Here is a 72,089-nt window from a genome sequence, read left to right as displayed (position 1 = left end):
CATATAAGGAATGTGGGCGTGGTTAGCATAAAACCACTGTTGCTAAGGACAACAAAAAGTTTACTTTTACCGATTCGTCCGAAACTGACGTCAATCTGTTCGTCCTTCCGAGGGGACCAAAACATAAAATGGTTGCTATAGAGATAAAATCAACAGAAAAGCCGCCATTTTGGAAAAAGTGGGTTTTTTATCAACTTATGACATATAGCTCTCACCAATGGAGGAATGTGTTTTTCTGAGTCAGTTGATGATGCTGATCGCTATGCTAGCACTTTTAGCTATGTTAGCATAGCTAACATAGTGAGCATAATTAGCATTTTAGGTAATGTGTTTTTCTGAGTCAATTGATGATGCTGATCGCAATGCTAGCACTTTTAGCCACATTAGCATAGTTAGCATAGTTAGCATAATTAGCATTTTGAGCAATTTTGACTACCCTTTATCAACGTGGGCGGTGAGGACGGTGGTGCGTAGAGTTGGGCGTGGAAGGCGGGTTGCGTCTGCGGGCCATACAACGCCGCTTGCGGCTTTAATTATTATTATTCTTCTTGTCCTATAACGGCGTCTTTGAGCTTAATTTTGACCCCCGCCACATACCCGAAAACTCACCAAAATTGGCACACACCTGGGATAAATTGAAAATGAATTTTTGGCAAAGAGAACGCCACCCCCCCGAAGTCGATGACATCACGGCGAGCGATCCCGTAAAAAAAATGAATGGGCCGAAAATCGCTTATGGGGCCAAAAAAAAATATTTTGAAATACAGTTACGAAACCAAAACACGCGTGTTGGAGATATCCCAAAGAAGTTATGAAATCATTATGGGATGGCCACACGACCTACGGCTTGGCGGCCATTTTGTGGCGAACTCAGAGAAATGGCGATTTTCGTGTTTTTTGACAATATGGGAAAACTACACTTTTGTTCAAGCGATTTTCACGAAATTTCATACACATGCCACAAACACGATTCTACAACTACCAAAGAAGTTTTGTTGACCTTTGACCTTGGGAAGGGGCGGCCATCTTGAATTTTCATAAAAAAGCACCTTTATTGACGGATACAAACGAAAACTCGTCCTAGGGATTTTTATCGATCTTTTTGAAACTTCTCGGGCATCAATGGCAAGCTACTGTGGACAAAATGTTGGAATTAGAAGTTGTAGAATTTGAAACGCGTGCGCGTGGCGAATTCGCAACCGTCGCCATTTTAGCTAGCTCGCACATATTTTATCGGAATAGCCTGAAACTGAAATATGCGATACCCTGGCCCACACTGAACAAAACGATGTCACATACGACAAAATCGATAAAGGAATGTGGCCGTGGTAAACAAAAAACCGTCGCAAAAAAAAGTGCTGACTCGGCAAAAAAAAATTTTTTCGGATTTTATTTTTAAGAATCGGCTAACAAAACCCAGATAACTTTGTCGGGTATATCCAAAGAAAGTTTTGAAATCATTACGTGATGGCCACACGACCTACGGTTTGGCGGCCATTTTGTGCCAAAATCTGCCAATTTGAGTTTTTCGCGTTTTTACACGATATGGAAAAATGAACTTTTTTTCGAGCGATTTTCACGAAATTTGACTCGCATGTCCCTAGCGTAAGTCTACAATCACCTTTGGAGTTTCGTCGACCTTTGACCTCGGGAAAAGGCGGCCATCTTGAATTTTCTATAAAAAACACCTTAACCACCAGATTCAAACGTAAACTTGTCGTTGGAATTTTCTTCGATCGTCTCAAAACTTTTTGGGCATCAATGGCAAGCTACTGTGTAAAAAATGTTGGAATTAGAAGTTGTAGATTTTGAACGGCGTGCGCGTGGCAAGCTAGCAAAGTGGCGCACTGTTATAACTCCCATGCATTTCAATACAATACAGTGAAAATTGAATGCATGCATTCATGCCTGAAACAGAATACATTGAAAAACACTGGATATGGACATATAAGGAATGTGGGCGTGGTTAGCATAAAACCACTGTTGCTAAGGACGACAAAAAGTTTACTTTTACCGATTTGTCCGAAACTGACGTCAATCTGTTCGTCCTCCCGAGGGGACCAAAACATAAAATGGTTGCTATGGAGATAAAATCAACAGAAAAGCCGCCATTTTGGAAAAAGTGGGCTTTTTAGCAACTTATGACATATAACTCTCACCAATGGAGGAATGTGTTTTTCTGAGTCAGTTGATGATGCTGATCGCTATGCTAGCAATTTTAGCCACATTAGCATAGCTAGCATAGTTAGCATAATTAGCATTTTAGGAAATGTGTTTTTTTGAGTCAGTTGATGATGCTGATCGCTATGCTAGCACTTTTAGCTATGTTAGCATAGCTAGCATAGTTAGCATAATTAGCATTTTAGGTAATGTGTTTTTCTGAGTCAGTTGAAGATGCTGATTGCTATGCTAGCACTTTTAGCCACATTTGCATAGTTAGCATAGTTAGCATAATTAGCATTTTAGGTAATGTGTTTTTCTGAGTCAGTTGATGATGCTGATCGCTATGCTAGCACTTTTAGCCACATTAGCATAGCTAGCATAGTTAGCATAATTAGCATTTTAGGTAATGTGTTTTTCTGAGAGAGTTGATGATGCTAATCGCAATGCTAGCTCATTTAGGCACATTAGCATAGCTAGCAAGGTTAGCATAATTAGCATTTTAGGAAATGTGTTTTTCTGAGAGAGTTGATTATGCTGATCGCTATGCTAGGACTTTTAGTCACATTGGCATAGTTAGCATAGTTAGCATTATGAGCAAATCCAGCCTTGATTAGCTTTTAATTTGTGGGCGGTGAGGGCGGAGAGGGCCGCGGTAGTGCGTAGAGTTGGGCGTGGAAGGCGGGTTGCGTCTGCGGGCCATACAACGCCGCTTGCGGCTTTAATTATTATTCTTGTTTCTAACGGATCCGTTGAGCTCAAATTTGACCCCCGCCACATACCCGAAAACTCACCAAAATTGGCACACACCTGGGATAAATTGAAAATGAATTTTCGGCAAAGAGAACGTCACCCCCCCGAAGTCGATGACATCACAGCGAGCGTTCCCGTAAAAAAAATGAATGGGCCGAAAATCGCTTATGGGGCCAAAAAAATTTTTTTTGAAATACAGTTACGAAACCCAAACACTTGTGTTGGAGATATCCCAAAGAAGTTCTGAAATTATTATGGGATGGCCACACGACTTACGGCTTGGCGGCCATTTTGTGGCAAACTCAGAGAAATGGCGATTTTCGTGTTTTTTCACAATATGGGAAAACGACACTTTTGTTCAAGCGATTTTCACGAAATTGCACACACATGCCACAAACACGATTCTACAACTACCAAAGAAGTTTTGTTGACCTTTGACCTTGGCAAGGGGCGGCCATCTTGGATTTTCAAAAAAAAGCACCTTTAGTAATGGATACCATCGAAAACTCGTCCTAGGGATTTTTATCGATCTTTTTGAAACTTCTCGGGCATCAATGGCTAGCTACTGTGGACAAAATGTTGGAATTAGAAGTTGTAGATTTTGAACGGCGTGCGCGTGGCGAATTCGCAACCGTCGCTATTTTAGCTAGCTCGCACATATTTTATCGGAATAGCCTGAAACTGAAATATGCGATACCCTGGCCCACACTGAACAAAACAATGTCACATACGACAAAATCGGTAAAGGAATGTGGCCGTGGTAAACAAAAAACGGTCGCAAAAAAAAGTGCTGACTCGGCAAAAAAATTTTTTTTTTGGATTTTATTTTTAAGAATCGGCTAACGAAACCCAGATAACTTTGTCGGGTATATCCACAGAAAGTTTTGAAATCATTACGTGATGGCGACACGACCTACGGTTTGGCGGCCATTTTGTGCCAAAATCTGCCATTTTGAGTTTTTCGCGTTTTTACACAATATGGAAAAATGAACTTTTTTTCGAGCGATTTTTACGAAATTTGACGCGCATGTCCCTAGCGTAAGTCTACAATCACCTCTGGAGTTTCATCAACCTTTGACCTCGGGAAAAGGCGGCCATCTTGAATTTTCTATAAAAAACACCTTTACCACCAGATTCAAACGTAAACTTGTCGTTGGAATTTTCATCGATCATCTCGAAACTTTTTGGGCATCAATGACAAGCTACTGTGGAAAAAATGTTGGAATTAGAAGTTGTAGATTTTGAACGGTGTGCGCGTGGCAAGCTAGCAAAGTGGCGCACTGTTATAACTACCATGCATTTCAATACAATACAGTGAAAATTGAATGCATGCAATAATGCCTGAAACAGAATACATTGAAAAACACTGGATATGGACATATAAGGAATGTGGGCGTGGTTAGCATAAAACCACTGTTGCTAAGGACAACAAAAAGTTTACTTTTACCGATTCGTCCGAAACTGACGTCAATCTGTTCGTCCTTCCGAGGGGACCAAAACATAAAATGGTTGCTATAGAGATAAAATCAACAGAAAAGCCGCCATTTTGGAAAAAGTGGGTTTTTTATCAACTTATGACATATAGCTCTCACCAATGGAGGAATGTGTTTTTCTGAGTCAGTTGATGATGCTGATCGCTATGCTAGCACTTTTAGCTATGTTAGCATAGCTAACATAGTGAGCATAATTAGCATTTTAGGTAATGTGTTTTTCTGAGTCAATTGATGATGCTGATCGCAATGCTAGCACTTTTAGCCACATTAGCATAGTTAGCATAGTTAGCATAATTAGCATTTTGAGCAATTTTGACTACCCTTTATCAACGTGGGCGGTGAGGACGGTGGTGCGTAGAGTTGGGCGTGGAAGGCAGGTTGCGTCTGCGGGCCATACAACGCCGCTTGCGGCTTTAATTATTATTCTTGTTTCTAACGGATCCGTTGAGCTCAAATTTGACCCCCGCCACATACCCGAAAACTCACCAAAATTGGCACACACCTGGGATAAATTGAAAATGAATTTTCGGCAAAGAGAACGTCACCCCCCCGAAGTCGATGACATCACAGCGAGCGTTCCCGTAAAAAAAATGAATGGGCCGAAAATCGCTTATGGGGCCAAAAAAATTTTTTTTGAAATACAGTTACGAAACCCAAACACTTGTGTTGGAGATATCCCAAAGAAGTTCTGAAATTATTATGGGATGGCCACACGACTTACGGCTTGGCGGCCATTTTGTGGCAAACTCAGAGAAATGGCGATTTTCGTGTTTTTTCACAATATGGGAAAACGACACTTTTGTTCAAGCGATTTTCACGAAATTGCACACACATGCCACAAACACGATTCTACAACTACCAAAGAAGTTTTGTTGACCTTTGACCTTGGCAAGGGGCGGCCATCTTGGATTTTCAAAAAAAAGCACCTTTAGTAATGGATACCATCGAAAACTCGTCCTAGGGATTTTTATCGATCTTTTTGAAACTTCTCGGGCATCAATGGCAAGCTACTGTGGACAAAATGTTGGAATTAGAAGTTGTAGATTTTGAACGGCGTGCGCGTGGCGAATTCGCAACCGTCGCTATTTTAGCTAGCTCGCACATATTTTATCGGAATAGCCTGAAACTGAAATATGCGATACCCTGGCCCACACTGAACAAAACAATGTCACATACGACAAAATCGGTAAAGGAATGTGGCCGTGGTAAACAAAAAACGGTCGCAAAAAAAAGTGCTGACTCGGCAAAAAAATTTTTTTTTTGGATTTTATTTTTAAGAATCGGCTAACGAAACCCAGATAACTTTGTCGGGTATATCCACAGAAAGTTTTGAAATCATTACGTGATGGCGACACGACCTACGGTTTGGCGGCCATTTTGTGCCAAAATCTGCCATTTTGAGTTTTTCGCGTTTTTACACAATATGGAAAAATGAACTTTTTTTCGAGCGATTTTTACGAAATTTGACGCGCATGTCCCTAGCGTAAGTCTACAATCACCTCTGGAGTTTCATCAACCTTTGACCTCGGGAAAAGGCGGCCATCTTGAATTTTCTATAAAAAACACCTTTACCACCAGATTCAAACGTAAACTTGTCGTTGGAATTTTCATCGATCATCTCGAAACTTTTTGGGCATCAATGGCAAGCTACTGTGGAAAAAATGTTGGAATTAGAAGTTGTAGATTTTGAACGGTGTGCGCGTGGCAAGCTAGCAAAGTGGCGCACTGTTATAACTACCATGCATTTCAATACAATACAGTGAAAATTGAATGCATGCAATAATGCCTGAAACAGAATACATTGAAAAACACTGGATATGGACATATAAGGAATGTGGGCGTGGTTAGCATAAAACCACTGTTGCTAAGGACAACAAAAAGTTTACTTTTACCGATTCGTCCGAAACTGACGTCAATCTGTTCGTCCTTCCGAGGGGACCAAAACATAAAATGGTTGCTATAGAGATAAAATCAACAGAAAAGCCGCCATTTTGGAAAAAGTGGGTTTTTTATCAACTTATGACATATAGCTCTCACCAATGGAGGAATGTGTTTTTCTGAGTCAGTTGATGATGCTGATCGCTATGCTAGCACTTTTAGCTATGTTAGCATAGCTAACATAGTGAGCATAATTAGCATTTTAGGTAATGTGTTTTTCTGAGTCAATTGATGATGCTGATCGCAATGCTAGCACTTTTAGCCACATTAGCATAGTTAGCATAGTTAGCATAATTAGCATTTTGAGCAATTTTGACTACCCTTTATCAACGTGGGCGGTGAGGACGGTGGTGCGTAGAGTTGGGCGTGGAAGGCGGGTTGCGTCTGCGGGCCATACAACGCCGCTTGCGGCTTTATTATGGCCCGCAGCAGTCATAGACTGCAAGGACCATATTGTAACTGGTACGAGGGTCGAACACTCAAAAAGTCCAAAACGTCAAAAAAATGCGTCAAAACGCCAAAAAATGGAGTCAAAAGTCGCCCAAAGCACACAACGACACGACAATTGTGTAACGGAACAAAAATACACACACACACGCACAACACCCCCGCACAAACGACAAAATTGTAGTCGCAAAAATGACGACAAAAAGCCAAAAAAGCCCCAAAAAGCCCTCAAAAGACGGGTTTAAAGCCAAACAGACATGCCCAGCCTATAGTAAAAGACAGGCCGCATTGAAATACATAGGCCACCTGACTGCAAAAACTTCTATATTGTTTCTGCTTCGTTTCATTATTATTATTCTTCCCGTTTCTAACGGATCCGTAGATCGCAAATTTGACCCCCGCCACATACCCGAAAACTCACCAAAATTGGCACACACCTAGGATAAATTGAAAATGAATTTTCGGCAAAGAGAACATCACCCCCCCCACGATGATGACATCACGGCGAGCGTTCCCGTAAAAAAAATGAATGGGCCTAAAATCGCTTATGGGGCCAAAAAAAAATATTTCGAAATACAGTTACAAAACCAAAACACGCGTGTTGGAGATATCCCAAAGAAGTTCTGAAATCATTATGGGATGGCCACACGACCTACGGCTTGGCGGCCATTTTGTGGTGAACTCAGAGAAATGGCGATTTTCGTGTTTTTTCACAATATGGGAAAACGACACTTTTCTTCAAGCGATTTTCACGAAATTGCATACACATGCCACAAACACGATTCTACAACTGCCAAAGAAGTTTCGTTGACCTTTGACCTTGGTAAGGGGCGGCCATCTTGGATTTTCAAAAAAAAGCACCTTTAGTAACAGATACAAACGAAAACTCGTCCTAGGGATTTTTATCGATCTTTTTGAAACTTCTCAGGCATCAATGGCAAGCTACTGTGGACAAAATGTTGGAATTAGAAGTTGTAGAATTTGAAACGCGTGCGCGTGGCGAATTCGCAACCGTCGCCATTTTAGCTAGGTCGCACATATTTTATCGGAATAGCCTGAAACTGAAATATGCGATACCCTGGCCCACACTGAACAAAACGATGTCACATACGACAAAATCGATAAAGGAATGTGGCCGTGGTAAACAAAAAACCGTCGCAAAAAAAAGTGCTGATTCGGCAAAAAAAATTTTTTCGGATTTTATTTTTAAGAATCGGCTAACGAAACCCAGATAACTTTGTCGGGTATATCCAAAGAAAGTTTTGAAATCATTACGTGATGGCGACACGACCTACGGTTTGGCTGCCATTTTGTGCCAAAATCTGCCATTTTGAGTTTTTCGCGTTTTTACACGATATGGAAAAATGAACTTTTTTTCGAGCGATTTTCACGAAATTTGACGCGCATGTCCCTAGCGTAAGTCTACAATCACCTCTGGAGTTTCGTCGACCTTTGACCTCGGGAAAAGGCGGCCATCTTGAATTTTCTATAAAAAACACCTTAACCACCAGATTCAAACGTAAACTTGTCGTTGGAATTTTCTTCGATCGTCTCAAAACTTTTTGGGCATCAATGGCAAGCTACTGTGTAAAAAATGTTGAAATTAGAAGTTGTAGATTTTGAACGGCGTGCGCGTGGCAAGCTAGCAAAGTGGCGCACTGTTATAACTCCCATGCATTTCAATACAATACAGTGAAAATTGAATGCATGCATTAATGCCTGAAACTGAATACATTGAAAAACACTGGATATGGACATATAAGGAATGTGGGCGTGGTTACCATGAAACCTCTGTTGCTAAAGACAACAAAAATTTTACTTTTACCGATTTGTCCGAAACTGACGTCAATCTGTTCGTCCTCTCGAGGGGACCAAAACACAAAATGGTTGCTATGGAGATAAAATCAACAGAAAAGCCGCCATTTTGGAAAAAGTGTTTTTTTTTATCAAATTATGACATAGCTCTCACCAATGGAGGAATGTGTTTTTCTGAGTCAGTTGATAATGCTGATCACTATGCTAGCACTTTTAGCCACATTAGCATAGCTAGCATAGTTAGCATAATTAGCATTTTAGGTAATGTGTTTTTCTGAGTCAGTTGATGATGCTGATCGCTATGCTAGCACTTTTAGCCACATTAGCATAGCTAGCATAGTTAGCATAATTAGCATTTTAGGTAATGTGTTTTTCTGAGTCAGTTGATGATGCTGATCGCTATGCTAGCACTTTTAGCCACATTAGCATAGTTAGCATAATTAGCATAATTAGCATTTTAGGTAATGTGTTTTTCTGAGTCAGTTGATGATGCTGATCGCTATGCTAGCACTATTAGCCACATTAGCATAGCTAGCATAGTTAGCATAAGTAGCATTTTAGGTAATGTGTTTTTCTGAGTCAGTTGATGATGCTGATCGCTATGCTAGCACTTTTAGCTATGTTAGCATAACTAGCATAGTTAGCATAATTAGCATTTTAGGTAATGTGTTTTTCTGAGTCAGTTGATGATGCTGATCGCTATGCTAGCACTTTTAGCCACATTAGCATAGCTAGCATAGTTAGCATAATTAGCATTTTAGGTAATGTGTTTTTCTGAGTCAGTTAATGATGCTGATCGCTATGCTAGCACTTTTAGCCACATTAGCATAGCTAGCATAGTTAGCATAATTAGCATTTTAGGTAATCTGTTTTTCTGAGTCAGCTGATGATGCTGATCGCTATGCTAGCACTTTTAGCCACATTAGCATAGCTAGCATAGTTAGCATAATTAGCATATGCAGTTTTGACTAGCCTTCATCAAAAGTGGGCAGTGAGGGCGGTGAGGGCGGTGAGGGCGGTGGTGCGTAGAGTTGGGCGTGGAAGGCGGGTTGCGTCTGCGGGCCATACAACGCCGCTTGCGGCTTTAATTATTATTATTATTCTTCTCGTTTCTAACGGCGTCTTTGAGCTCAAATTTGACCCCCGCCACATACCCGAAAACTCACCAAAATTGGCACACATCTGGGATAAATTGAAAATGAATTTTCGGCAAAGAAAACGTCAACCCCCCCACGACGATGACATCACGGCGAGCGTTCTCGTAAAAAAAATGAATGGGCCGAAAATCGCTTATGGGGCCAAAAAAAAATATTTTGGAATACAGTTAAGAACCCAAAACACGCGTGTTGGAGATATCCCAAAGAAGATTTGAAATCATTATGGGATGGCCACACGACCTACAGCTTGGCGGCCATTTTGTGGCGAACTCAGAGAAATGGCGATTTTCGTGTTTTTTGACAATATGGGAAAACGACACTTTTGTTTATGCGATTGTCACGAAATTGCACACACATGCCAAGACCCTGATTCTACAATAACCAAAGAAGTTTCGTTGACCTTTGACCTTGGGAAGGGGCGGCCATCTTGAATTTTCATAAAAAAGCACCTTTAGTAACGGATACAAACGAAAACTCGTCCTAGGGATTTTTATCGATCTTTTTGAAACTTCTCAGGCATCAATGGCAAGCTACTGTGGACAAAATGTTGGAATTAGAAGTTGTAGAATTTGAAACGCGTGCGCGTGGCGAATTCGCAACCGTCGCCATTTTAGCTAGCTCGCACATATTTTATCGGAATAGCCTGAAACTGAAATATGCGATACCCTGGCCCACGTTGAACAAAACGATGTCACATACGACAAAATCGATAAAGGAATGTGGCCGTGGTAAACAAAAAACCGTCACAAAAAAAAGTGCTGACTCGGCAAAAAAAAAAATTTTCGGATTTTATTTTTAAGAATCGGCTAACGAAACCCAGATAACTTTGTCGGGTATATCCAAAGAAAGTTTTGAAATCATTACGTGATGGCCACACGACCTACGGTTTGGCGGCCATTTTGTGCCAAAATCTGCCATTTTGAGTTTTTCGCGTTTTTACACGATATGGAAAAATGAACTTTTTTTCGAGCGATTTTCACGAAATTTGACTCGCATGTCCCTAGCGTAAGTCTACAATTACCTTTGGAGTGTCGTCGACCTTTGACCTCGGGAAAAGGCGGCCATCTTGAATTTTCTATAAAAAACACCTTTACCACCAGATTCAAACGTAAACTTGTCGTTGGAATTTTCTTCGATCGTCTCAAAACTTTTTGGGCATCAATGGCAAGCTACTGTGTAAAAAATGTTGGAATTAGAAGTTGTAGATTTTAAACGGCGTGCGCGTGGCAAGCTAGCAAAGTGGCGCACTGTTATAACTCCCATGCATTTCAATACAATACAGTGAAAATTGAATGCATGCATTAATGCCTGAAACTGAATACATTGAAAAACACTGGATATGGACATATAAGGAATGTGGGCGTGGTTAGCATAAAACCACTGTTGCTAAAGACGACAAAAAGTTTACTTTTACCGATTTGTCCGAAACTGACGTTAATCTGTTCGTCCTCCCGAGGGGACCAAAACATAAAATGGTTGCTATGGAGATAAAATCAACAGAAAAGCCGCCATTTTGGAAAAAGTGGGCTTTTTAGCAACTTATGACATATAACTCTCACCAATGGAGGAATGTGTTTTTCTGAGTCAGTTGATGATGCTGATCGCTATGCTAGCAATTTTAGCCACATTAGCATAGCTAGCATAGTTAGCATAATTAGCATTTTAGGAAATGTGTTTTTTTGAGTCAGTTGATGATGCTGATCGCTATGCTAGCACTTTTAGCTATGTTAGCATAGCTAGCATAGTTAGCATAATTAGCATTTTAGGTAATGTGTTTTTCTGAGTCAGTTGAAGATGCTGATTGCTATGCTAGCACGTTTAGCCACATTAGCATAGTTAGCATAATTAGCATTTTAGGTAATGTGTTTTTCTGAGTCAGTTGATGATGCTGATCGCTATGCTAGCACTTTTAGCCACATTAGCATAGCTAGCATAGTTAGCATAATTAGCATTTGAGGAAATGTGTTTTTTTGAGTCAGTTGATGATGCTAATCGCAATGCTAGCTCATTTAGGCACATTAGCATAGCTAGCATAGTTAGCATAATTAGCATTTTAGGAAATGTGTTTTTCTGAGAGAGTTGATTATGCTGATCGCTATGCTAGGACTTTTAGTCAAATTAACATAGTTAGCATAGTTAGCATTATGACCAAATCCAGCCTTGATTAGCTTTTAATTTGTGGGCGGTGAGGGCGGAGAGGGCCGCGGTAGTGCGTAGAGTTGGGCGTGGAAGGCGGGTTGCGTCTGCGGGCCATACAACGCCGCTTGCGGCTTTAATTATTATTATTATTCTTCTCGTTTCTAACGGCGTCTTTGAGCTCAAATTTGACCCCCGCCACATACCCGAAAACTCACCAAAATTGGCACACATCTGGGATAAATTGAAAATGAATTTTCGGCAAAGAAAACGTCAACCCCCCCACGACGATGACATCACGGCGAGCGTTCTCGTAAAAAAAATGAATGGGCCGAAAATCGCTTATGGGGCCAAAAAAAAATATTTCGGAATACAGTTACGAAACCAAAACACGCGTGTTGGAGATATCCCAAAGAAGTTATGAAATCATTATGGGATGCCCACACGACCTACGGCTTGGCGGCCATTTTGTGGCGAACTCAGAGAAATGGCGATTTTCGTGTTTTTTGACAATATGGGAAAACTACACTTTTGTTAAAGCGATTTTCACGAAATTTCATACACATGCCACAAACACGATTCTACAACTACCAAAGAAGTTTTGTTGACCTTTGACCTTGGGAAGGGGCGGCCATCTTGAATTTTCATAAAAAAGCACCTTTAGTAACGTATACAAACGAAAACTCGTCCTAGGGATTTTTATCGATCTTTTTGAAACTTCTCAGGCATCAATGGCAAGCTACTGTGGACAAAATGTTGGAATTAGAAGTTGTAGAATTTGAAACGCGTACGCGTGGCGAATTCGCAACCGTCGCCATTCTAGCTAGCTCGCACATATTTTATCGGAATAGCCTGAAACTGAAATATGCGATACCCTGGCCCACACTGAACAAAACGATGTCACATACGACAAAATCGATAAAGGAATGTGGCCGTGGTAAACAAAAAACCGTCGCAAAAAAAAGTGCTGACTCGGCAAAAAAAAATTTTTTCGGATTTTATTTTTAAGAATCGGCTAACGAAACCCAGATAACTTTGTCGGGTATATCCAAAGAAAGTCTTGAAATCATTACGTGATGGCCACACGACCTACGGTTTGGCGGCCATTTTGTGCCAAAATCTGCCATTTTGAGTTTTTCGCGTTTTTACACGATATGGAAAAATGAACTTTTTTTCGAGCGATTTTCACGAAATTTGACTCGCATGTCCCTAGCGTAAGTCTACAATCACCTTTGGAGTTTCGTCGACCTTTGACCTCGGGAAAAGGCGGCCATCTTGAATTTTCTATAAAAAACACCTTAACAACCAGATTCAAACGTAAACTTGTCGTTGGAATTTTCTTCGATCGTCTCAAAACTTTTTGGGCATCAATGGCAAGCTACTGTGTAAAAAATGTTGGAATTAGAAGTTGTAGATTTTGAACGGCGTGCGCGTGGCAAGCTAGCAAAGTGGCGCACTGTTATAACTCCCATGCATTTCAATACAATACAGTGAAAATTGAATGCATGCATTAATGCCTGAAACTGAATACATTGAAAAACACTGGATATGGACATATAAGGAATGTGGGCGTGGTTAGCATAAAACCACTGTTGCTAAGGACGACAAAAAGTTTACTTTTACCGATTTGTCCGAAACTGACGTCAATCTGTTCGTCCTCCCGAGGGGACCAAAACATAAAATGGTTGCTATGGAGATAAAATCAACAGAAAAGCCGCCATTTTGGAAAAAGTGGGCTTTTTAGTAACTTATGACATATAACTCTCACCAATGGAGGAATGTGTTTTTCTGAGTCAGTTGATGATGCTGATCGCTATGCTAGCAATTTTAGCCACACTAGCATAGCTAGCATAGTTAGCATAATTAGCATTTTAGGAAATGTGTTTTTTTGAGTCAGTTGATGATGCTGATCGCTATGCTAGCACTTTTAGCTATGTTAGCATAGCTAGCATAGTTAGCATAATTAGCATTTTAGGTAATGTGTTTTTCTGATTCAGTTGAAGATGCTGATTGCTATGCTAGCACTTTTAGCCACATTTGCATAGTTAGCATAGTTAGCATAATTAGCATTTTAGGTAATGTGTTTTTCTGAGTCAGTTGATGATGCTGATCGCTATGCTAGCACTTTTAGCCACATTAGCATAGCTAGCATAGTTAGCATAATTAGCATTTTAGGAAATGTGTTTTTTTGAGTCAGTTGATGATGCTAATCGCAATGCTAGCTCATTTAGGCACATTAGCATAGCTAGCATAGTTAGCATAATTAGCATTTTAGGAAATGTGTTTTTCTGAGAGAGTTGATTATGCTGATCGCTATGCTAGGACTTTTAGTCACATTAGCATAGTTAGCATAGTTAGCATTATGAGCAAATCCAGCCTTGATTAGCTTTTAATTTGTGGGCGGTGAGGGCCGCGGTAGTGCGTAGAGTTGGGCGTGGAAGGCGGGTTGCGTCTGCGGGCCATACAACGCCGCTTGCGGCTTTAATTTTTAATTGAATTTTATTTGAATCAATGTCAATACAAAGATTTCTCCTTCATACATCACCGTTTGGCCCATAATTAGTCTTGGTGTGTTGCCTGTAACCCTTGTGCTATCCTAGGCACTTTAACGTTGGGAGTTGGGTCATCTAGACCCACTAGACAGTGCTCTGAACCTTTTTTCTTCAATGATTTGTGATCTTCACTGGTGTCCATGGATTACAGGAAATCTTTCCACCTTTATCCCTTGTGCTATCTTAGATGACCCCCCCCCCCCCCCCCTTCCATTGACGTGTTCTCCCTACCATGACAAAGGTGGATAAAGGTGGAAAGATTTCATGTAATCATCGAAGAAAAAAGGTTCAGAGCACTGTCTAGTGGGTCTAGATGACCCAACTCCCAACGTTAAAGTGCCTAGGATAGCACAAGGGTTACCCACCTTTGTCATGGTAGGGAGAACACGTCAATGTAAGGGGGGGGGTCATCTAAGATAGCACAAGGGATAAATAGCATCATACTAAAACACATCTTTTCCCCTGCCAGGCATGGTCTTTCATTATATTCAGGCAATTTTTAAACCTCCATGGTTGACAGCTAAAATATTTTTAATACTGCTTTATTGAACAAAAGCAGTAATATCAAATGTAATAATGTTTCATCTGTGGCTCTGATATTTTTCCAGTTTTAGGTCTTCGTTGCAGTTAATCTGAAACAAACTCAAGGAATTGCTATGTAATCTGTTATCTGAATTTATAATTAGCTTTTATTAAGAAGAGGTAAGATGAGGTTGTATACAGCTGTGGCCAGGCCAAGTGATTAGGACACCTGATTCTAATCATTTGGATGGGCGAGTGAATACTTTTGGTAATATTATGTACACATTATTAGGTCAACCAGAGGTGAAGATACTGTTGGAGTGCCTGTCACAGGTGTTTTAAACTCTTCCTCTCTCTGGAAATGGAGTTGACAGAAAGAATCTTTTACTCTGTTTAACTTTCGCTCTTACCAACTATCTGAAGGCATGCCAGGGACCCCATTTGGCAGACATTATTGCTAACGTCTTAGACTTTAGCACAGATAACTATTGCGGTAAGAAAAAAAACGTAAAATGCAGAGCATTATTTATAAGAGATTACCTTAGGCTTTTATCTTTGAGATCTTTTAATATTCAAAACTAAAAGAACAATCTTATTTTTAACATTCAAAGCAGTAACAAAAGTTTCTTGCTACCAGTAATTAGATTATTATGTCATATTTCTTTTAACGTCTGGGTATCAGATCAGTGGAGTGCAGCCTGGACTCCTTCTGTTCACTGAAGAAAAAATTGGGGGAGTTAAACAAACACATCACCCAACTGCCCATAACTCAAAACCACTTAGCACCCCCTGTCAACATGTCTTTCACTCATTTTCTGCATCTGCTGACTTTGGTATATGCAGAGAAAAGAATGGGAGAGCAGAATAACTGCAGAATCATGAAACTCAGCAAGAACTTTCTGAAAGGAACGTGTGATTTCAGTCATTTAGACTCTCCATCCTTTGCACATCTTAGCTCCTGTTTATCCCACCTCCATATCTCACCCAGGTTTGTTGAAATGATGGGGAACGATTGAATTGTAAGAGCCACAAAAAGTAAAAGTGTCACTCAGAGTTTTTGAGCACTCTCTGGGAGATGCCCATGATTTAGGTCAGGGGCTAAAAGTTTGTTAGTCAGTGGGTTACATCATTTTACTTTGGCCTTTCAACTAAAACCTCAGTGGTGCCATTTCAGGTACTTTATTTTGAATTCTGCCTAGCATGGACAGGAAAAGATGAACTTAGAATTTAGCATTGCTTGTGGGTAATATTGGCCTCTTTTTTTGGCTGAGTTTATCCTAAACAGTTTTTTCCTAAATTTAGTTCTCAATCTTGGGATATGCCATATGGATACTGGCTGGTTTCTAATGAACAGATCATTTTAAACCATAAAGAACTCAGTCACACCTATTAGAACATAAATTATGTTTTTCTACTGTTAGCTTGAGGAATAATCCCTCTAATACAGTTTTATTGACTTGTGGGAATCCATGTTTGATATCATTTGAGGCGTCTTGACCACAACAAAGGTATGGCATTTAAGAAAAGGTGAAAAGGTGAAAAGATAAGCATTATCTCAGACACATAATAATCAAAGGCACGGATAATTGATGTTCATAGCACGATCTCCAGAAGTAGGGCAGCTGATGACAGTCAAACAGCATTTGGGCCCTGGAATGTACACAGGCAGTTCTCAGACGCCTTAACACCAACCAGTGCTTAGTTCTGTCAGTGTAATAGCTCTGGAAGTGGGATTTATTGGCTCTCGTGGGTCAAGAACGACGCCAATTGCAAAAGCAAAACCAGATCTTTTCCTTCACATTAGTCTCTCTTATGTCAGTCATTCTGTCTTCAGAGAGCTCAGGAACGAGGTGTGCTGTGTAATTACACTGGATTAAATGGATCGAAACTTGTTTTGATAAATAACCCATTATACACCTAAATGAAAAGTTTAACAAATGGGAAAATGTGACCCTATTGCTTAACCACCAATTTTCTTTAAACTTTTACACAATGCAAGATTTAATACAGCTAAACTGGGATGCCACACTAAGTTTCTGAATGGCAGCAAGGAATACATTTGCACAGCATATGAGAGGATTCTCCTATGGTATTATTGCATTTTTACCTAAAATCGTCTATCTAAGGTTAGGTTTCATATGGTTAAAATGCGAAAATGTTAAAAAGTGCAGGATTTTGTATACAAAATTGGTAGACAATGAGAATTTAAGTCAAAACCAGAAACTCGATGAATGTAGTCAGTTTCATCATCTTCAAAGTCTTAATGTCTTTAGCCAGAAAGAAGGAACCAAGAGGAGTTCTATTTATCTCTGTTAGCCCTCCAAAAAACTCCCTGTCCCAGCTCAGATAGCCAATTCACAATGATGTCATCCCTCTGGTGTGCAGTGATTGATGCGTTCTGGCTGCCAGCTCTTTGCTAGTTGGAGGCAGGGGAGTGGGGCTAGGTAGAGAAGTTGAGGTAGAGAAGGGGTGAATTATCCACAGATAGAGACATCCAAATGTGAAGAAAGCCCAGTCAGGGGTTGAGCAGAACTCAGGCCAACACGCTGTATACCCGTAAAAGCACTGCTTTTAATGTTACGGCTCCCTGCAGTCACTCACTTTTGATGTTTCAAAAGCAGTTGCAAGTAGGAATCTATGGAAATAGTTTTGCTCCTGGTTTGATGGAGACGCAACAGGGAGCAAAGGCTGGCTGTGATTACAAACATCCACTCCATCTTTCTTCTGCGTTCTGTTACATATCAAGGCTGAAAAAAGAGATGAGGAAAAGGTGCTGTGGAAGGGGTTATTGTGAGATGAAGAGTAAGTGTTTCACAGATAGTTGTGGAAACATGCTGTGATGGTCTCAGCAGGAAGCCCCATGTTTCTGTCAGCAAGCCAACTTAGCTCTGGTACTTTAATGGGTTTATCAAACACAATTTCATAGCTTCCCAAAAGGAGCATCCGCAGCATTGTTTCTGCTTAAAATGCAGAGTTTCTAACTATTATGAAAAGCAGACTATGTATATTTTTAGGTCTGGAACATTTTTAATTGAATTTATTTTCTTCTTCTTCTCTTCCTTAAGGCTTTTCCCTTCAGGGGTCGCTACAGCATCTCAGCTTTCTCCATCTATCTCTGTCTTCTGCATCCTCTCCTCTAACAGCAGCTACATTAATGTCTTCATTCACTGCATCCATAAACTTCCTCTTTGGTCTTCCTCTAGACCTCTGGCCTGGCAGCTCTTGACTCAGCATCCTTCTACCAATAGATTCACTGTCTCTCCTCTGGACACCTCAGCATCTTCATCACTGCTTCCTCCAGCTCTGCTTCTTGTCTTTTCCTCTGTGTCTCTAGACTGAACAAAATGGCTGGTTTTACCACAGTTTTCTAAGCCTTTCCTTTCAATTGAGCGGGAACTCTTCTTTAACACATCACACCTGACACTTTCTCCAACCATTTCAACTTGCCCGCTCTAACTTCTTTTCCAAAAATGTAGATATCATGTAGCATTAAGGAGGGCCAAGGCAGGGTCTCATTGTGCCAGTTCCAAGCCCGAATAAATACAGGGTTATGTCAGGAAGGGCATCTGATGTAAAATATTTGCCAAACCAAATATGCAAATCGGATTTTTTAAAATTATTTTTAAGCACGTTGAAAGGCCACAGGTAGGTTTCAGAAAACAAGCTCATATAACATGCTGTTGCATGTCATTTTTGAATACAAACAGAGAACGGCTCAACATCTCATCAATGAGACTTTCCACTGACTCTTTTCCCAAAGGTGCACATAATTACCCCAGATCAATACCATCTAACATGGCCATTTAAATTGTTTTAAAGTCAATAAACTCCCAAAGAGTGAGTTTATGAGTAAACACACTACTGTTCTTTTACATATATTGGTGCGTTAAAGTTATAATGTTAAAATAACAATTAATAACTTATACTAAGGAGCGACTTCTTTGTGATTTTTTTTTTACATAAAAAGACGCATATATATCTGTTATTTTTCTAATAACAACCAGTTACCCATTAGTAGTTTTTTCACACTTACAACCACTAGAGGACACTGTAGGTCCCTGTATCGGTGTTTGCTACTGACAGCAAGCTAGAAGAAGAAACGCAGTCCAAAACAACATGGAATCTGATGGTTTTCCTCGTGAGCGTTAAGATTTTCCTATTTGTATCGGGACATTATCATTATTATTTTATCTTTTCTCTCCTTGGACAACAAGTAATCAATCTGGGTCACAGAGACACGGAAGAACAGCTAAATACACCGTCATTCAGATGCAGCTCCTGCAGTGTAGATGGTAATGATCATCGTAAGAAAAAAGGAGACTGAATCTCATGAACCTAGACATGGAGACGTGGTTCTCCATGCTTTTGTAGAACTCTTCAAAATATATAAACTCAATCTCTCAGCATCATCCGTATCTTCGGTGCATTATAAACGAGATGCAGTCAAAGCCTGGATGAGGTTAAAACTTCAGACAGTAGCTTCTCCACACACAATGGGAGTGTCAGCTTTATGAACACATTCTGGACAAGCAATTAACATTGAATTTGACGCACGTCAAAAGCGGAAGTAGTTAGCGAATTTGACGCATGAATGGCATGCAGTATGAACGCTGAAGTACGCCAAACTTGGCGGATTTGTTTATAAATGTTGGACTTTACTCTTAAAAGTGCGACTAATACTCTGAAAATATGGTACATAAAAGGAACTCACATGAGTTCATCTGATTATTGAGAGCTTTGCTGATTTTATAACTTTCATTTACAAGACGAAATGAAACCTTTCCCTCAGTTAAAGTGTTTGTTTTCACTGGATGGGTCTGGTTTTCTACATTTCCTTTCAGCAGCTTGTGTATTTATGGAGTACAAACGAGTGAGTGTGTGTCTTAAGTAAGTGACACACACATTTGTGTACTTACCTGTTTTTTGGCTTACAAAGAGCTGCACATGTCAGAGAAAAAGTGTTCACTGGTACATAATCAGTATCTGCCCCTTGTTCCTTTTCACCGTGGACTGGCAAGTGAGACTGAACACGAGGCACAGGGAATTGAGGTGCATTGATCTGTCCTCTGCAGCGTCTCCCTGGACTGGTGAAATCATTAACCTTGCTGGCACAGACACAGGATACAACAACAGCATATCTTTGAGAGGTTAATTAAAAATAAAAGCTCAAGGGGGAAGGGCAGAAGGTGTATTCACCAGGGGAACAGTGCACTGACTTCCAAATAAGCTCATTCAGGATGATTGTGGTCAGCATACAATAGGACAGTAACCATGTTCTTCTTATTTATGTAAACAGATAGATCAGTTCAAACCAGGTTAAAGACTTAACTTTTACCATGAAGTTAAACTGAACATAATTGTAAGAATTTCCTCTCAATTTCTCTGAAAAAGTATTTAAAAAAACATTGTAATATGAGGAATGTATTGAGTAACTGATTTTTATTATTATAATTATAATCAACTTTTTAATTAGCTATAATTTATTTTTCTTCAATGTAAATAAAAGTAGACCCCAAGGTGATGCTGCAAAATAAAGAAATGATGGGTTTACCAAGATACGGTGAAACTCTGGTACCACAGGCATTACAATGGCTTTAGGACAGTTGACTTGGAATTTGTTTGAGCAAAAGAGATTCTTTCAGTGTAAGTGAATTAAAAAGCTTCTTATTTCCATTGACTTCAGCTTAATTAGAACTCTCTGCTCCACACACACTCAAGAAATAGGAGCTTTGTGTCCTGTTATTTTGTATTTCTAGGGTAAACTATCAAGGTTTTCTTGGCCAAATCAAGTAATTCATGTTTTCTAAAAACATAACTGTTTGAACAAAAAAAGGTAAAGATGTGGAGTCAACAACTTTAGTTTACCATAACAATCTTATAGGACTTTACCTTCCCACCCCATAAAAGACACTTTCACCTCAAAGCTTGTCTACACACCTGAAAATAGAAAAAAAAAACTGTCTTGAAAAAGAAATGAACTGGTCATGCTTCACTAAGTAAGACCATAAGAATAGGATGAAAAACTATGGCATTGGGAATAAAATATGGCAATTTAGCCAAATTAAACTTCGCTGATCAGAAATGTGTGGAGTCCAGGAGACGCTGAGTGCTGTTTATGTCATTTATTACATAAGTGTCCATGATGGATATTCACATCAAACTGTTATGCTCATATGTTGAAGGTAAGCTGGAAGACGTGGTTATGGGGCGGTATTGGCTCAGGTGGATAGGCAGGCTGGCCAATGATCGAAGGGTTCAAACCCTGCTCCCCCACTCAACTGTTGTGTCCTCTGGCAAGGCACTCTTCCCTCCCTGCCTCTAGTGTCGCTCCACTGGTGTATGAATGTCCCTGTGATTGTCAAAGGGGCAGTAGGCGTGAACTGGCTGTCACATCTCTGTCAGTCTGCCCCAGGGCAGCTGTGGCTGCATCAGTAGTTACCGTCACCAAGTATGAATGAATAATGGACACAGGGGAAGCACTTTGAGCGTCTGAAAAAGCGCAGATTAATCCTTTTTTCATTCATCTTCTTCCATTTTGTCCCTTTCGGGGTCACGGGACTGCCGGAGCCTATCCCGGACACTTGTGGGCGAAGGCAGGGGACACCTTGAACAGAATGCCAGTCTGTTGCAGGGTCACAATCACACACCCATTCACACTCACATTCACACCTATGTACAATTTAGAGTTGCTAATTAACCTATGAAGCATGTTTTTGGACAGTGGGAGGAAGCTGGAGACCCCGGAGAGAACCCACGCGTGCACGGGGAGAACATGCAAACTCCACACAGAAAGGTCACCCATTGATGTTCTGGTTCAGGTCCCACAGCTGGGCCTTGAACCAGGGGCCTTTTTGCTGCACTCAAAAAACGTTCACTTTGAATGAACATAAAACAATTATGGAAAGGATTTCCACATGATTAGATTGCGTTACTTGAACAAAAATGAATCATGTTGTTCCTACTTAATTTATTTAGGTTGGCTCAACTTAATGAATTTAGGTTGGGTCAACTTAATGTATTTAGGTTCAAACTAATAAATTTAAGTTGATTCAATTTAAATAGTGCAGTTGCACCCAACTTTAAATTGATATTGTTGCTCACTCTAAAAAGAAAAAAGTTGATCCAATTTAATTGAATCACTTCAATTGGTCACACCTAAGTAAATTACGTTTATTTAACTTGAATTTCTATTTATTTCTATAATTTTATTTATTCATCTGTAATTGATATGTTGTTCCAAAGTTACAACCAATGGGTCTTTTAATTTTCACATCAAAGACATGAATTACCCAGCAAAGTCCCACATCACAAGACAGGAGCTCAACTACCGCGAACTCTGTGTTAAGTATTGGAACATTAACAGTTTGACACACAAGGGGGTTGGTCATCATCCTCTACCAAACTTTAACTCATGGTGCAAAAAAAAATAAACTTAACAGTTTAAATCACTAGTTAAAACAGAGTAAAACAGCTAGACAATAAAACCCATGGACAAAAACTCACACTTAGACCCCAGTCTGCCCAGATAGACAAAGAAAATGGTATCCCACAATTCCTTGCGATTACTAATGCATCCAATTTAATGGTATCATGTTGGATCAACATGATTGAAATTAGTAACTTTTAAATGGATTATTTTTATGTACAATCGACATGATTCATTCACGTAAGATTTACAAACATAAAATTTTCTGGTTGAAATGACAAGTTACTTTTTCGTTAACTTAATTGGCTGGTAATTTCCTTTTTTTGAGTGTGTGAGGCAAGAGCGCTAACCACTGCACCACCGTGCAGCCCTAGGTATATCCTATCCATTATTATTATTATTTTTTTTATTATTATTATTATTGTTATTAGTAGTAGTAGTAGTAGTAGTAGTAGTAGTAGTAGTAGTAGTAGTAGTAGTAGTAGTAGTAGTAGAATTCAACCAGAATTTGACTTAAATTTAAATTATTTAGTTGTGTTTTTGGTAGCTGGTGACTGCTTCATGAAGTGACCAGAACAATACTTGGAAACAAAATGATCTTAATAACTACACAGAGTGCACAGTAAAAACGAAAGCTATGTGGTTTGTAGCTGGACCTTATTTAATGAAGTGCCATCAAGTTTCTGCCAGGACATGTGACAGCTTCAAAACAAATAACAGCTCTGAACCTCTCATGTCAATTAGGTGTCAAATCTGCCCATGTGATCCTGTTTGTGAGCGGCCATCGATGAAGCTGCTAAGAGACACTGAGGTTAAACAAAAGACTGGCACAAAGTGAACTGAAAATTTTAATTGAACATGCTTAATTTATAATTAATGTAGAATGATTTCATATATTATCTTATTAATGTAATATGAAAAAGTTTAAAAATTTTCATCAGAGACACATAGGGAGCAGTGTTCCTGCAGCAAAAATTGTATACACCGCAAATAGCATTATTTGTTATTGCATTACACTCACACAGATACACACACATAACAGCAAGGGGCTGTTTTATTGGCTTGCTTCTGTTGTTTACAGACTAAATAGGTTAGGTGCTTGCACTTGTGTGAAATTGTGATGTGCATCAACTTGATAGCCCTGTTGAGTGGCGTTATTGCACTCTGCAGTTCCCAGGAACGCTGGAGAAATGATGCTGGCCCTGTCAGCGCTGCTGAGTCCCTCTGCCTCTGGATCTGTGGGTAATTACTTAGATGCTGCTGACTCAGGAGACACACAACTCATGAACGCCTGGAAACACATGCAAGGTACCTCTGGAGCTGAATGCAAAGGCAGGTTTTTTTTAAGATTCGGTTTTTCTAGCAGCTTATGACCCTCAGTTTTGTGTTACACATTGGGCATTCTGCCTTATTTTTGAACCTTAATTATTTAACTGTTGGGGGAAACATTTCTATAAATTACCACTTACTAAAGTAAAGTTTATTGATATGTCGATATGCAAAGATGTTTTTCTCTGTCAAATTGAGCTAATAAACATTGATCACATATACGACCAAAGAGTTACAGTAGGTCAAAGAGCATGTGTTATTTGAGTATTGCTGCCAACATTTCTAGTGTTAAAGGGTTAAAATGCTCTTTTATACTCCACTTGTTAGCTCTATAAATGTCACCTGCATCAACTGTTAACTGTGTAAAAGATGTCTGTCCACACCCCTAAGTAGTCAGACTGCAACCTCTCCACCAAGGCCAAGACCAAAATGCTGTCTAAGGACACCTGAGACAAGGATGTAAACCTAAACAAGACTGGACCGATCAACAAAAACCAAGAGGCTTGGTGAGAAGAGATTAACTGTTGAAGCAATTATTAGTAAATGAGAGAAGTATAAGTTCCCTGACAATCTCCCCCCACCTGGGGCTATGTGCAAGATCTTACCTGGTGGGGTACTAATGATCTGAGAATAGAGGTGAAACAGCACAAAAATACACAGGAAAAATGGTCAATGACTTGATGAGAGGTGAGACCACAGTTACAAAGGTTACTCTATCACCATGAACGACCATCATGGATTTAAATCCTGCTGTGCTCCAAAGGTTCCCCTACTTAAGACAGTGTATGTCCAGGCTTGTCTAAAGTTCTGAAGAGACCATCTGGATGATTCAGAGGAGGATTGGACCATGTATGTTGAGATTTTGGGCAAAAACTTCTCTCCATCAGCGAGAAACATGCCTGGATCTTCCAGCACGACAAACACATAGCCTGGACAACATAGGAGTGGTTATCTATGGAGGATTTTACGGATCTGCAGTGATTTAGCCAATCTCTGGACTTCAATCCAATAGGGAATATTTGGAGGAAGTTGAAAGTCCATGAAAGCCCAAAAACATCAGAGCTCTTGAAATGATCTGCATAAAAGAACAGGTTGAAATGTCAGCTACAGGATGTGTAAACCTGAAGACCTACAGGAAATGTCTGGCCTCTGTCATTACCAACTAGGTTACATTACTAAGTATTGTGTCAGGTGTCAAGGCCGTCCCCGCACACCTGCCGCTGGTTCCCGCACCTGTTCTACATTTGATTAGTCTGCCTTTATAAGTCCTTCTCTTCCTCCGGCCATTGTCGGTTCGTCTGTTCTCCTCTATGGAAAAGACCACTGATCCCCGCTGGTTAAAGCAAAAGCTAAGCAAAGCCAAGCCGAGCCGAGCAGCTCAAGACCAAACCAAGCTGAGCCAAGCAGCCCCGAACCAAGCAAGGTCCAGCCAAGCTAAGCTGCACCACACCAAGTCAAGCCAAGCCAAGCCGAACCAAAGCAAACCAAACCAAGCAGCTCAAACCCAAGCCAAGCCTACCACTTCTAGCCTTGCCTTCTGGATCTTCTGCCAGTTTACTCTCTTAAAGACTCAATCCTCTTCTCAATAAATCTGTTTCCTGTCTGCATTTGGGTCCAGCTTATTCAAAACCTGACGTATTGAGGTGCATCTTTTTACCGACCAAATACTTATTCTCTGAAACCATTTTATGAATAAATTCTTTACAAATTCTAAAATGTGATTTCCTGGATTTAAGGTTAGGGTTACTTTTTTTACATTCTGTCTCAGAGTTGAAGTGTAACTATGATCATTAATTGACTGAGACTGGGTTGCTGTAATGAACATCCCGGTGCTCTCATTTCTTTAAGGGACAACTTGCAGAATTAATGACTGCAAAATACTAGTTTGTCCCAAAATAAAATGAGTGTGGTCTTTAAAGTGACAATATATCAATATTTTCCGACTTCAACTACCTGCAGTTTAAGTTTAGCTAGGTGACACATAAAAAGATGCAGGACATTTTTAATTGGATTTACTGCCTGCCTGTCAGGCTCCTGGCAACTCAGCAGTGTATCATGTCACAAAGTATTCATCACACAGACAAATTAAATATAAAATCTTCAGTCGTAAAATGACTGTTTTAGGCCTCTGGCCCCAAAATCACATTTAAATATTAGGGGCATGCAGAGAACCACTAATAGCCAAAAGAAGTTGTTGTTTATTGTAAAAAAAAAACAAATAAAAAATTTAAGTCTGATGTCATGCATTTATGGAGTTATACAGAGTTTTGATGATCATATGACATATGCTTTCTTGCTGCATCCCCCATCACTGCCTGTGTTAATTTGAGCGTGTCAATATGTCCTCTGAATTTGGATTAACCCTCGTGCTATCCTAGGCACTTTAACATTGGGAGTTGGGTCATCTAGACCCAGTAGACAGTGCTCTGAACCTCTTTTCTTCAATGATTTGTGATCTTCACTGGTGTCCATGGATTACATGAAATCTTTCCACCTTTATCCACCTTTGTCATGGTAGGGAGAACACGTCCATGTAAGGGGGGGGTCATCTAAGATAGCACAAGGGTTAAAAGTTGCATGGGTGGTTTCAAAGCTCTTCTCGCCACCTCAGTAATCACAGTGTGGTGATGCATAATCATGTAAAGACAACTCTGACCATAAAATTAAAGGATGTGAGGAAAAGGTGACTTAAAGACATGTTTTAGAAAACCCACCAGTTTCTCTGACTGTAGCTTAGAAACTACATAACTAGGTAGTCTCCAGGTTCGACATGTTTACCAAAATCCTTTTTATTAAATCAGTCAATGTATTAAGGACAGCATTTATTTTACCTCTTCTGCCTGGAAGAGAACTTTTCACAGCTATCGTCATGAACTGTATTCCTGTAGAACTGTAGCCCACAAACCTTCTATAGTGACAAAGACCCATGAGGCCTCATGGTGTTTCAATAAGAGCAGTCATCCTTTTTCTCATGGCAAAATAATTCCCAGGTACATTACCCTCTGGAAATTGGCTTCAGTGGGAGGTGGAAAAACAAATAATTTTAATATATATCCGGGTGTCCTAATGTTCATTTCAGCACTGTCACTTAGAAGGAGGGAGGAAGGAGGGACAGATAGAAAGCTTTGTGCTGCTGTCAGGATTGGCTTTGTGTGTGATGAATGGGGCTGTCACAGACGGTGGCAGGTTCCTGTTCAATACATGTGGATGTACAATACACTCTGCATCCCATGACAAGCTGGGAGGCTTTTTGTCCCAATAATCTCCAGATCGTTTCCTCTGCGGCTGCTTATAGTGGATGCAGTCACTGAGGGGGGGTCATGGCTGCTGCACACAGACTGCAGATTCTCTGAAAGTAAAATGGGAAGCAGAGTTTACTGGGATGTCTCTTTTTCATTTATTCATTCATATTTTGCCTTTTGGTGTTTTGAAATTTGCAAAGAATAAAAAAACAAAAAACAAGACAGATACAGATGGTCTCCGGCTGCAGGCTGGAGACTGACACTGTTATGGAGCAGATCCCAGATTTGATCAGAACACGACAGTCATAATTCATTCAAGATTGACAGCAAACATAGAGGATTTTTAGTTGCTTCTATTTAGCTTGTCCCGTTAAATGGATTTAAATTATTTTAAACTGACATCTGATAGGCCAATTGCAGAGCTGAAAATAGAAATAATACAATAATTCAATGGGAAATATTAAAATAAGGGCTGTTAGTGATGGCTAAACCAGTACCATCCGTGAGTACACATATGAAATGTAATAACCCATTTACCTGGACCAAAGCTGGAGCAACAATGGATCCCTGAACTTTTGAAATTAAGTACTTCATGCTTAAACTTACTCTTGCTTAAAAAGCACATCATTTAAAGAACTAGATTGCTGCACCTGTGATCATTTAGATTTGAATTGTTTTTTACATTTTTAATATGGACTGTAAAAATGTCTCAGCCCACAATTACTTTTGGTAGAGGGCATCAATACTGACAGCTGTTTCATTCATAGGAAGAGAGGGAAGAGGAAAGTCATGAGTGTTGGACTGAGAGTAAAGACCTTGAATGTTGGAAATATGACAGGAAAAGGTAGAGTTAGCTGACATGATGCAGAGGAGGGAGGTTGGCAGGAGTGTTAAGTGTCAGATGAAGTGATGAGTCTGACGATGGAAATGGAAGGCGTGATGTTTGTTGTTGTTAGTGGGTTTGCCCCACAGGTAGGATGTGAGCTGGAGGAGAAGGAGAAATTCTAGTTGGACCTTGATGATGAGCTTTCCTAGAAGTGAGAGAGGAGTCATGATGAGTAGGTAAAGGGAAAGTTTGGTATCCAGGAGAGGAACGTGCACGGACACATGGTGGTTGATTTTGAAAAAAGGTGGAAATGGCTATAATGAAGCAGGAACATCGGGTGACCTATAAGAGTGGAGGTAGAAACACACAGATAGACATTTTAGGTAGACGGTGTAATCTGAAGGAGATCAGTGACTGGAAAGTAGTGGTTGGTGAGAATGTTTCCACACAGCATAAGATGATGGTGTGCAGGATGACTGGTGATGAAGAATATAAAGAAAAAAAGGGGAAAGACAGAGAAGATGACAAACTGGTGGAAGCTAGAAAAGGAAGAATGTTGCATAACTTTTAAGAAGCAGTTGAGTCGAGAGCTGCAAGGCAAGAGGCCTAGACAGACCAAAAAGGAGGTTTCTGGATGCAGTGAATGAAGACATGAACTAGCTGGTGTTGGAGTAGATGCAGAAGACAGGGTTAGATGGAGGAAGCTGACTCAGACTCTGAAAACTTCAAGTGTTGCTGATGACAAAAGAAGTTACGGCCTTTGTGAACAATGATTTTTCCGCCTGAATTAAACCAGACAGAACTTTGGGGTTTTTGACCACCGTACATGTCACTTAGTTTTGGAAATGGAAAAATTAAAGACAGACACAATAGCTTAGACATGGACGAGCTGCAGGAGTCACACTCCGTGGATTTATTGTTCATGGCTGCAGAGGACTGAGAGTATTTTTCTTAATGTTTATGAACATTTACAACCTTGTAAGTTATGGTCAGAGACTGAGCCAGGACCTCGCTTAGTATTTTTACTCCCCAAGTATTTATGCTTCCTGACATTTTTCCCTCCTGCTGTTTTTCTTGTTCTCCTCACCTCCATTTGAGAGATAAGAAAGCCAAAAACCAAAATAATGAAGGCTCTGAATCAAGTGTGACCGAGTTTTCTTGTGCATGCATTGTCAAGTGTTTTTGAAATCTGCTGCAATTTAATAAAATATTGATTTTTTTATCTGTTTATATTTTTTATACATATTTTGTAACATGGTTCTGAAGATGATAAATGAATAACTTTTAGAAATATTTGTGTTTCTTTTGCCAGAATGGGGTCACTGGTACATTTTTTATATTTCCACGGGTGGGCTGCATGATGTGCATAAACGAGAAAGAGAAGCTCTGATTGAACCACATTCATATTCCAACAAAACGTCTCACATCTTGGCCAGATGGCAGAGACCTCTTGTTTTTGCTTTATGTTGCTTTTTTCAGGTGTGCTGTCTCTATCAGTTTTCAGATACCCTGTGGGTATCAGTATAAGCACAAAGAATTGCCCTTCAACAGAGAGGAGTTTTTTACACACAGATGAACAACTGTAAATAGTTTTTATACAAGCTTTTCTTTGTTTAGGTCAATTCCTGAGCTTTGTGATGCGTCAAAGTTGCCTTACTTTTTTCCTCTCCTTTTCTTTATTTAACCCCTTGTGCTATCCTATGACCCCCCCCCCCCCTTACATGGACGTGTTCTCCCTACCATGACAAAGGTGGATAAAGGTGGAAAGATTTCATGTAATCCATGGACACCAGTGAAGATCACAAATCATTGAAGAAAAAAGGTTCAGAGCACTGTCTAGTGGGTCTAGATGACCCAACTGTCTAGTGGGTCTAGATGACCCCACTCCCAATGTCAAAGTGCCTAGGATGGCACAAGGGTTACAGTCAATATTGAACAGGTCTTGTGGTTGTACACTTGGCAGAGAATATATATTTAACAAAAACAAATTTGGTGAATAACAAAGCACTTGCGAGCAGCTAACCCAACACATTCTCACTCCAACTCGTCATATATTGGATGCATGGTAAGATCCCCCCTCTGCATCACATATTGAAGCTTTGGTTGAACCCAACTCGACATTTTTTGACGTGCTGAAAGTAGATCCCAAAACGCTGCTGACTGATTTACATGCAGAAGTCAGAATCTGTAAAATTTTAACAAAGTCATTGGATTGGAGCAGCCTGCCTGTCAAAACACGACTAGTTAAGGTTACCCAAAGCATCAATACATGATGGGGGGGGGGGGGGGGGGGGGCTTACCATATGATGAGATGGGGTAAAAATGTGTTGGCTAACCAAAGAAATGTCTACTCTGCCTTTTTTGATTCAGGAATACATTCATTTTGTTTGATACTGGCTGCAAAAGGACATTATTGTTCTGACTGCAATTGCTCTTAGTTGGCACTCATGTTGAAGTTTCTGCTGGGCTCTTTGTTGTTGTCGGCCTTCAGCTTCTAATAATGTTTCATGGGATTTGAATTGAAAGTGCAATTTCCTCTGAAGACTCTCTTGTATGTCCCTGTTTTACTTTGATGAGTCAAACCAAGCTCCATGTTTCATTTTATTCACCACTGGAATTTGTGTTGTATTAAATCCACCAGAAATCAGGTGGGTTTTGTCAACGAGTTAAACTTTAATACCTTGGGTCATTTATCTTTACAGCCAAACCCAAAGTCTGTCAGCAACCAGACGAGCCATTTCCTCTTTTGGTTTGAGTGCAAAGTAGTGCAGAAGGGAGCATGGGGGTTATGGGGTGGTAGCAATGGTGATGAAGCGACGTGGATTTGGATAGGGGGGGTTCAGCTCAACACCTAATGAAATCCTGATGTCACATTAGAGAGGAAGACTTGTTGGAGGGGAGGTCTTAGGGGCTGATGCTCCCACACCATCTACAGAAATCCACACTCCACCAGAGAGGTCCTCCACTGGTCTAGCTTTTTCTTGCTCCAAGAAGCAGCTGCATTTGGTGAAGTCTGTTAAGTTGTAGCACTCCTTTCAATAGGAATGCTGCACCAGGGACCTGACAGACCCCCAAGTGGACAAGTATAGAATTGCAAGTGATTAATCTGTTGAAAGCTTCCCTGGAAAGACGGTTTGCTCTCGCAAGCATTTGTCTTCATTTGCCAAGACATATGTGTGACATTAAAAGATGGGCCTTCAGAGGTTTGAATGAAACCTGTGTGTTTTTTTTTCTCTCTCTCTAACGTAAAAAGATAAATACATTTCAGGAAATGAATAAAAAATGTCTGCATGACTGTTGCGTTTGCTGCTTGTACTTTTGTCTCACTGCTGTTGGAGTCGAGAACAAAACATTTTCTTGCATCATTTAACAGCTAACACCATGGAACTTATGACTAAATAAATAGATTCCACAATGGTAGAACACATATTTTCTTGTTGTCTCACATAAAACGTCAGCACCATGTTTAACTTGAGTAATTGCAACTATTTCAAATCTCTCATTGCCCTGACATTGCTGAGTGAGAAAATCTGTCAATTAAAGGTGGATTTTTGCAGATTTATCTGAGAGAATGAATTTAGGATCATGAGAGTGAAAGAAGCCTTTTATTTTGTTTCATGGAGGCACAGATGTGAGGATACGTCTTTTTCTAAAAGATACTATCCAGTTATCTGATAATTGAGGAAATAAACTATTTGCAGCAAAAACAATCAGTTTGTAAAACATGTCCGTTGGAAACACTGTTGTTAATTTAGATTAAAGGAGTGTTTTTGTATTGCTCCAAAATATATCTCAAAAAACATATTCCACCATGAATCCCCCAAGAGTTGGGTGGAAGAAATAACCAAAGTGTTTTAAGAGTGTATATGTAACTGTAGTCAGCAAACACTTGCAGATGGAAAAACGATACAATTTTCAGGATTTGTTGTTAAATGATCCAAAGCAATGTTAATATTTAGTTTTTGTTTACTCCTGAAGTTAACTAGAAAGTTGCCAGAAAAACCTTTAAGTGTCACCTCAACTGGCTCCTTTCGTTGTGGAGGAGAAGCGGTTCTACTCCGAGCTCTCTGTGGGTGACCGAGCTTCTCACTCTATCTCTAAGGGAGCGTCCAGCCACCCTACGGAGGAAGCTCATTTCAGCCGCTTGTATTCAGGACCTCATTCTTTGGGTCATGACCAAGAGCTCATGACCATGGGTGAGTATTGGAATGAAGATTGACAGGTAAATTGAGAGCTTTGCTGTCTGGCTCAGCTCTCTCTTCCCCAAAATGAACTGATACAGCGACTGCAGAACTATGGACGCTGTTCCGATCCGCCTGTCAATCTCACGCTCTGGTCTTCCCTTACTCATGAACAAGACCCCAAGGTATTTAAACTCCTCCACCTGGGGCAGGGACACTCCACCCACCGAGAGATGGCAAACTACCTTTCTCTGGTCATGAACCATGGCCTCAGATTTAGCGGTGCTGACCCTCATCCCAGCCGCTTCACATACACACATAACTAAGGCCTGGCATGTAAACTTCTAAGCAAACAATACTTGGCAATAACAACATTAGCAACACAAAAAGAGAATTCAATAAACTGTTTTCTTATTAAAACGCTGCATTTTGGATTTGAGTGGTACATACACACACACACACGTATATATGTAAAAAAATTAAAAAAAACGCCACTCTCACCCTACGCGGGTGGTTTCTCCTCCAAGCTCGGGTCCTCTACCAGACGCCTGGGAGCTTGAGGGTCCTGCTCAGTATCTTAGCTGTTCCTAGCACTGCGCTTTTCTGGACTGAGAGGTCTGAGGTCTTTCCAGGTATCTGTTGTAGCCACTCCTCCAGCTTGGGGGTTACTGCCCCGAGTGCTTCAATTACCACAGGCACCACTGTCACCTTCACTTTCCAGGCTTTCTCCAGTTCTTCTCTGAGTCCCTGGTATTTCTCCAGTTTCTCATGTTCCTTCTTCCTGATGTTCCCATCGCTTGGCACTGCCACATCCACCACAACGGCTTTCCTCTGTTTTTTATCCACCAATACAATGTCTGGTTGGTTCGCCATTACCATCCTATCAGTCTGGATCTGGAAGTCCCACAGGATCTTTGCCCTCTCATTCTCTATCACCTTTGGAGGTGTTTCCCATTTTGACCTTGGGGTTTCAAGTCCATATTCTGCACACATGTTCCCGTATATTATTCCAGCCACTTGATTGTGGCGCTCCATGTATGCTTTACCTGCCAGCCTCTTACATCCTGCAGTTATGTGCTGGATCGTTTCAGGCGCCTCTTTGCACAGCCTACACCTTGGGTCTTGTCTGGTGTGGTAGATCTACACCTTGGGTCTTGTCTGGTGTGGTAGATCTACACCTTGGGTCTTGTCTGGTGTGGTAGATCTGAGCCTCTATGGCTCTGGTGCTCAGGGCTTGTTCCTGAGCTGCTTCAGTGCTGTCCTGTAGGCCAGCCCTTTCTAGCCATTGGTAGGACTTCTTGATATCAGCCACTTCAGTTATGGTCCATTGGTACATCCCATGCAGGGGTTTGTCCTCCCATGAGGATCTGTCCTCCAGCACTGTATCCTCTACTCTCCATTGCCTGAGACATTCACTGAGCACACTGTCAGTTGGGGCCTTGAGCTTGATGTATTCATGGATCTTGGATGTTTCATCCTGGATAGTGGCTTCTACGCTCACTAGTCCTCGGCCTCCTTCCTTGCGGCTAGCATACAGTCTCAGGGTGCTGGATTTGGGATGGAACCCTCCATGCATGGTGAGGAGCTTTCGTGTCTTTACATCCGTGGTCTGTGTCTCTTCCTGTGGCCATCTTATTATTCCTGCAGGGTATCTGATAATTGGCAGTGCATAGCTGTTTATTGCCCAGGTCTTGCTCCTGCCATTGAGCTGGCTTCTCAGGACTTGCCTTACTCATTGGAGGTAATTAGCTGTTGCAGCTTTGCTTGTTGCCTGCTCGAGGTTGCCATTTGCCTGCGGAATTCCAAGGTACTTGTAACTGTCCTCGATGTCTGCTATTGTTCCTTCTGGGAGTGAGACCCTTCCTGTGTGGACTACCTTGCCTCTCTTTGTCACCATCCGGCTGCATTTCTCAAGCCCGAATGACATCCTAATGTCAGTACTGTAGATCCTGGTGGTGTGGATCAGGGAGTCAATGTCACGCTAGCTCTTAGCATATAGCTTGATGTCATCCATGTGGAAGAGGTGACTGATGTTGGCCCCATTTCTGAGTCGGTATCCATAGCCAGTCTTGTTGATTATTTGGCTGAGGGGGTTCAGATCTATGCAGAACAGCAGTGGGGACAGAGCATCACCTTGGTATATCCCACATTTGATGGACACTTGTGCAAGTGGCTTCCCATTGGCTTCAAGGGTGGTTTTCCACAGCTTCATTGAGTTTCCTATGAAGGCTCTTAGAGTCCTGTTGATGTTGTACATCTCCAAGCATTCAATGATCCATGTGTGTGGCATTGAGTCATAGGCCTTCTTGTAATCAATCCAGGCTGTGCACAGGTTGGTGTGTCGTGACTTGCAGTCTTGAGCGACTGTTCTGTCGACCAGGAGTTGGTGTTTGGTGTTGCTCATGTATTGATCCATGAGCCTATTTATCTTGGTTGCAATGATGCCTGACATGAGCTTCCATGTTGTGGACAGACAGGTTATTGGCCGGTAGTTGGATGGGACTGCACCCTTTGAGGGATCCTTCTGGATCAGGATCGTTTGCCCTTCCGTTAGCCACTCGGGCTGAGTCCTATCTCTTAGTAGCTGGTTCATTGTGTTGTTGTTGTGTTTGTGTTCGCTCGTGGAGTGCGGTAAGCTTCTTTAGCCAGTAGGCATGTATCATGTCAGGGCCCAGTGCTGTCCAGTTCTTCATACCTGAGACTCTTTCTTGGATGTCTGCCACTGTGATGGTTACTGGATTCTGTTCAGGGAGGTTGCTATGTTCTTTTCTCAGAGAGACCAGCCACTGGGCATTGCTGTTATGTGCTGTCTCTTTCTCCCATATACTTTTCCAGTACTGTTCAGTTTCCAGCCTTGGTGGGTCTGCTCGGCTGTTTTGACCCTGCCACTGAGCGTACACTTTTGTAGGTTGAGTTGCGAAGAGCCTGTTTATTCGTCTGGCTTCATTGTCTCTTGTGTGCCTCTTTCGGCACTGCTCAAGGCTAGGAGCCTTTGTTTAGCAGTTTCCAGTGCTTCAGGTATTGGCATCTGGCTGTATCTCTTAGGTACTTGCTTTCTCATTGTACCTCTTTGAGCCTCTGTCAGCTTACTCACATCCTTCCGAGTTGCCTTGATTTTGGCCTCTAACCGTTGCTTCCATGGTGGGTACTGTTTTCTTTCATGGTTGCTCTTATAGCCAAGCATCTCAAGGATCACTGCTGCTGAAGTGTAAACCAGTTCATTGGTTTCTCTGATGGTTGTGGTAGGAATTGCCCTCAATGCTTCATTCACAGTTTCCAGTAGACTTTCAGGCGGTGCATCACTTAACCGTTGTAGCTGGTGTCGGGGTTGCCTAGTGTTCATTCGAAGTCATGATCTTGTCTTCTGTTGTTGTTGGGGCTGTGTACCCAATCTCAGGGTGGGAGTGTGGTATAACCTCCTCTCTGACCTGCTGTTCTGGCTCTCCCGTGGCATTGTATTGTATCACTTCAATCTCAAGTTGTGATAGGAGTTGCCGTTTGTGGATGTCAGAGCACTACCAGTTGTTTAGCAGTTAGCCTTGATTGCTGTGATTGATCTCACAGTGCTCCCAGGGGCCTCCAGGTGAGACAGGGCCCGATGCTGCAGGTAGATGATGGCGTCATCCACCCCGATGCCTGGTCGATATGCAAACTGCAGCGGGTCCAGTGCTGAGCTCACCTGAGTGCGGAGATGGCTGAGGATGATCCTCTCCATAGCCTTCATCAGGTGAGAAGTCAAGGCGAGTCTGAAGTGGTTCGGTTCCGTAGGACGAGGTACCTTTGGAACCGGAACCAGGCAGGAAGTCCTCCAGAGGACTGGTACCTTCTCCAGTCTGAGGCTCATATTAAATATGAACAGCATCACCACACAGAGCTGGTCTGCACACTCCCTGAGGAGCCTGGAGGTGATGCTGTCAGGGCCTGTTGCCTTCCTGGCCTTTGTTCTCCTTAACTCCATCCTAACCTGATTCAGGGTGAGGCAGAGGGGGGTTGGAGGATGGGTGGGCGGTGGCTGGTCTGGTGCTGTGAGTCGTTGGGGGGGTCCCTTTGCTTCTGTTGGAAGAAGGGGAGAGTGGACTGAGGTGGTAACAGCTGGAGCTGGGAGGAGACGCCTGAGCTGGAAAGGTGTGAAGAGGGGGCCGTGTGGGTGGAGACTGGGGGCTGGGCAGAATCAAATCTGTTAAAGAACAGGTTCAGTTCATTTATCCAGGCTTGGTCACCTGTGACCTGGCGATCATTTCCAGCCTCAGCATGTCCTGAGATGTGTTTCAGACCCCACACATATGTGTATATATATATATATATATATATATATATATATATATATATATATATATATATATATATATATATATATATATATATATATATATATATATATATATATATATATATATATATAAATAAATAAATACAAAACGCCACTCTCACCCTCCGCGGGTGGTTTCTCCTCCAAGCTCGGGTCCTCTACCAGAGGCCTGGGAGCTTGAGGGTCCTGCAGTATCTTAGCTGTTCCTAGCACTGCGCTTTTCTGGACTGAGAGGTCTGAGGTCTTTCCAGGTATCTGTTGTAGCCACTCCTCCAGCTTGGGGGTTTCCAGGTATCTGTTGTAGCCACTCCTCCAGCTTGGGGGTTACTGCCCCGAGTGCTCCAATTACCACAGGCACCACTGTCACCTTCACTTTCCACAAATATACATATATATATATATATATGTGTATATATATATATATATGTATATATATATATATATATATATATATATATATATATATATATATATATATATATATATATATATATATATATATATTTCACGATTATTCTAGGGAATTGGGACAGCAAATAGATAATTCCAGTTAACCTTCATTCTATCTATTTTGCTTGTACTAAATGGAACTACACTGCGACCAATCGCTGAAAAGACTGGGAACATTCTCACAGCCAACTGCGACTGCAGAGCTGGTCTCTGTGGAACTTGTTCCCACGTCTCGGCTTGGCTTTTCTGGGTGGAGCCTGTTGGTAATTTGTGGGAAAAGAAGACTGTTGCTCAAGTCAAAGCTTACTGTCCTTACTGCTGAAAAAAGACGTGACAATGAAAATGGTCATTTTCAACAGTTTCATTTGTCTTGCCTAAAAATGAGGAAAATCCTCATAGTAAGTGGTTTTAACCTGAATGTAGGAAAAGACTCAGGTCAGAAATCCGAAACTAGTGCAAAAGGACTGAGAGTAATCCAAAGATTTTGGCAGAAGATTTGTGATCAGATTTTTGTGTTTGAGTTTATTGATCACTGCTGTTACCTAAAGCAGGCGAAGAACCTACACCTCCATAAATACGTACACTGAATGTATGCATCAGATAACCACATTCTCACCACAACTGTGGTATTCACTTTCCAGTGTTTTTACATATGTTTGTACAGGTGCATTTGGCATTTTTGTACTGATTTAAATGCTTTCCATTTTGTATGACTTTTTATTTTCAATTAAAGTCTTCATAGCCCAAATGTTATTCTGTCCTTTTTACTGTGAACGGTTTTTCTTGTTTTCACACATTTCATGCAGCTGTTTTGTGGATGAACAAAGTGAAATTTTGAAATGCCATAAAAAAATCATTTTTTAGAATTTTTTATTCATACATGTATTTACAATATTACTCAAACTGGACAACTAAGGTAGACAAGTCGTGGAAAGCAAAAGTGACAACTTTCTATAAAAGCCCATTCCTCAGTTTCTTGACCAATTTCCACTTCAAAGGGGAACACTAAAAATTGTGTTTTTGTCTAAGAGATCCAATCAGTCCTTTCACATGAATCCTGACGTTAGCTACGTTTCTAGTTTTAACCACCTCTGTCACAGACAACTGCTTTTTTCCACACAGAAAAGCAGGTATTTTTACTTGTGCACATAATAACCCTATGGAATCATTGATGTCAGAACCTCTATTGTCTAAGAATCCCCCACTCGCATGCTTTAGATATATAAGAAATCCCAATGCCAATTAAAAATGTAACAGTATTATGGGGTTTGGAAGTGCTCCATGTTTGTGAATACCTCAAAGCAAATTGTAATAACAGCTACTTTCTTTCGAGAGCTCAGTTAAACCCACATTGGCACGGTAGCAACGAGTAACCAGGGTTCTGGGGAGGGATTTGTATGGTAAAGATTTTATCGATAATACTCTTCTTGTTGATACTGCTTATCGATTCGGTACTCTTTATTCTTATCGATACATTTCTGTGTGAAAACAAGGAGGGAAAAGTCAATTAAACTATGTACATGAAAATGTTTTCATTTAGAACCATTTCAAACACAGTATATTCATTTAACACCCTTTGCAACACTGAAATAAAATGATCAATAAATCCTGATGTCTCTTTGTAATAATAACACACACTTTACAGTAACAACTTAAATAAACAGTGCAATTAAAAAATACAGAGTATGTCAAATGGCCTCCTCACTTCAAAGAACCATTACAGTGGAAATAAAAATGCACAATGTTGTATTTTATTGAATTTTACATTCTGTCAGATTATTTATTATTATTAGGGCACAGTATAAATGTTCTGCCTGTTAATATTGTATGATCAGTGCTGGTAGTTGTATTCATTTTCCCCCTCCTTTTTATTTAAATATCCTGTACTTATCTTTAAAAAAAACATAATTTTAGTTACTTGCTCCATGTGTGTACCGCTAGCACACACACCTGTTGAAATCCTATCGGCAATAGACGTCTCACTGACGGTCAAACGCTGCACACCTCTCCCTAGAATCTGGTGTATTATAGCGCAGTGTTTTGACAGTTTACGGTGTTCCCGCCCTTACTAGCCACATTTTTGTTAAATCTGGGACAGCACACACGCTCTATATCTACTTTGGCCACACTTTGGACCTTTATGCTTGTGGCTGCTCCGCCATCATTGTGCATTTGTTGTCACTTCTCAGTGGAGAAATATGAGAGCACCTGAGCAGCCCTTCCCCTTCACACTGGAGAAAGAAAGGCAGTGAGGAAAGGAGGGAGAATGGCCCGTCTTTTTAACCCACATCGAAACAAAGTAGTCCATGCCATAATCGCGCTGTTCCCACGCCCCATACGCCAGCACAGTTAACAACGCTGTTAAGATTGAAACTTATCGGTAAAAATTGATGACGTGGCACCGTTACCAAACGGTACCGGTTTATGTACCACATCCCTGGTCCTGGGCACTTAACCCTTGTGCTATCTTAGATGACCCCACCCTTCCATTGACGTGTTCTCCCTACCATGACAAAGGTGGATAAAGGTGGAAAGATTTCATGTAATCCATGGACACCAGTGAAGATCACAAATCATTGAAGAAAAAAGGTTCAGAGCACTGTCTAGTGGGTCTAGATGACCCAACTCCCAACGTTAAAGTGCCTAGGATAGCACAAGGGTTAAACCTAGTCTCAGTCTCATCAGTGTTAGCATAGGTTGATGAAACTTGGTCAGAGCACTTCGATTAGTGTAAATAATGTGCGGTCTGACAGAGTTAAACACATGAAGCAGAAGCAAGAAGTTTTGCAAGGTTTATTTAACTGCAAACTGTCAGACTTATCTTTAAATGAATTGTTTTCCCATTGAAGTCTGTTGATTTCCCACTGCGTGGCATCTATCATATCCCCAGTTCATTCAGTCTGAATCTCTTTTTCATTTGGCCCACTAGACGTCTCCATTAGTTGGTTGGTAGTTGGCATTCCTCCTGGACAGTGGGGAGTTTGACCAGAGCTGAGGCTGCTGTTGCTTCCTCCACCTCCAGGCCCCGTCCATCTTCCTTTCAAAACGGCCAACGGCAGAAGCTGCATTCCTAAAACTGTTATGCCCTGAGTTTAGGGAAGCCCAGACAGGTTGGTTTTATCATAGAGGCCTGATGGTTTGCCTGGGGAAAAAAAAATGACTAAAACACAACAAACTCCACAGGTATTGACCATTACACTGAAAGTGTTAAAGAATGAACTCAGTGAACAGTGTGTTGATGTGTTGCTAGCGGTTGTTCACTTGACCTACAGCATGGCGGACCAATCATTCATTAATTTCAAATGCAACCCCTCTATATATCAGCAATCTGAAGCTCCGCCCCTCAGGCTCCACCCCTTTGTGCATTCAAAGAGTGCCAGCTCTTTGGCAATGAAAGTAAAAGAAGCAAGAGACAACATACATGGTAAAAAAAGTGTTTTAAGAAAACATCAAAAAAGAGAAAACTAATCGACCAAAAATGCAAAATAAGTTTGACTTGGAAGGTATAGTAATTCTATTAAAAGTAATTTGTGGTTTACATTGAAAGAATTGTCGTTATTTTTCAAATTTTTTTTCAATGCCAAGTTTTAGTTTTGATGCCACAATAATCTGGAATCATTAAAAATGACAGTATGGTCATGTGATGCACTTCAAAGATATTTTTACTATTGGAAATGTTTTAGTCTGAAGAGCCTCATCTCAGATTTGCCTCATCAAACTTTTGAGAATTCTGACTTTGCATTGTTGGTTTAGATAACAGAGCAACTCAGTCACATCCACTTATCAGTAGATGTGGTCAATTACTCCATATATCTGCATGTGTGCGTGCAGAAATGTCAGCTGACTGAATCAGAGAACGCAAAGACTTCCCATCATCCAGGAGGCTATTATGCTATAAAGATTTCTTTTAAAAACTCTATTACTTCAGTATAAAAAACACTGGGAATTTGGCTGCACCTCGTGCTCAGTTTAAACTCACTGGGATTTTGTTTTGACATTTTTCTGTCTGATAAGAAACTTTTGAAAACCCCAAAACAAATGACCAGCATCATGAAAACGCTGGAACCCACATGACTACCTGCTGCTAACAATAGAAAGAGATTATGCCATTTATAGTGACTATATGAATAATATTTGTCAATACTGTGAAAACAAAAACAAATTAACTGCTCTCATTTTAATGAGTTGGGCAGGAGCCACAATCACACACAAACTAACAGTATAGGTCTTCAGCCTTGTATCAGACGCTGTGCATCAATGGTCAGTGGGTTAATTATACAATAATAAAGCCAGTCAGGAGTGAAACAGGAAAAGCATTCATCTATAATATTGTAATACTGTTAACCCCCTCTCCCAGTTCCTTCTGTATGATCTTAAATGTAACCCAAAGGGCTATTAAAAGCAACAACCTCCCAGGGAAAGGCCCAGAAAAGAGAGTTTTACTGAACCAAAACAGCTATTTTGTGCTTGGATGTTATTGGAACCTACATGTGTGTTTAGGATGGCATGTTTAAGGACTTTAGGTGATAAGGATGGCATGAAGGCCTGCATGCCGCACACTTGACCCCACCCTTTTAATGACACCATCAGCATGCTTTCTACTCAGCATTATAAAATTGAGATATTTAAGAGAAACAAATGTCCAAAATGTTTTTAATATATATATATATATATATTTATATATATTTATTATTTATTTATATAATCATAATAATAATAAAAAATAATAATAATTTATTTATATAATATTATTTATTTATATAATAATTTTATTTTAAGTTTTCTTGGGGGAAAAAGACTCAATCTTTTCAAGGCAAGAAAATCTACGTCTATTTTAGTCGTATTTTGCGTAAACAAAAATTTAAACAAAAGTCAGAATGTGTAATCATTTAAATCCCACCATAAAAAGTCTGTTTTTTCTAACTATTTAATCTTAAAAAATGTGTTTTATTGTATTTTAATAATAGTAATAATAATAAACAATAATAATAATAGCAATAATAATAAGCAATAAGAAGAAGAAGAAATAATTATAATAATAATAATAAAAATATACTTTTTGTGAGATTCGTTTCAGCCATGTTTAAATTACTCTAAAATACCAACACCAAACACCGTCAACACCAAAAACAAAAAGAGGCTCCAACATGATTGTCTTTTCCGTTCTGGCCAATAGGACGCAGTGACGGATGTTCCGGAGGGTCCAGGAGAAGCTCTTGAATGGAAGCTCTGCGCGTGCCCGCCAGCTGAACGCAGACCTTTAGAAGACTGCTGGAAAGCGCGCGCTCAAAATTAAAGTACGAGTTTGAGTAGTTATGTGCGCGCGATCAACATCCAAATGGTAGCCTAGGAAAGGTTATTGAGGTTAAAAGGGTACGTCAAGATAAAAAAAAAAAAAATCATAAATACGTCAATAAAAATTACATTTCGGCTATTTAAAAAAAAATAAATGTTTTTGTCTTTAGTCTGCAAAATTAATCGCATTTCTGGGCTCCTATAATTTCCATAGAACAACCCAAATGAGACATGTTTTTGTATTTTCCTGTAAGTTAAATGAGTTCGAAAAATAAGATTACTAAAAAAACATTCGTTGTTGAGATCGTGTCTTCATTTGGATCGTCACAAATCGCAGACAGGTGTTCAGAACGGTGAGCGCGTCTCTCCGTGGAGCTTCTTTTTGGTCTTTTGATACATTTCGCAGACCACGAAAACCTAAATAAAAGCAGGAAGGAACGGAAGCAACCGCAGGCCCCGCGCCCCGCGCAGCCTCTCCTGTTCCGCTGCGCCACAGCGCCGCAGCGAAGGACACAATCCCTGTCCGTTCTCCTCTGAAAGAGACGCCTAGTTTGGTTACTCATATGTTTAACACTTTTATAAAAGGCTACACACCCTGATTTGATCATTCAATGGGAGCCACTTGAGTCCTCTTCGTCGTTTTCAACTTCTCCAAAATGTGTTTGATTACAATTAGAAGAGAACAGTCGACGTCTTTGAATATTAGTGTCTGTGTGGTGTGTGCTACTTTCACATCTTTGTGCAAAGATTGAGTCTGTTTTGGTTTTTGCCTGTGCAAAGGGTGGATCAGGTGCTGCAGATGGCTGTGTGGCGCGTGGGGCTAATAAATGGCGTGAAGGCGTTACAGAGCTGGAACAAATGAGGCTGCATTTTCAGGATTATTCCTGGAGTTGCTGCTTTGTCGCCACTCTGCGTGGGTCTGCCAGACATGCAGAGCTGGACATTAAAAACATTTCATTTTGCCAGTTAAGGGCTTTATTTGGTGAACTATAGCAGATAAAGCTTTGACTTTATTGAGAGGAAAACGTTTGGCCTTTCACGCTTTTATCGGAAGACCTGTGATCTGTAAATGTCACGAGGAGAATGGAGATTGCACCCCTCTTTACCAGACAGATTCCAAATGATGTCTGCGTGGAGGAGAGGAGATGTCACGAAACCCCATTTGGAGAGTGAGGGTCGCTGTGACAAAAGGTGAAAGTGGAGCCAATTAAAGCTCTCAGAGCTGATGATTGATGATGTCGGTCTTTCTGCTTCTAATTACCGTTTGAATCAACCTGAAGCAGGAGAAGAGATTCGGACCCACATTCCTGTGTTCGTGAGGTCCGCTATGCAGCTGTTTTAATTGTCCTTAACCGAGTTGTAAAGCAAATACAGGATAATAATTAGCAGCAGTGACGCAGTCCAGACGCCTGCAGGTAAGACTTCCCAACGTTTCAAACAGGAAAATAGGCCAACGATCTAGTGCTTTCAAGGCCCACAGCGACAAAAACATGTAATTTGTTAAGGAAAAAGACGTAACATTAGAAATGTTTACCTGGGAAAAAAATTCAACAAAATGCGAAGAAAAATATTTGTGGAAATAAAATGAATAATTTCTACAAAACTAGAGAAAATCAAAGAAGCCTTTTCCATTACAGGCCTACAATATTATATATTGTATATATAATATATAATGTGCATATTAAATCCTATTTCATGCGTTCGCAAAATGTAAAATAAAAATGTCCAGATAAGTTCATGTCCCTGTGACTAATATTGATATTTTATTGGACTGATTTTCGTCATGAAGCTTTGTGAGTTTCTGGAGAAATTCCCGCGGAATTTCCCTCCAGCAGCTCGCGCTTGTTATGAGGAGCAGCGGCCACGAAGTTCGGACCTCCGCGGCGCGTAATAGAATGTCCTGCTGTTTTACAGCTCTGTCACTAAACCAACGTGCTCCACCATATGCGCCGCTGGCACAAGAGCGCGCGCGCGGCGGCTTCACGGCCAGCCAGCCAGCCAGCCAGCCAGCCAGCCAGCCAGCCAGCCAGCCAGCCAGCCAGCCAGCCAGCCAGCCAGCCAGCCAGCCAGCCAGCCAGCCAGCCAGCCAGCAGGGCCACAGAGGAAACGCCGGTCGGTTCAGATCCTGCGCTGTTTTCAGCGCCTGTCCGACAGCTTTCCGCATATGATGCAAACATTTCACTGCAGCCGAGAAAAGGTTACGTTTTTTTACGCATTGCTCGATGAGGTAATATTTTTTGTCCTTGTTTTCGCTCTTTATCATAGTCAATCAAAAGAAATCTCTATGTTCGTTTGTTTGTTTCTTCATATTTTCTGTTTTTCATTATTTTACATCAGAAATCTAGCGCGTGGCATCTGCTTCTTTCTTTCAACTCGTTTTCTGTCGTTTCCTTTAAAACTCACCTCTCAGGTCTGCGCCGCGAGGCGGTGTGTCCTTCATAACTACCCGCTCCCACATCTCCGCCCGGTTTCTACGGCGGTGGAGCTCAGTCTGCGCAAAAAAAAGGTTTACAGAACCCGATGTGCAACAGAGAAGGAGAAAAGTAGAACTGCAAAACGAGTGTTCTTATTAAACCTAAAGATCGCATTATTTCAATCTCATAATTATTTTCATCATTTCCCATGAAAACCATTGAAAACTACAGGTGTGTGTTTAACAATAAAGACCGCATTTCCGTCCTAAAGTCTGGTCATGTTTTGCGCCTTCTTTACCTTCTTTTTATGCCAAAACGGAAACAACAAAGCTCATTTGTCTAAACGTCCTCATTAGGAGCAGATTTCAGACAGAATCCCTTTAAATCAAATACCTTCCTTGTGAAATTAAGGCTGAGCAGTTTGGGACCTCCTTCCATGATTTGGACGCCGCCGGTGGCACTTTTAAAGGCCAGCGACTCTCCCTTTTTTAAAGGCGCGCGCCTGCAGGAAGAAGCAGATGCAGAAAGATTTGAGGGCATCTTTCCCCTCAGCAGCAACAGACCCCTCCTATTCCTCACGTCCAATTAGTTCTTACGACCCAGCCCTTTAAGACGCAGCAGCGGGTCACGCGGGGGTGTAGTGTTTCTCTAATTGAACTTCGCCCAATCAACAAAAACTCGTTAGCAGTCGCTTTGTTTTCTTAGCCTTCCAGTAAGTTTTCTCTTGGCAGGAATTCATTCCTGCAGTCTCTCACTCTCTGAGTTTGTCAAAGGAGCTGGGACCGTGAGGGGAATGCAGCTCGGCCGCCTCTACTGCGCCCGCAGCGTGGTTATTTTGGAGGAAGGCTCTCAGGCAAGTTAAGTTACTGCAACCGGACTTCAGTGTCAAGAAACAGAGGAGGTCAGCAGGAACGCTCCCAGCACAGAAGGCAAACCGAGGACGCTCCAACCCTCTATTTGAATGAAATAGTCAGCCTGTCCTAGAAGCTGCGCTCATTTGGGACTGCAATGACCTCCAGTAAAGACATGAAGGCAGGGTCCGCGTTGCAGTCCAGCGGCGAGGAGAGAAGACGGGCTCCTCTGGACCAGCTGCCGCCACCGGCCAACTCCAACAAGCCTCTGACGCCCTTCAGTATTGAGGATATTCTGAACAGACCTTCTGTGAAGAAGTCCGTCGCCAGTATCTGCCCGCCGCGAGTGCTGGAGAAAGTAACGGGATCTAACTCGGGAAGAAACGGGATAACCACTCCTTCCTCGCCGCTGTGCGCCCTGGAGGAACTGGCCAGCAAAACGTTCAAGGGTTTGGAAGTCAGCGTTATCCAAGCAGCAGAAGGTACGAACTCTCACGAGCCAAACAGGAATGTTTCATTTTTGGGGCGCAGCAGCACCCTGGGGTGCGGGGGCAGGAAGGAATGGGCGCCGGCAGAGGTCGGGCTTTGGATGGGCCGATGGGGAACTGTAGGAGCAGCTGAACGGTGATGTCCGTGGAATTGGCCGTAAATGATTAGGCACCGGTTAAACTAAAGGGATTTAGTCCAGCGGCACTGAGCACGCGCATTCCGTGTTGCGCAAAAGGTTAAGTGACACACAGTTTGCCTTGTAAACAAAATAATAAATAAATGCAGAATAAATGAAATAATAAAAGGAGAAAAGTTGGCGTTCGTTTACTCTGAAATAATTCATTGTTTTAGTTCTGTTATTTAACGACTTGGTGAAACTTATTTTAATGCCGTTTGTTCTCTCCAAATGTGGTGACATTCTGGTGAGACTTAAGCTCCGCATTGTGGTAATAACCCTTCTGATGCGCGTGCCACGAGACCAACTGAACTTATAATATATTGCTTTAAAGCGCTATTTTAGTCGGCGGTTCCAGTGATTAGGCCTGCAGGGTCTTCTGTTGGCACTGAAGCTTGGTGGACGTCACCCTCACCCGTCTCCCGTTTGCTTCTCCCCCAAGGTCGTGAGCATCTAAGCGCCTTCGGACAAAGGCAGACGTCAAAAAAGAGGAGAAAATCACGGACGGCCTTCACCAACCACCAGATTTACGAGCTGGAGAAGCGCTTTTTGTATCAGAAATACCTTTCTCCGGCGGACCGTGACCAAATCGCGCAGCAGCTGGGACTGTCCAACGCACAGGTCATCACCTGGTTTCAGAACCGCAGGGCCAAACTCAAGAGAGACTTGGAGGAGATGAAAGCGGATGTGGAGTCACTCAAGAAGATCACCCCACAGACACTGCAAAAGCTCGTCATGGACAACATTGAGGATCCGCAGAGTGGGGCCACCGAGCCCAGGTCGCCCAGCATCTCCCCAATCTCTCAGGGACACCGAGCCTTCCCACAGTCACCTTCTTCCTCAAGAGAGCACACCACGGATGAGTTCTCGGAGGATGAGGAGGAAATTGAGGTGGACGATTAACAGCGAGGAGGGCCTTTTCGCAAGCAGAGTACGCTACATTAAGAGAGGACATTTTTCTTGCTAATTTTTTGCACGGATGTTGACTAAAAATGAGAATATAAACATATATAAACATTTTGGGGATTTTTCTTTAGTTCTTTTTTTCTTTTCCATTTTAATTTATTAATCGGACTTCTCAGTCTGTGTTTAAATCTCACCTGCATACTTGCGGATCATCTGACGTGGTGGACTTTCCTGTTGAGGAACAGCAAGACTGATCCCTGCGTAAACGTCTCCATGTTTCCATCGTGTTTAAAAGGAAACAAAAATGTTTTACTTCATGTGTCACATTTCCCCTAACCCCCTTAATGTTTGCGTGCGCTGATCTGGCTCCATCCCAGCTCAGATCTGGATGTTTCTCCATGTCTGCGCACAGCAAACCTTCACGCGCTCTGACTTCTGTATATAGATCACGCGTCCAATGCGATGATTTTATTGTAACGTTCTATTTAATCAGCATTTATGTGAATAAAAGTTATATGAGATTTCAAGACAGAGTAGCTCAATGTGTGACTACATAAAATCTAGAATCAGAAATAGAGTTGGCCCCATGACATTTCCTGTCCTCGGATGGGATGATGACGCTTCAGGTCTCTGAGAGAGACAATGCTGCTGGAGGATTAGGGCAACTGCTTGAAGGTGATGGGATGTCAATCATGGGTGGTGCCGTTTGCAGATTATTCGAATCTCGACGCCATAATCTGTTTGGTTTTGTGAAGACTGAACTTTTTGGATTTCTTGACCTCTGCGTTCCGTTGTGAAGTGCCCCGGCTTCAATTAGCAGCCGTCCTCCACATTATTCCCATTCTCTGGCTCGGGCCTGAAAGCGGCTTGTCCGGGTCCGTCTGCCTGCCGTGTTGAGAAAAGCTGTCTCCGCCCTGCGCCATATGTTTTCTTGCTCCTTCTATGGACTGTCTTTAACACAACTAGTGGGCATGATTGATTAGGTTAACCCGTCTTTGCTTCACTGAAAAACAACTTCCAGCGCGCCGGGGGCAATAATGGCAGGCATCTGCCACTCCCGCCTCTGGTTTGTTTAGAAGGAGAAGAAACAGGAGTCACTCATGAATGGCAAATGGCTGAGTGTGAGGATGCTAATGAATAAACGTGAATGGGAAGCGGCGGAGGCGCAGGGTGCAGCGGCTGCCGGAGCATTTGCAGCCCTGTTGTAAAGGCATCAAGTGCTTGGAGGGCGAGGGTTTGAAAACGCATCTGCGGCGGCGGCGGCGGCGGCGGCGGCTGTTGGCCTCATCACGCAGTTGGTAAGAGGACTGTTTTATTGATAACCTCCAGGAAGAAAAGCCTTTCTTTTGGAGAAAAAAAAGACACTTAGAAATAAACACTCATTTCTATGGTGTTGCTGGATGATTTATATTGTTTTATAAACTAAAGATTACAGAATACTTTTGTACAATTCATAATAATAATCTCACAAAAATGACAGAAGAAAATGGATTTTTATTAATAAGCCTACTTTATTTATTTATTTATTTATTTATTTATTTATTTATTTATTTATTTATTTATTTATTTGTTTATTTATTTATTTATTCTTAAAGTGTTTAAATAAAGCGGGGGGGGGGGGTATAATGGGCCTGCTGAGTGAGAGCTTCTCTCTGGTGTTCATGGGCTGAAAACACAGAAGAACTAATGGTGTGGAATCAAGAAGGTTGAAAAGTCAAGTAGCTGCAGTGAAGGCATTCAGGAGTCGACAGTCTCTCTAAAACCTGCGGATTTCAAATTAAATTGCACTTTTGGAAGGCAAGGCCGTTCATTTTGTGCGTGCTGTAAACCACCATGTATGGTTTTTGTTACATGGGGGGGCTCCTCCGTGAATGAAAGCCCCCTCTCTGTGTCATCATTGTCTTCGTATAGGCACAGGCTGACAGTCTTTCATGACCTGCGCACAGACCTCTGAGTCCTGAGTTTGCGTCATACATGACAGATGAGCAGAACTCCTGCACTGATCCAGCCTTTCCAACCAAGAGCATCATCTTCATCTTCATCAGACGCATGCATCCTGATGACTTCCTACACCAGCCCATGTAAAAGAACAAACCCTCTTCGTCAAGAGCTGATCCTGTTAGTGTTTAGAATTGATTGAAATTTTGAAGAGGAGGATAGAAAAGAAATGTAAATGATTTCTAATCCTCTGTCTATTCTTCTGCAGGAAAACCTCAGGTCTTCAATGGATGAAGCTGAACTTGCGTCCAGTTCTGTATTCTTTTCGGCACCCTGAAATATCTGTGTTGGCAGACACAAACATTTTGACCAGCTCTTTTGGTGTCCGAGGAGCATCAAGCCTGCCACCTAGCGTTGAGCTGGGGGAGTTGTCTTTCCACGCAGAAGAAAAACAGAACATGTTCAGGACCTGGAAGACACATTTCGATAAGAAAGAAGCGATGGCAGCGGTACAAGCATGAAGGGAATTGTGCGGACAGAGGAGCCCCCGCAGGCTTCATGTATGACCGTCAGTTTGATGAAAACCCTGCTGCAGACGGCTGTGTCGCTCCATCCAGCTTTCCGTCTGTCATCAGGATCTTTTTGACTTTGGCTTTAACAGCAGATGTGCACAGCAGCCTCTTGTTGAACATTTCTTTTGCACTCCAGTCATCTCAAATTCATACGGCATTTCTGCACCGAGTTACTCTGTTTTGAGTTTTCCATTACAAACGAATGGAAACACAGGCTGAGGTTTTATTTGAAGGACACTCCACAGTTACACTGTTGAGAGAGGACAAGAAGTGACCCAGTGACCTGCTGGCACAGCAGCCACAGCTGCTCCTGTGAACTCTGCTGCAGAAACACAATGAACTCTGGATCTTTTCCTCAGCCTCCAAGCAGCTAAGAGGAGGAAAAATTCAAAACAGGAAAAAAATCAGGGGTCTGCAACAACAGGGTCTGGAGCTAAACGCAACTCTGTCATCTTTAGTTCTAGAGTTAACTACAATAATGTTCATAAATAATGTATTTGTAGTTTTGGTTAAGCATATTTAGTTAAGTTTACATTTAGATTATTTTTAAGTCAGATAACTGAGCAAAATGACGGTAAAAGGTTAAATCAACTGTCATAGTGGTATATGATTAAAAGAAGCTTAAAATTATCTTCTGCTGCACTACAGTATGTCCAAAAGGGTTTTATTGCATTTATATAGATACAAAAAAAAAACTGGATTCTCAGCCAATGTTGTCATGTTAGAATTTGATAGTAGATGTAGAAAAAGGATGAAGGTGCAAATGACAGAAATGGTCGTGTTTGACTTGACTTTCCTGCAGTTTTAACTGTAAATTTGAATCTGCAAATCTCCTGAAGCACATCTGTCTCATTTGACAAAAGGTGTATTTTATTTTGAAAATAAAATGTCAAAAGTAAAAGAAGTTGCCCATCCTCAATTCTTTACCATTGGGAGTTGGGTCATCTAGACCCACAAGACAGTGCTGTGAACCTTTTTTCTTCAATGATTTGTGATCTTCACTGGTGTCCATGGATTACATGAAATCTTTCCACCTTTATCCACCTTTGTCATGGTAGGAAGAACACCTCAATGGAAGGGGGGGGGTCATCTAAGATAGCACAAGGGTTATCTGCTGCAACTACACTTTGGCTAGCTTTCCTTAGAAAACAAGTGACATTGCATCACCTTTAATTGTTCAGTGATATTTTTCATTTGAAATTTCATTATGGAGAGCAGGCACATCATGGCAGCAAAGAACGACAGGATGAGTTTGATGACTACAGAGTCCAGAAGGCCGCGCGCAGAGAAGAGGCTCATCCAGCTGCTCCGGTCCAGATTTTGGTAGTCGGTTTCCTGACAAACATGATCAGAAGCTGCTGTCGAGGAGCTGGTTGGACACAGAAAAACAAGCACAGTCTTGACAGACACCGCTGCAGGAAAGTGATGCAAACAAGCTTGCTTCCTTCAGGAAGGCGTGTTTTGATTTTTTATCATCAGATAACCATGAGATGTTCAGAATACTCGGCTTTCAAACTGGATCCCAGCCTGGATTGCAGCAGTCAACACAACCAAATGTCTTCATTTCAACTTTATTTTCAAAAATACAAAACAAAGAAAATAGGCTCATGTACACAAACACTAATAAAATAGAATATGTATTGGAGAAAATATGTACAGCTGTGCTTCAGCTGTAACAGGACTTCTATCTGCTCCTTTTGTCCTTGATTGTGTAGTGAAGAACTAATGGCTGTGACTGTGAAAGAAAGAAAAAAAAGATTCAAGAATTATACGTGTTGAACGATTATCACATTCATTTCCATTGATCTAACTCTTCTGCATCTTATCTTAAAACACGTGCACATATTTTATTATAATGCACACAAAAAACAACATCAATAGAGGTGAAGTTTGTCATAATTCTCCAGAATTCAATCCAAACTCATTTGGATTTTCATTTTTCTAATTTCTCCACCGGTTAAGGAAAAGGTGTTGGCGTGTGAGGGAGTGTGTGGGCCAGCTTCTACAAACCTTTCCAAACCAGTGTGAGAGCCACAAGCGCTTCATGGTCATGTGATCAGGCAGAGACTCATTGTTGAATAACATCTGGACCTACAGGAAAACCACAAGAAGCAATTAGAAAAGAGTGTCTGCACGCTTTCAAATACGTAAATGGGACTAACCGGAAGAGAAAGGAACATTTTCAAACCCCCACGGTGGACGGTGACAACACTCACACGGTGACTACAATGCCAAAGAACAAATCAAGACCTTCAGAAAAACTAGTTTTATTTTCTGGACAAAGATCCAGAAGCTTTTCCCACAATGAGCCGCAAGAGTGTCCAAAAACCAACTCTGGGTTCTCTCTGAGCGGAAATCCAAACTAGCACGATTTAAGAACATTACTTATCAAATTCCTTAATACACTACGCTAATGGTGCAGTGGTGAGGAAATCTGTGCTGTGTGGATGCAGCTTTAAAGTGACATCCTTCCTTCCTTCACATTTGAGCAGGAATCACAGACACTCACCTGATTTTTCTCCACGTTTAGCCGGTGACAAAGAACTTTCCGGAGGTGTCTCACCTCTGCTCGCACAGAACATCGAACGAACTTCTGCTGCAAAGACCAGACAACAGAATGTGAGGGGGATCTGTGACTGACATGCTCCCACCGATCCCCCAAATAATTTAACCCCAGCTGCTTCCAGCAAATGTTCCTTCTCTTGGTTTGAAATGTTTGGCACATTATTCTGCTTTAGAGAAGCCCCAGCCTTTGACAGAATCTACTACAGAGAATTATTAGGGAGTCGAGGCAGAGAAAGAGAGGAAAAAGAAACAAAAACTGTCAAAGAAAGGCGTCCAAACACCTCCGCACGGACGCACACACGCACACACACACACGCACACGCACACACACACACACACACACAGAGCAGGGCTCTAGAGTGCGACCTTTATGCTCGAACATGTGACTGCTTTTTACAAAGGTGCGCCTAAAAAACTCCATGATGGCATCAGTGCGCCCAGCCTCTGTGAAAAAAGAAAAGACTGATCATAATGATAGGAATACGTTTCCGTTGTGGTTATCAGGCAGTCGGTGGCTCGCTGCTTAAGGGAGTGACGACATGCAGAGAGAGGCCGTCTGCTCTGCTTCCTGCACCAGTGGGAAACCAAATTCAGATCAAACTAATCAGACAACAAATCAAGAAAGCCTAAAATGCTGATTGGATGATGTTGTCCATCATTTTAACACAAACCTATTTAGCATGAAGCATCTTAAACCAGAGGTGGGCACTGAGGGCCGCATTCCTGCATGTTTTCCAGCATACCCTGCTCTGGCATGTTCTGATTGGCTGGACACACCTGAACCAGGTAATCAGCCATGAGTAGGGCAAGATTATCTGGAAATCATGCAGACACACCGGCCCTCGAGGCCTGGAATTGCCCACCCCTGTCTTAAACCAACAACATGAATGATGCTGCTGACCCACATATAGCTGCTACCGTCAAAGAACATTAGATTTCAGGACGGACCTTTGAAAGTAGTGGACATTATCTGTACTCATCACAAAACTTTATATGGTAATAAGTATAATATAATATAAGGTTTCACTGTAGCTCAGTGAAGCACTTTAAATACAGACCTTTAATGTCATTTATTGTTATCGTAGAATTGGGTTTCAAATAAAGTTTGTTTGCACCTAAGAAAAAAAAAATGTAATGCACACCAGTGCAAATGTAATCTAGAGCCCTGCACACACACACAGACAGACACACAAAGGCACACCCAGACACACACAGACACACACACAAAGGCACACCCAGACACACACACACACAGACACACAGGGCACACACACAGACACACAGGGCACACACTCTCTTTCTCTCTACAGCTTTAATGGTGAAAGTAGAAAAGCACCACGCCAACACTTAGCATCTATCTAAAAAAATGACCTTCAACATATTCACGTTTTTAATGATCACCCATTATTGCAATGAAATGCAACCAGAGTACAGATGGAAACTATTCCTGCATAAAGTCCAAAGCTAAGAAGAAGGTAAGTGTGTGAACACAGAAGGGCATTCTCCTCTCATCAGTGGCTCTTCAGTGCAGACCGGCTCCTCTTTCACCTCAAGGTGCTCGATTAACAACAATAGTTTGACTAAAACCAGAATGAGGACAGCCGGGCATTAAGGCTGGAATAGGACTTTAGAGCCAAACTCAAATCCAGAACACGGTCACTGTAATCTGATCCCACATCACACCCACAGGTGCCATCCATTTTCCTGTACGTTTATGAGCTCTTTTAGCAGCAGCTAATCCAATTTATACGCTTCCCAAGAGGGCCGGTAGAAAACTGATCACATAAAATAAAGTCAAGAATTCAACCCAGGAAGCCGCAGCAGAACTGAAGGCAGTATTTGAACTGCACATGGAAACCAACTAGACAGAATGACCAGCGCCAGTGCTTCTCTTCTCAATAGTTTACCCAGAGTGCCATCTGCTGGAGAAAGGAAACATTGCAGCACAGGCAACAGCAGAAGTTTGAGGATAAGTCAACAAATGTATTACTCTCCTTCTTTACATCAGCAGAAAGCTTTCCTTCTCTTTGCAGAAGTCTTGGCATCTGATCATCCAGATTTAGTCATCCTTATATTCCTCTCACAACTTGTTAAAAAGCTGTTTTTTTTCAGAACCTCCTTACATTCCTAACTTTTGAGGTAACATTTTTTTAAACAATACTAACATAAAATACTAACATAACCATACTAGCATTGTTTCATCCATAAAACTATCAAAACCAGGTAATGTGGTGTGTTGGTATTTAAAGTTTCCATTTGCCCCAGGCATTGCCTACCTTTGCCTAATGCCAAGTCCACCCCTGCACCTAGTAGCTGGTCTCTATCCCCCCCCCCCCCCCACAATCACACAGCATGACACTCTACCTCAGCTGGTTCTGAACAGGACACTGAACTGCTCTACACAACAGGACCATCACTTTATATGCTTGATATATTTTGCATTGTGTGGAAACTTTATCACTGTATAGAGTTCATAGTAGGCTATTTTGTCATATTTGATTAAAATGTCTTTTTTATATACTTAGTAAGTTATACTTTTGTGTACTTTTATATACTTAATACTCTTATACTTGGGTCTTGTACTCTGTTGGACAGTCAAACAATACATTTCACTACATACTGTACTAAGTATGGATATGACAACATTTGACCACAAGTTGCTTCAAAGTGGATGTTCAATCAAAACATGAAGATCAATGCTGAGGCCTGAAGCTTGAAGACTAAAGAGTTTCAACAGAGGAAGAGAACTTAAGTCAGACAAGAACAGGCCTATGGACTTCATTTACAAGTCGATTCAAGACCAGTGTCCAAGCGTGAGTGTGAGGAAGCATCCGCCGCGGTCTGAACAAACATACATGTGACATTCTTTCTTGGCCCAATATGTGAGCCTGAAAGATGAAACACAATCCATAGTTGGGAATATTTGTAAAACTGACTTTGAGAAAATCTGTGCCTCACCAGCTGCACGTCTGCTGCAGAGTCTGTGACTCAGACCTTCAGCCACAAAGCTGCTCTAGTGTTTGAGCATCATAACACAGATGACTGGCCCTACAACCAAGTCAAGTCTGTCCCACACATTTGGTCTCTGCATTTGACCCGTCCCCTGGGGGAGCGGTGAGCTGCAGACACAGCTGCTCTCAGGAACCGTTCGGTGGTTCACCAGCATTTGAAGTCAACTTTCTAACAAGCCCAACTATAAAAAAAGAGCAAATGATCATCTGTGGCTGTGATGTTGACACACACACAGACCTGTAGAGACAATTTCACAGAATCAAAGGAACTGAGTGCTGAAACTTACCCGAAGTGCAAGCTTTGTCCTATCTTTCCCGGCGAGGGACGAACTGAAAACAAAGCAAACGCAGAATGTGCCAAACATCCAGTGTCACGTTGTAAAGAAACAGAAAATGTTATAAATGGCTTTAGGCCCATTTTTCAGGTCAACCTTAAAGCCACAAAAAGGCTGCTCTGTGTGTGAACAGCATAGGTGATGGTCTGAATTAGAAATGATGCTCTTAGATCCATTACTTTATTTACTGTTTGCAAATAATATGCGTATTTATTTAGAAAGTTTCTTTCAATAAATGAAATTTTGAGTTGTTCTCACAATGTTGCACTACAAAGGTCATTTTTCTGAAGGTCATCAGACCTTAGAAATATCAAAGCACTTTCTGCCTAACGGCCCTTTGGTAAAGAGTCCCCCTCCATTTATGTGAGGAAATGGACAGAAACTCACCTCAGCCTTTCCAAGCACAGTGAAACCTGCTCATCGTATCTGTAGAAGTGGGCTTTGGAGTGGTCAAAACTCGTGTACGGTAAACCTGCTGCGTCCGACATGTCTACAGAGCAAAAACAGACAGGTCCTCTCAGCGTGCATGAAAGCTTCAGAGTGTTTAGAACGGCTGGGTTCAGATGTCAGAGAAGCATCGCGGTGACAGGATGTCATCTTACTGTCCCCAGCAGGCTGGACGACTCGCTCTAATCCACGGGACTGGTAAAATTCTCTTATTCTTTTGTCTTCACCTGAACACATAAACCACAAAAATACACAATCATGTTTTTAACGCAGTTGTTTAAGTTCTGCACACAAAGCTCTGAAAAAGGCCTCTATAAGTTTGTGGAAAATCAGCATCTCTACACAAGTCTGTCCTTTTTCAGCCTGAAGAAAGTCTAACCCGACTTGTTACAAATCAGAAAGAAAAACAATTCACAGCTGAACTTTTTCTAGGTCCAAGTAATAACTCTGTACCCCATGACAATACATTTTAAGCATTATTAAAATACATCTTTTTAGGATTAAGTATTCTGCTTTTCTTAAACCAAAATTCCAAAACCTAAATGTCTTCAAAAGTCGTATTTCATGTTTATCTGAAGCCTCTACATCTGCTCTACATGGGCGTGGCCGTAGGGGCCGAGTAGAGCAGCCCCGCCCTTCATCTGCCTTATGATGATGATGATGATGATGATGAGTGAAGAGCTTCACACAAGGGGAGGGGGGCACAGACACCACCTACTGACAGTCTGTATTCTCAAAAGTTTCTCTTTTCTTTGTTTCCAAATTGACACTTTTTGCAGAATGTGTGTAAAGACGCAACAAAAGTGTGAACCAGACACTGCTGTTTAATAAAGTTACACACAAAAACAACTTTGATAAGAACATGAAAAATGAAATGCTCGGTCCTGAACTCTATCAAAATGTTCTTATTTCATCGAGGCAATAATGGGAAAGGCCCCGTCATTTTATTTTTCCCCTCTGTGATTAAAGCGGGACAGCAAGCCTTCAAACTCTGTCAGAGGGAGAACCCAAATGTGGAGAACCCAGATGTGGAGAAGCCAAATGTGGAGAAGCCAAATGTGGAGAAGCCAAATGTGGAGAAGCCAAATGTGGAGAAGCCAAATGTGGAGAACTCAAATGTGGAGAACTCAAATGTGGAGAACCCAAATGTGGAGAACCCAAATGTGGAGAACCCAGATGTGGAGAACCCAAATGTGGAGAACCCAAATGTGGAGAACCCAAATGTGGAGAACAAAAATGTGGAGAACAAAAATGTGGAGAACAAAAATGTGGAGAACCCAAATGTGGAAAACCCAGATGTGGAGAACCCAAATGTGGAGAACCCAAATGTGGAGAACCCAAATGTGGAGAACCCAGATGTGGAGAACCCAAATGTGGAGAACCCAAATGTGGAGAACCCAAATGTGGAGAACCCAAATGTGGAGAACCCAGATGTGGAGAACCCAAATGTGGAGAACCCAAATGTGGAGAACCCAAATGTGGAGAACAAAAATGTGGAGAACAAAAATGTGGAGAACAAAAATGTGGAGAACCCAAATGTGGAAAACCCAAATGTGGAGAACCCAAATGTGGAGAACCCAAATGTGGAGAACCCAAATGTGGAGAACCCAAATGTGGAGAACCCAAATGTGGAGAACACAAATGTGGAGAACCCAAATGTGGAGAACACAAATGTGGAGAACACAAATGTGGAGAACCCAAATGTGGAGAACCCAAATGTGGAGAACACAAATGTGGAGAACACAAATGTGGAGAACACAAATGTGGAGAACCCAAATGTGGAGAACCCAAATGTGGAGAACACAAATGTGGAGAACACAAATGTGGAGAACACAAATGTGGAGAACCCAAATGTGGAGAACCCAAATGTGGAGAACACAAATGTGGAGAACCCAAATGTGGAGAACCCAAATGTGGAGAACCCAAATGTGGAGAACCCAAATGTGGAGAACCCAAATGTGGAGAACCCAAATGTGGAGAACCCAGATGTGGAGAACCCAAATGTGGAGAACCCAAATGTGGAGAACCCAAATGTGGAGAACCCAAATGTGGAGAACCCAGATGTGGAGAACCCAAATGTGGAGAACCCAAATGTGGAGAACCCAAATGTGGAGAACAAAAATGTGGAGAACAAAAATGTGGAGAACAAAAATGTGGAGAACCCAAATGTGGAAAACCCAAATGTGGAGAACCCAAATGTGGAGAACCCAAATGTGGAGAACCCAAATGTGGAGAACCCAAATGTGGAGAACCCAAATGTGGAGAACACAAATGTGGAGAACCCAAATGTGGAGAACACAAATGTGGAGAACCCAAATGTGGAGAACACAAATGTGGAGAACACAAATGTGGAGAACCCAAATGTGGAGAACCCAAATGTGGAGAACACAAATGTGGAGAACACAAATGTGGAGAACACAAATGTGGAGAACCCAAATGTGGAGAACCCAAATGTGGAGAACACAAATGTGGAGAACACAAATGTGGAGAACACAAATGTGGAGAACCCAAATGTGGAGAACCCAAATGTGGAGAACACAAATGTGGAGAACCCAAATGTGGAGAACACAAATGTGGAGAACACAAATGTGGAGAACCCAAATGTGGAGAACCCAAATGTGGAGAACACAAATGTGGAGAACCCAAATGTGGAGAACACAAATGTGGAGAACCCAAATGTGGAGAACCCAAATGTGGAGAACCCAAATGTGGAGAACCCAAATGTGGAGAACACAAATGTGGAGAACCCAAATGTGGAGAACCCAAATGTGGAGAACACAAATGTGGAGAACCCAAATGTGGAGAACCCAAATGTGGAGAACACATTTGGGACTTTAAGTTGAATTTTTAATATTTCTGGCCAACAACTAAATGGCGCCTTGGACGGCCTTAAAACACGTGTGAGGACACAGCAACGTGTTCTTCTCCCCTCTCACCCCTGAGATGATGGGCACGCTGGCCAGACGGGGCAGATCAGGGGGCGTGGCATGGGCCGTTGTGACATCACAACGACGCATTAATCCAAACCAGGCGTCTTGGCAACAGTTTGATTGACAGCAATTTAAAAGGAATAAAATACTCAGAAATGATTTCTATTTACATTTGTTGTCTTCATAAGAAAAATGTCACACGTCCATCACTAAAAAAATCTGATTTTCTCTGAAGAGCGACTTTAAAAGAGTAAGAGCACTGCAGCTTTCTAAAGATGCCAATTTGTTCTTTTCTGTAACACGTTGTGTTGAACAGTTTCTCTTTCTTCTTTGCTACCTCACTTCTTATGGGCCAAGGTGACTGAAGAACAACAAGCGAACAAAAAGAAAAGAAAAACATTTCTCACTTTCCTGAAGTCCAGGGACCAGTTTGTAGACGATGTCCTGCATGACTCGATCCAGTTTGAGGTTGAGCAGGGGCTGCGTTTCATGGATTTTGATATTACACATTGGACAGTATTTGCTGGTCTGTAGGTATTTCACTATACAACTTTTACAAACTGTAAAGAAAGAGAAGATGTTCATCTCAGGCTTATGCAACAACGAGTGATTTGATTGGATGCATACAGGAGGGACTCACATGTGTGCAGACACTCTGTGATGGTGGTGGCATCTATGAAGTAGCCTGCACACAGGTAGCAGACAATGTGTTCATTCAGGTCTTTGATCTTCAGCTTGACCTTCTCCTGTTGAAGGAAATGCTGATTATACATTTCAAGTAGAACAAACTCTCTTGAAGTCGAAGGAAACACTAGGAAATACGACGGGGCTTCTGTCCTCCAATAGAAACCTGGACTTGTCTGATGGGAGGTTTTTCAGTCATGAAGAGCAATTTTATTGCAGTTTAACACGGATGACTGAGCTTTTCTGAACTCAAAGCGCCTTAAAGGAGGAGGCAACAGACAGACAAATGACTCCTGCTGCTGCGTTGCTTCTGCTCAGCTCGCCTGGCGTCACGTGGGAGACGAAAGAAGGAGAAGTCCAGACGCAGGTAGACCAAGGCAGACGGGACGGTTCTGAGGACGGTTAGGAGGTTTTCCGTACGACGAGTGTGTACGGAACACAAAACCAGAGCTAACTGAACGGCTAATCTAGCACCGAACTCCAACTTAGCTGATGATTATTCGTGTATTTCCTGAACCATTAGGTTTTCACTGTTTTCAGTTCTTGAATCAGGCAGCGGCTCGAAAATGGCTTAGAATGTTCCAAAGAATGGGTGATGGGCGATGGTGTACTTAGCGCCCGAGAGCACATGACGGACGCCGTCCACAGAACTCCACTTAAACAGTTCATTTGGTTGAACCCGAAAATGACTCCGAACATAGGAGCAGCGCTTTCAGACCGTTCCGGGCTCGTTGGTCCACCACAGGATGGCTGTACCCCCGCCGTGTGCGCATGCTCAGGCACGTCTTTGCTCGCAACGCATCAGCATCGCTCCTGATCAGCGCAGCGGAGACAAGAAGGAGCGTCCGCCTGAACGGAGGAGCACCGACCGAGTCCTCCCCGGAGCGGCTTCCCTGTCCGGAGGACTCCCCCCCCCCGAAAGACAGGCCGAGCAGACTCCACGACTCACCTCATTCCTCAGCGGGTCCAGTTTGTAGACGGACTGGAGCTGGTTTCGTAGCCGCATCGCTATGGCCATCGGACCCTGTTCCGCCATCTTTGGAAGTTGAACTAACTTCCGGGTAAACAGGAAAACGTATATTGTACACGGAAAGACGGGAATCGACAAAATAAAAGCCTGGTAGAATAGAATAGAATAGAATAGAATAGAATAGAATAGAATAGAATAGAATAGAACAGAATAGAATAGAATAGAATAGAATAGAATAGAATAGAATAGAATAGAATATAACGTGTTTGTTAAAATCTTTCTTTCTGAGCGGGTCATTCCATTAAAATGTGCCCATTTGGACATAATTTTTTTTAACCAAAATGTTTCCTTTTTTAAAATATTTTAAGTTATTGGGAATATCTTTAACTTTCATTAAATAACATTTTCCAATCTCAGGCATTATTTTGATTTTATAAATTTTCCTTATTTCTAGTTGTGATTGAAGTAAATTTTCAACCCAGTTCCATACAACATGGAATATCCATTAATATTATAATAAAAGTTGCTTATTAAAATTCCAATATTTTTTAAATTATTCACATGTCCCCTGTTCTAATTAAATCATTTAAAACTGAATATTTATCTTTAATAAGCCGGGAGCCGGTTTAGCTCGTGCTGGTTTGCGGCACCTTCTGTCCGTGAAACCAGGGTTTGATTCCGGGCTGCTCCCTGTTCCCTTCTCTGCTGCTGTGCTGGTCCCAAGCCCAGTTGCTTTGAGAGGGTTGCATCAGGAAGGGCATCCAGCATAAATAATTGCCAAGTTTGCCATGCGACTCCTTCGCTGTGGCAACCCCTGATGGGAAAAGCCGAAACAGAAACAATAAAGATTTTTCCTCTCTAAAACCTTAAAATGTAACTAACAGGCAAAATTTACTGTTGTCATTTCATGAAATAAGCAATTTATAGGAAGATTTGCAATCCAAAATACAGACTTTAAGATAGTTCTCATACTTTTAGACAAAAGTCAACAAACAATAATGTATTATTATTATTACGATTTTTAATTAAATTTTATCTGACAATTGTTGTGTTACAGGGTTTGAACATGGTGACGGGGTTGAAGGGACAAATACAGATTTACTTGTAATTCCATTCTCTAAATTTAAATACTAGGAGTTTCTGGGAGCGTTTTCATTTCATAACCACAGAAAAATTAGATGTAAATTGTAGTTTAATGGAGTTTATAAAATAATAATTGAGAACAACTACTACAACAGCATATGAACATAAGTAAGTACCTTTTCTGCATTTGAATTTTTTTTTCTTGTCGTGTTCATCATCTCTTAGATACCGGTAGATATCCCTTGATTTTTATTTTACCGATTCAGAAAACCTGCTGGATTTCTTCCTTTCAAAAAGAAGACTGTCATGATTTTTAATTTTATTGATTGAGAATCCAAGTGAGTCACTTCCAATTTTTTGAAACATGTATTTTTCAAATTATTTTTCCTGTTATGACTTTGGCAATCAGCTTCTATTCTTTGTCTATGGTAGCTTTTTTTATTTACTACTAATTTCTTGAATGAGTAACTCATGGTAAATTAAGTTTTTGTTTTTGTTTAGATCCCTAAATGATGCAATTTGAAGTTGGCCTTTTTACTTTTGTACGTGGTGAATAAGAATACATTAAACGTTGGCATCTTTTTTTGTATTTTTCTTTAGATTTTCTTTCTTTTTTAAGTCTATCTTGTAGTTCAGCTACAGTTCAGCTATTTCAGTTTTTTTTATTTAATAAAAAAGTTTGACATATCCAATAAATTGCATTCCACTTCATGATTATTTTCCACTTGTTGTTGATTCTTCAAAAAAAAATTACCGTTTTATATCTTTATGTTTGCAGCCTGAAATGTGGCAAAAGTTTGAGAAGTTCAAAGTGCCGAATACTTTCGTAAGGCACTGTATTTGCCTCTTGAGTTTATCTTTTGTTTTATATTTCTAACAACACAAATATTAAAATCTCAACCCTGTAACGGTTCCTCAACCCCATAACATTAAAACGTTACCGGCATGTTGATAATGGTATGACTCGGGAGATACCAACTGGACTGATACGACTGCTTTGCAACTGTACCTGTTTTTAGTGACCAGAAAGAGGCGCTATTATACTCTGTAAGAGCAAGTTTCTCTGTTCTGCTCTATAATAAAGAGAAGCCAGTGAGTGGCTAAAGAGAGATGTGGCTGCCCGTCGTGATTTATTCCAAATAATTCCGCTGCAGGTGGGCAAAAGGTATAAGCCTACGCTGAGGAATTATACAGGTTTTGGACCCAGGGACTGCAATGAGCATTTTGACGACAGACACGTGCTATCGCAAAACGTCCGTGTGCTAATGCATAGCAGGAATTAGCTGGAAGCTATTACTAGCTTAGCTACGGACACAAAATGACAAACAGAACCAAGATTAAGTGGCCCACATTCGACGGGAGAGCAGAGGAGGATGAGCTTTGAGAAGAAAGGATGTAATGCTGCATGCACAGTGCAGGACTGAAGCAGACAATCCTGAATGAGACGGCCGGACCTCTGTCAGTGGATGAACAACCGCGAGATGACAAGCTTAATGCTGATGCATATTGCGCGCTGGCGCCATTACTGGATAACACCAGCTTGGGACAGATATTCAGAGACACTAAAGACAAGGGCCAAGAGAGTCTCAAAGAACACTACATCTGCAAAGGTAGGCCCCGGATTGTCTCCCTGTACATAACACTAACCTCACTGAAGAAAGCAGACAAAGAGACTGTTACGAAGTATATTATCAGAGAGGAGCAAAAGAAAGATGCCAGCAGAGCTGCACAGCAGATCCAGATAAAAGGACTAGTCGTGGACACAGGTGCATCGTCCCACATTATCAACAACAGGAGCCGGTTCGATAGCTTCGATAGCACCCTCAAGCCAGAGAGATACAGCATGGAGCTGGCAGATGGAAAGCGTACTATTGGGTTGGCACAAGGCAGATGAGATGCACGGGTATGTCTCCTCGACAGTAAAGGGCACCGGTGTACAGTGACGTTGAAGAACGCCCTCTACATCCCCTCATTTCCACAAGAACTCTTCTCGGTGAAGTATGCCACTGCTAATGGTGCCAAGGTACACTTTGATGAAGGTAAAGATGTTCTTGAGGTGCCTGATGGCACCAAATTTAACATTCATGTGTTTAAAAGGATGTACTACTTACAAACAGATTGGGATGAAAATGATGTTTGTAATGTCAGTTATGACATTCAAACCTGAAACGAAATCATGGGTCACTGCAACTACGAAGACATACTGCGACTGGAGGATGTAACAGTAGGCATGCACATTAAAGGTGCAAAATATAAGCCTAATAAAGAGTGTGATGTATGCATAAAGGGAAAGTTCACCCAAACGAGAAACAGAAATCCAACTGACAAAGTTAAGACACCACTTGAACTTGTGAACACAGATCTAGCTGGTCCAGTAAACAATTAATCAATACATGGTTTCAAGTTTGTGTAGTCTTTTACAGATGTGTATACAGGGGCTGTAGATGTTTACTTCCTAAAAGCAAAGAGTGACGCAACTCAAGCCACTGAGAAGTTTCTGGCTGATGTAGCACCTTATGGTACTGTGAAATGCATTCGGTCAGACAATGTGACTGACTTCACTGGTAAAGAGTTCCATATTCTACTGAGGAAGAACAAATCAGACATGAGATGTCCTGCCCTTATTTTCCACACCAGAATGGGGTGGCAGAGAGGGAAGGCCGCATCCTTTTTGAGATGGCTCGTTGTAAGCTTATTGACAGTAATCTACCCAAGAGCCTTTGACATTATGCCATCCAGGAGGCAGCTTGCACCAGGAATCAATGCTTTAATAAGCACACGGGTACTACCCCCTATACAGCTCTGACAGGAAAAAGGTGTGATCTGGCAAAGATGCACAAGTTTGGATCAGTGTGTTACGCCTACCAACAAGATAGGGGTAAACTAGACTCTAGGTGTGAGAAAGGGCTCCTCGTAGGGCATGATAAAGGCAGTCCGGCTTTTCTAGTCTACTATCCCAGTAAAGGGAAAGTACAAAAGCCCAGACTGGTGAAATTCATCACAAAAACAACCTGTGAGAAGGATACTCAGTCTCAGGAGCTAGATGTTGACTCCTTAGGACACTGTGAGGCGAGAGAAGCACTGCAGCCCAGTGCCCCCATCACAGATGAACAGACAGATGATTTTCAGTCACCAGAGAATGACAAAGAAGAACGTCCTAGAGTGATGACACAGGTCTCAAGCAGTAGGAAATACTCTACCAGAGAGCGTAAACCCCCGGGGTATCTGAAAGATTATATTCAGGGGAATAGCAAGGAGGACGACAGTATGCTCACTAGCATAGACTACTGCTACCGAACAGTTTATGGTGTGCCACTAACCTTTAAAGAAGCTATGTCATCGACACAATCAGGAGAGTGGAAGAGAGCTATGGATGAGAAGATCAAATCCTTAGAGGATAACCAGACTTCTGTCATGGTATCTCCAGGAGTCCTCTCCTCCTCCCTCCATTCTCTGCTTCATCCACAGATTGAACCGAGCTGTTGACAATTACCTCATCTCCTGCTCCACTATATATGGTGGCCGCCTTCCAGTATTCATCGCCAGTTTTTTGCCCTCAATGGTGCAGTACCTGGTCAATCGTTGTCTTGTCTACGCCAAAAGTATCACGTTTTGAAATTAGCTTCTCATCCAAGTTTTCGATCTGCCTGCAGGATTTTTACATCACTAATGCTGACCTGGGTTCTTTATCAAGTGCCAAGCCACAATGCCAACCAATCCACGACTCCAGCCAAGCTGCTGCTCCTGCCAAGTCATGTCTTCAGCCAAGCCAAGATTCCAGCCAATGCCATTACACAGCCAAACTATGATTTCCACCTCCGCCGCTGAAAACAAAGAAAGACTTACCTTCACATCCACGCCTTGCCGAATCTCCGTCGACGTCGTCACGAACTCTTTGCAACTTCCAACTTATTTAATAAATCCTTTTTCACCTAAATCCGTGCTTCTCTTTCTGGGTTCCAGCATTTGCGTCTGTTCATGTCCGAACACATCATGACACTTTTACCCTGACTACATTGCCTGAAGGCAGAAAGACAGTGGGGTGTAGGTGGGCATACTCTATTAAGGAGAACAATGTCAGCTAATCTGACTGGGTGCATGTAGTGATACAGAAGGCAGACCAAGACAACCTAACGTTACGCCAGATGGATGTCAAAACACCTTATCTGCATGCACCCATCGATCGAGACATTTACATCGATCAACCTGAAGGTTACGAAAAAGGGGAAGGAAACCTAGTGTGTAAGCTAGAGAAATCCATTTATGGTCTGAAACAGTCAGGGCGTAATTGGAATAAGATGCTTCACTACGGTGGCCCAGAAGGGTCACAACACAACACAATAACTCATAACACATTAACTCACAACACAATAACTTACCTCACAACACAACACATTAACTTACCACACAACACATTAACTCACAACACAACACAATAACTCACAACAGAAGTAAAGCTGCAATTTAAGTGCTTTTATTCTGAAATTTCCACTGGGCTGAGCAGCTAACTACGCCAACAGAAAGTAACGTCACAGTGAGCTGTGGAGAGCACGTATTTTCTACAAGAGAAGCTAGCAGCAGTGTTGCCAGATTGGGCGGTTTTGGTTCTAAATTTGCGGGTAAAAATGGCTTTGGGGTGTGGACAATTTGGGCGGTTTTAGGGTTGGTTCGGCGGGTTTTTTACCTCATGAATATATAATAGCAGACTACGTTAGGCTGTGTGGCTGTTGGAATCCTATGTACTGAAGCTACGTGAACGGCAGAGACGCTTAATGGACCTGGCTCTGTCATCTAACCTGTTGTTGGGGGTGTGCAAGGCCCCGCCCCGCCCGATACCGTGGCAGGGTGTGGGCAGAGCTAACAGCTAAAGTAATCGTCTGATCGCCACATGGAGCTGTGTCTGTGTTTATCAATGCATGGTAGACATGGAGAACGTGGAGAGATCAGGTTTATTATTTTGAAGAGTTCTACCTGGTAATCATGTTTCCATGTTTCAGTTCATAAGATCATCCCATAGAAAGTCTCAGCTTCAACGCCTGTGTTTCCATCTCTGTGACAAAGTTCGAAGCCAAAGCCCCTCCCCCACATCTCTACCTGCTTTTCCTCTCTACCTGTTCACCTGCAGTGGGGGCTGCAGATGAACAGGTATATTCAATACTGTACTCCTTTTATCATTAGTCTGAAATATCTTTTATTTTGAAAAATCATCGGATCGGGTGCTAAATCAGTCCAGTAGGGGGGAAAAAAATCAACGAAAGCTGTGTATTCTTGTTTCTCCTGATTTAATAAAAGCAGTACAATATTGAATCTCTCCACAGTCTCCGTGTGTCCCATGCATTGAAATACACAGACACAGCTCCATGTAGCGATCAGACGATTACTTTAGCTGGTAGCTCACGCGGCCGCGGTATCAAGCTTTAAGGTATACAATTTCGCCACCCAGTGAAAGCCCTGTTCCAGCACCTTGCCTCTGAGGCTAAGCTCCACATACCCCTACATAATGCACCTGCTTTCCTCCAGCGACTGAATCTTCCCTACATTCCCCGCCGCAGACCTATTCATCAGGGCAGTCATCGGAACTTTCAATATGACAACTCCAGCTCCATCCCTTCTTTTTGGTCCACTACTCGCACCTTAAAGAGAAACACCGGTCGCCGGGCTGAACGTGTCCTGGTGCGAGTCCCAAGAACGTCAAACACAACCACCGGCAGCAGCTCAAAAGTAAACATTGTTCTACTGAACACCCGCTCTCTCACCAAAAAAGGCCATCTCATCCAGGATCTGGAGGTGGACGGTAAATTAGACATTCTATGCCTGACTGAAACGTGGCAGCAGAAGAATGTCTTCATGGATCTGAACGATACCACTCCACCAGGGTTTGTTTATTTCTCCCAACCACGTGTCACTGGTCGTGGTGGTGGTCTTGCATTAATCTTCCGTGAGTGTTTGAGAGCAGCTCCTATAACAGTTCCTATCTTCCAGTCATTTGAGGCCACTGTATGTCAGCTTTCTGGATCTACCCCGACCATCATTGCTACTATTTACAGACCACCAAAACCAAACAAGGTTTCATGTCAGACTTCTCAACTTTTCTAACATATATCTCTGCTCTTTCACCAAATGTTTTATTACTAGGAGACCTAAATATTCACCTGGATAATGTTAACAATTTACTTGCTAATGATTTCTTATCCTGTTTGGACAGTTTTGGTTTTCAACAATTTGTGGATTTTCCCACTCACTCAAAAAGACACATTCTGGACTTAATCTGTTGCTCAGGTATCATACCCGTGGACTCAAACTTCATCCCGTTTTCCGACCATATGCTTGTGACATTTAATGTCAATTTGTTTCTTTCCAAACACAAGCCTTCACGCAATATTACCTTCCGAAATGCTAAGGCGATCAACCTTGAGATTTTATCTGCCCTGATCAGTGAACTCCCAAATACAGACAGTTTTACAGCTCCAGATGAACTTGCTTCACACTACAACACACACCTGCACCACATCCTCAACACACTTGCTCCACTAAAATCCAGATCTGTCTCATTCACCTATACTGCACCCTGGTACACCCCCACTCTCAGACAGTTAAAAGCAAAAGGTCGCCAACTTGAAAGACTCTACACCAAAACCAGACTTACTATCCACAAAGACTTGTACACACAGCACATTCTCCACTATAAAGAGTGCATCTCCAAAACCAAATCTGCCTACTACTCCAATCTAATCAATTCAAATAAACAAAATTCAAAGATTCTTTTCTCCCTCATCTCTAACATCATCAAACCTCCTGACTCCCTTCCATCCATTTCTATTCAACTGATTTCTGCAACCCCTTGGCTTCATTTTTCACCACATTTTTCACCACCTTATCCATCAACAGCTTTCCCCCAACTCTGCTCCATTTCTATCTTCCACTCCGTCTTTTACGTCTGATGATTCGTTTTCTTCATTTGCCCTACCCACATTTAGTCAAATATCTACATTAATTAAAAAATCCAAACCTTCCACATGCCAGCTTGATCCACTGCCCACCATCCTTGTTAAAGCTACTGCTCCCTCTCTTTGTCCTCTGATCACCAACATAATCCATGCTCCCCTCACCTCTGGAATTGTTCCTCCTGCACTGACAAACTGCTGCTGTCACTCCCATACTTAAAAAATTGGGTGCAGATCCCACAGACCTCAATAATTACCGTCCCATTTCCAACCTTCCATTCATTTCAAAAATTCTTGAGAAAACAGTATCTGCTCAGCTTCATGCTCATCTGTCCTCCAATAATCTGTATGAATTTTTCCAATCTGCTTTTCGTCCCCTTCATAGCACTGAAACTGCTCTTCTAAAAATTACTAAAGACCTTCTCCTCTCTGCTTACTGTGGTTTATTATCCATCCTCCTTTTGCTTGATCTCAGTTCAGCTTTTGACACCATTTCTCATTCTATCCTCCTGAACAGACTCTCTTCCATTGGCATCTCTGGCACCGTCCTCTCCTGGTTTCATTTCTACCTGTCTGACCGTACTCAGTTTTTTTTTTTTTTTTACTTGTCCTGTCCAACAGCTGGGCAGGCAGATGAGAGCTGACGGCCTCTTGGGTTGGACATATTTTACTTTAACAAGAGGGGTTATTAATCTTCAGACAAACCGAAGGTATGCCTGAATAAACCCCTTTTGTAATTGAGGCCAAACTTTATTAATTTCAATCATGTTTGAAAATCTTTGGTCTTGGACCGGACGGAAAAGGAAAGAAGGGAAGAAGAGAGAGGGATGTTAGAGAGAGGGGGGGGGGGTAAGACCATGAAGCAGCATAAAGCAACAAGTTTACTGGTTGTTTATCATTACGGTAAGGTTCAAATGTAGTACAAAAAGGGCGCGGCCTGTCCACACACACGCTCAAATGTTATCAACACACCTGCTGGCTGAAAAAAATGTCCACATGTCAACATGTACACAAAACCGATAGTGTTCACATACGCATACTTATGCCTTTAAACCAACTAGTGTGAAATATTTCATTCATTCAATCACACAAACTGTTAGTGCAAAGGTGAGCTAACACTTGTGCTCAGGTGAGTGTTTATGTTTTTCTAAAATGGACGGTGGAATGTGAAAAGAAGGAAGGAGAGTGCCCAGCCATCCCCACACCAAGACCCCCGCCGCAGCAGCAGCGGCAGCCGGATCCCCCAACGCCACACGGCAGCAGGCAGGGAACAACCGCCCCCCGGGCGACCCAGCCCGCCACCCAGGCCAGGGCCAGCAGGGCCGCCGCGAGGCCCCCAGAGCCAGAGAGCAGGGAGGCACGGAGGGAAAGGGAGCGCCGCCCCAGCCCAACCAAGAGAACAGCCCCCCCACCGCGCTGGGAGGGCCAACGCAGGGCCCCACCCGAGGAGGGCGCCCACAGCCCCAGACGAGCAGCCCATCACTCCCCAGGAGTTCCGGGCATCCCCCCGCCCCAACCCCAGGTACGAGCCAGGACCCCCCAAGGGAGACCCGCTCCGCACTCCAGGCTGACCGTACTCAGTTTATCCAACTGAAATCTTTCACTTCTCATTCTGTCCCCATCACAACTGGTGTCCCTCAGGGTTCTGTCCTCGGTCCACTCCTCTTTATTATCTACCTTCTTCCGCTTGGTCATATTTTCCAAAAATATATATTTTCCAAGAACAAATCCTGGTTCACCTCAAACTTTTTAAAACTCAATAGCAATAAAACTGAACTTCTTCTGATAGGCACCAAATCCACCCTGAGCAAGACCAACCATTTCTCTCTTTCCATTGACGGCTCCATCATCTGTCCCTCCCCTCAGGTAAAGAGTTTGGGTGTCATCCTCGACAGTAGTCTTTCCTTCTCTTCTCATATAAACAGCGTCACCAGATCAGCCTACTTCCATCTACGCAACAACCAACGTCTCCGGCCCTCCCTCACCATTCAGTCCACTGCTTTACGGGTACACAGTCTTGTTACTTCCCACCTGGACTATTGTAACTCTCTTCTATTTGGTCTCCCACAAAAAACCTTCCATAAACTTCAAATGGTTCAAAATTCAGCTGCTTGTATCATCACATGCACTCCCTTCATCAACCATATCACACCCTTCAACAGCTTCACTGGCTCCCCATCCCATTCCGCATTCAATACAAAATCTTGCTCTACGCATTCAAAGCCTTTCACAACCTTGCACCTCCGTATCTCTCTGACCTCCCTCATATCTCCATATCTGCTCCCTCAATTCAATTCAATTCAATTTTATTTGTATAGCCCAAAATCACAACAACAGTCGTCTCGATGGGCTTCGAAGTAAAACATGAACTCAAAAGGATCACGAATACAAAGAGTTCAATAGGAAAATACTAAAATGAACTAACAAACTGACTAAGCTATACTGGCATCCCTGCCCTTAGACCCCCCTTCGCGGTAAGGAAAAACTCCCAAAAAAAACGGATTCCGGAAAAAACGAAGAAACCTCAGGGGTGCCCACATGAAGGAGGGATCCTCCCCCAGGACGGACAGGCGATTTACCAGAAATCTTAGAGAAGAATTAACTTATCTAAATCTACAACTACATATATAAAGTCCAGCAGACGAGCTTCATCCAGCTGTGGTTGGGGGGACAGTCAAAGGCGCGAGTCGAGCCGGAGACATGAACCACAGCCAGGTGTAGGAGCACGAGCAAAGGCGGGGCAAACGGTCAGCAACTGGAGCACGAATGAGCCAATAGGAGTCTGGAAGCACTCCCACTCCCCACGAGGGGAGAGGAAAAGAGGGACAATACATGAATCGCACTGCACCAAACAGAGGCATGGAGAACTAAATGATGAATAATGATCAAGAATAGAGGAGAGAGGAAGGGTAGAAGTAGAAGAGAAAAGAGGACAGAACCCCGGAGCACCATAGTTACCCCAGCTTCAACTTCTAGCAGCCTTTTAAAACAAATAGTTACTATTAAGTTTAATTTAAACAAATTAACATTAAGTTAAATAATCTCTGAATACTAACTAGACTGACAATAATCCTGTCCAAAGAGGAATGTTTTCAGTCTAACTTTGAATGTAGAAACTGAATCGGCCTCTCTTACATGAGCTGGGAGTTTATTCCATAAGACAGGGGCTTGGTGGCTAAACGTTCTACCTCCAACCGTACTTTTACTAATTCTAGGAACCACAAGCAGTCCTGCGTTTTGCGAGCGAAGTGTTCTTATTAGATGGTAAGGGACTATGAGGTCCTTAATATAGGGCGGGGCCATTCCATGTAAGGCTTTATAGGTTAACAGGAGGATCTTGAACTTGATTCTAGAATCAACTGGGAGCCAATGGAGCGAAACTAACACAGGAGTGATGTGATCTCTTCTGCTAGTTCCAGCTAACAATCTAGCTGCTGCGTTCTGAACAAGCTGGAGACTTCTTAAGGAACTCTTAGGACACACTGCTAACAAGGAGTTACAGTAATCCAGCCTCGACGTAACAAATGCATGGATGAGTTTTTCAGCATCACTCTTAGAAAGTATATTTCTGATCTTAGCAATATTCCGCAGGTGAAAAAAGGCAGTTCTACACGCCTGAGATATGTGAGCCTTAAATGATAAATCCTGGTCAAATAAAACCCCAAGGTTTCTAACTGTGGAATTGGGGGCTATACTTATGCCATCCAGGGAGACTATCTGAGCAGACAGAGCATCTCTGAGGTT

At 41.9% G+C, this 72,089-nt stretch overlaps 2 protein-coding genes and 1 long non-coding RNA gene across 3 annotated transcripts; 1 reads left to right on the top strand and 2 right to left on the bottom strand.

The window, feature by feature from the left end:
* Nucleotides 1-39,515: 39,515 nt before the first annotated feature.
* On the bottom strand, nt 39,516-44,968 carry LOC144994809 (uncharacterized). The gene is made up of 3 exons (XR_013658452.1): nt 44,839-44,968; nt 44,435-44,522; nt 39,516-39,878 (listed from the first exon to the last, which is right to left on the bottom strand). It is a non-coding gene; the product is annotated as an uncharacterized LOC144994809 (long non-coding RNA).
* A 348-nt stretch (nt 44,969-45,316) lies between these two features.
* Nucleotides 45,317-47,393, top strand: lbx2 (ladybird homeobox 2). The gene is made up of 2 exons (XM_078953803.1): nt 45,317-45,778; nt 46,403-47,393. Exons 1-2 carry the CDS (start codon nt 45,454-45,456, stop codon nt 46,861-46,863), a joined length of 786 nt encoding a protein of 261 aa, XP_078809929.1. The 5' UTR covers nt 45,317-45,453; the 3' UTR covers nt 46,864-47,393.
* A 3,538-nt stretch (nt 47,394-50,931) lies between these two features.
* pcgf1 (polycomb group ring finger 1) lies at nt 50,932-60,450 on the bottom strand. The gene is made up of 9 exons (XM_078953804.1): nt 60,298-60,450; nt 59,305-59,410; nt 59,072-59,224; nt 55,890-55,961; nt 55,675-55,777; nt 55,240-55,282; nt 51,886-51,972; nt 51,387-51,467; nt 50,932-51,111 (listed from the first exon to the last, which is right to left on the bottom strand). The coding sequence occupies exons 1-9, from the start codon at nt 60,382-60,384 to the stop codon at nt 51,061-51,063; spliced, it is 783 nt and encodes a 260-aa protein (XP_078809930.1). The 5' UTR covers nt 60,385-60,450; the 3' UTR covers nt 50,932-51,060.
* Nucleotides 60,451-72,089: the final 11,639 nt, after the last annotated feature.

This window comes from Oryzias latipes, chromosome 10, assembly GCF_053564925.1.
Source record: "Oryzias latipes strain Hd-rR chromosome 10, Olatipes_Hd-rR_3.1".
Classification (NCBI taxonomy): Eukaryota; Metazoa; Chordata; class Actinopteri; order Beloniformes; family Adrianichthyidae; genus Oryzias; species Oryzias latipes.
The sequence above is the reverse complement of the archived record's forward strand: the minus strand, read 5'-3'. Positions and strand labels throughout refer to the sequence as shown.

Excerpts from the sequence above, each read along its gene's own strand:
- lbx2 (XM_078953803.1), top strand. The coding sequence starts at position 45,454 with ATGACCTCCAGTAAAGACATGAAGGCAGGGTCCGCGTTGCAGTCCAGC. Across the intron at positions 45,779-46,402 it reads CGTTATCCAAGCAGCAGAAG|GTCGTGAGCATCTAAGCGCC; the intron begins GTACGAACTCTC and ends TTCTCCCCCAAG.
- pcgf1 (XM_078953804.1), bottom strand. The coding sequence starts at position 60,384 with ATGGCGGAACAGGGTCCGATGGCCATAGCGATGCGGCTACGAAACCAG. Across the intron at positions 55,283-55,674 it reads CTGTGCTTGGAAAGGCTGAG|TTCGTCCCTCGCCGGGAAAG; the intron begins GTGAGTTTCTGT and ends CTTTGTTTTCAG. Across the intron at positions 51,973-55,239 it reads GGACAAAGCTTGCACTTCGG|CAGAAGTTCGTTCGATGTTC; the intron begins GTAAGTTTCAGC and ends TGGTCTTTGCAG.